Source organism: Pipistrellus hanaki, assembly GCF_964339955.1.
Source record: "Pipistrellus hanaki genome assembly, chromosome: 17".
NCBI classification, from domain to species: Eukaryota; Metazoa; Chordata; class Mammalia; order Chiroptera; family Vespertilionidae; genus Pipistrellus; species Pipistrellus hanaki.
In genome coordinates, this window is record NC_140519.1 from 47,672,627 (window position 1) to 47,744,715 (window position 72,089).

At 45.8% G+C, this 72,089-nt stretch overlaps 1 long non-coding RNA gene across 1 annotated transcript; it reads right to left on the bottom strand.

Moving 5' to 3' along the window:
* Positions 1-21,915: 21,915 nt before the first annotated feature.
* Positions 21,916-44,023, bottom strand: LOC311612056. Its single transcript, XR_014793213.1, has 3 exons — positions 43,688-44,023; positions 33,101-33,205; positions 21,916-23,389 (listed from the first exon to the last, which is right to left on the bottom strand). It is a non-coding gene; the product is annotated as an uncharacterized lncRNA (long non-coding RNA).
* Positions 44,024-72,089: the final 28,066 nt, after the last annotated feature.

Here is a 72,089-nt window from a genome sequence, read left to right on the forward strand (position 1 = left end):
TTGGAAACGGCCGCAGCGATAATAAGCATTTACAATCACCACCCGTCTGCTGTGGATCCATTTCCTTCCGGAACTGCGGGCCGTCCCGGCTGCTGACGGAATCGGCTTTGAGCTGATGGTTTTTCCGTGGTGCCTACTGATGAGCAGGTGGGCTGTTTCTGGGTGGAACCCAAACGAATTTTGGAAATGTGGGAATGAAGCAATTTTTAAAAAATATATTTTATTGATTTTTACGGAGAAGAAGAGAGAGGGATAGAGAGTTAGAAACATGGATGAGAGAGAGACATCGACCAGCTGCCTCTTGCATACCACCCACTGAGGATGTGCCCACAACCAAGGTACATGCCCTTGACCAGAATTGAACCCGGGGCCTTTCAGCCCGCAGGCTGGCTGAAGCTCTCTCCACTGAGCCAAACCGGTTTCCGCGGGAATGAAGCAATTTAAAATTTGTCTCAGAATGTATCAAAGTCAAGCCAAAAAAACAACAACTGTGGACTCGGGGCGTGGATGCTGGGTCACTGAGACAGCTGTGGTTCTCTCTGTTGTTCCCACAGGGTTTCCTGCTCCACCCACAGAGGAGCCCGTTACTGAGAACAGCCCTGGTCCCAGACGTCCCGAAAGGACCAAGCCCCTCCCGGGGAGCAGACTGGCAAACGGAGGAGTGACTCCACCGCTGGCGATTTGCACATTTCCAGCCGGCAAACATCTTTATCCTTTTCATTCGCCAGGAATCGCTCAGAATGGCCTCCGTTGATGAAGAGGCATTTGCGGAATTAGATATAAATTGCTCCAAATTATGTCATTAGCGGCAGCCTCGTTCCACGGTGGTCCCCAGGGCACGCGGGCCTCCCAGGCGGCCGCCAGCGGCTCACAGCTGCACGTGCGTGAATGGGTGTCAATAATGTAGCAACAGGAAACCGCATTCAGTGACAAATCAATGATTAATCTAAATAGTTGAGTGGATTTGTGTCAATACTTTCATAATTATATCTAACGGCTATGCGACAACAGAATAATTTTCATTACGTGAAAATAGAATAATTATATGCTTTTTTTGAGAGAGAGAAAAGGAGAGAGAAATATTGATCTGCTGCCTCCCATAAAGCCCCAACAGGGGATCCAACCAGCAACTGAGGCAGGTGTCCCGACCAGGAATCAAACCCACAACCTGTGGCCTAAGGGATGATGCTCCAACCCACTGAGCCACCCGCCACGGATGCTTGTTTTTATAAGATACTTTCTTGAGAAAGGATGCATACAGGTGACCTCAAAATAATGACCCAAGAGGTACCCAGCAATGATGAAGTCAGAGTTGGGGTTAATCACAGTCTGAGTGAGATGTTGAAAATCTTAAGTGGCACATTGTAGAGTCCACTTGAAATTGTATGAAAGAAAAAAATATCATGTACATTAAAGATGTAACATGCAAATGGTCATTATGTCGTGAAGCACAATGACCAACCACATAACGACCGGATCACAGATCAGCAGTCGGTGGGGCAGCAGGCTACAAGCATGCAGCTCTTGCACAGATTCATGCACAGAGCTAATATATATATATATATATCCCAGCCAGCATGGCTCAGTGGTTGAGCATCAACCCATGAACCAGGAGGTCATGGTTCCATTCCCGGTCAGGGCACATGCCCAGGGCTGTGGGCTCGATCCCCAGTAGGGGGCGTGCAGGAGGCAGCCAATCAATGATTTTCTCCCATCATTGATGTTTCTCTCCCTCTCCCTTCCTCTCTGAAAGCAATAAAAATGTATTTAAAAAAATAAATGTGCAATTACAATGCTAGCTGTGATTCAAAGGGTGGACATCAGGTCTTCTGGGAAGCAGGGAAGTTTGGCGGACACGGGGTTCTGTTCCTTCCCTGGAGTTCAATGTGTCTGTTCATGGAATGCTGTGTCTCTGCGAAGTGAGAAGAGCAGAGAAGCGGACTGTGAGTGAGTCAGAAATTTCCAGCCAGAGGAGGACCCACACCTACACCAGGAGGGGGCAGGTCCAGACCAGCGACCTCACACGTAGGCTGGTGGGGAGACAGTTGACTGTCGTCATGGATTTTTCGAGTTAATGCGTTAGCCAAATGTCCTGGGAGAATGGCCGGTTGATTAACCTGCCATATGGCGCTGCTAATTAAAACGGAATGCTAACGAGGCATAGTGAAGTTAATTGTAAACTGAGGCAGAACATCGTGTGCCCGGGACTTACAGGACAAAGAGGTAAAGGTCACGAGAACCTGCCTCTCTGTGCTGTGGACACAGCAGGTGAGCCAGGGCGTCAGTCACCGCGACGGACTCTGTTCTCACGGGAACCCAGCGCCCGCACAGAGGCTGTGCCTCTCAGGGGCCCGGGCTCTGGTACTTCAGTCCTGGGGTGTGCAGACATGTTCTGTGGGGGTAACAAGTTAACCAGAACAATAGTTACGACTTTTACAGACGAGCTTGGCTATGGGCACAGTGAACATTCCTGTGTTTCTGAGGCGTTCGGAGCACCCAGAAGTGATGTTAGTCTCCAACAGAAGAAACGGGGATCTCACCGAGGGTGTGAATGCCCGAGGCCATCTGTGTGTGAGGCTTTACATTTTGGTCAGTTGTCTGTGTTTAAAATACATGTTTATTGATTTCAGAGAGGGAGGAAGGAAGAGGAGGAGAGAGATGGAGACATCCAGGGTGAGAGAGAATCATGGATCGGCTGCCTCCTGCACGCCCCACACTGGGGATCGAGCCCGCAACCTGGGCCTGTGCCCTGACCGGAATCCAACCCTGACCTCCCGGTTCCTTGGTTGATGCTCAACTGCTGAGCCACACCACCTGTTTGTGATTAAATAGTTTAGAGGAAAGTTAATAAATGTATAAGTGGCAATAGATTGAGTGTAAGCCAACTACCAGTAGGAGTCCTGGGGCATGAAAAAACGGGGGTCCCAATCACAGGAGGAACAGCCAGGAGGCGCACCTGCCCAGCAGAATGCCGGAGGGTGAGTGGATAGGAGGGATGCGCCTGCGGTGAAGCGGCAGGAGAGAGGGCGGGACGTTAGTTTTGTGGCCTCGTGTTCACAGCACTATTTGGACCAGCGGTTCTCCACCTTCCTGATGCCGCGGCCCTTTCACACAGCTCCTCACGGGGTGGCGACCCCCAACCATAACGTTATTTCCGTTGCTACTTCATAACTGTCATCTCGCTACTGTTAATGAATCGTAATGTAAAAATCTGTGTTTTCCGATGGTCTTAGGCGACCCTGCTAGCGGTTCTCAACCTGGGGGACGAAAGGGTCGCGGCATTAGGAAGGTTGAGACCCACTGATTTAGATGTTCAGAGCAGAGAAGAAAAAAAAAAAAAAAAAAACTTCAAAAGGCATGGGCATCTGGGTGTCCATGAGCAGAGGGCATGGCTCACCTGAACACAGAAATAACACGCAGCTGCTTCACAGACTGAGGCCAGGCCTGGCCAGTGTGGCTCAGTGGATAGAGCATCAACCCATGGACTGAAGGGTCCTGGGTTCAATTCTGGCCAAGGGCACGGACCTTGGTGGCAGGCTTGATCCCTGGCCCCGGTCAGGGCGCATGAGGGAGGCCACCAACCTCACATCGATGTTTCTCTCTCCGTCTGTCTCTCCCTCTGCTTCCCCCTGTCTCTTAATATCAATGGAAAAAGCATACTTGGGTGAGGATGAACCACCACAGCAAAGAGTGAGGCTGAGGAGGTGCCTGAGACAGGGCTTGGCCAGGAGGCAGGTGCAGGGTGGGGGGCACCCGCCAGCCATGAGCAGTTTTCTCCGCTCCACGTGGGCAGAAGCAGGCATCTTCCGGGGGAACCCCGAGGGCAGGGATTCCGCGGGCTCGTCCCTCCATCGGGGCCCAGAACCCGGCTGGCTGCTGGGGGTGAGTCACCGGCCATGGCCAGAGGGCGGGAGGAAGCCAGGGACACACACAGGCCGGCCGGCTGGGGCGCCCGCCAAGCCCTTCACGTCTGTCCTGCCACGGCCTCCCCGTCGGCCAGCCTAGAATTTTTGGGAACATATAGGTAAAATGGGGAACAAATAGGTAAGACAGAGCACTAAGTTAAGTATACAATTTTACCTATATGTTCCCCAAAATTCTGGTCTAGCACTTCTTAGTTGGGATTTAGGAATCTGTAGTTTAACACCTCCACCAGGTGATTCTCATCATGAGAAGTTTGGGAAACACTGCCGTAAATGAACCATTGTGGTGGAGGGGCTGCTGACAGAGGAGTGACATGACGACCTAGAAGCCATAAGGGGGCATAAGGGGGACTCACAGGAAAAGATCACAAGGAAACCCATTGAAACCAAGGGCCAGGAGGAGCTTCCTTCCTGTTAGGATGGCCTGCAGAACTTTCTGGAGAAAACCTCCGTTAGGGATGGCCAGATGGGAGTTTTGAGGCTAGTGGCCTTCAGATGGTGCATCACACGCTACCAGAGAAAACTGGGGACGCAGCTGAGCCCTGCAGACTGGGCATTAGTAATATATATATTTTTTCATTAGTAAGATTTTTAAAGAGCAAGTTCCACTGTAGGTAATTCAGTGGCTGAGTGGAGGAGTTTGTGCCTCATCCTCAGCTGGAAGCTGTTGTCGCTCCATTCCCCTCAGGACAGTGCGTCTCAGCAGGAGTCCGGGCCAGGAAAAGCCTGGACATTGCTTTAACAATCCGGACCAATCTCACAAAACCGGTGGGTGAGACGTGGGTTAAATGTTGCCAGCGCTGCTGTGCAAGCTGCTGCTGCAACGAGGGACGCCCTGAAGGTGGAGAGACAAACTGGTCTGGTAGGCCCATGCCCTCCTGACCGCGGTGACCGGCAGAGACTGTGCAGGCAGGGAAATGGACACTTTATTTACCTCATTAAAACAAACATTCAAGTTACAGCGTGCAAATGTACAAAACGAGGCTCCCCTGGCTCCAGTTATGTTTATTAGGAAAGTCTGGCTACAGGATGTGATTTATTCTCATTTCACTGCGGATAGAAATAAAAAACACATAAATACCTGTTTTATACCCTTTAAAACTGTATTGGAGCGAGTCACGATGAACTCCCCATTACAATCTCTGCCGCAGTAATGGTGCTGTGCAGGCTGGAAATGACACTTGTCACAGCTTACACTGAACTTTATCTTTTTCAAAGTCTTTGTGCATCGATTCCTTTACACCCACAGCCCTAAAGGCAGACAACTGTGGTGACTAAGGCTCAACCTATTCACACAAATGCATGTACAGCATCAGTGAACTGTGTGAAGGGACAACGCAGAGCCAGGCCTGCAGAACCTGTCCTGGTGTTGCACCTTAACGCCTGCTTCAAAAAGGGCTTAAAAACTCAAGCTGCTATCCACAGAGCAGTTAACAGTTCTGATGTAGTTTACAAAGATGTGGATTTTATGCCATCGGCTTGATCCCGGACTTGTTGGCCTTTTTCTTGAGTTCCCGTCGCTCCCAGGTTTCTGCAGCAGCTACCCACGGGGTCCCAGGCCCCCCCTTGGCCCCATGACTGCAGTGGCCCAGCCAGTGGCGTTCTCCTCCCCAAAACACACACTGATGAGCGAGGCAGGAAGCCAGCAGACAGCCCTCCTAAGCCCTTCCCTTGCAGCACTCCCTGGTCCTCACCCAATGAATCAACCCCCCTACCCCCCACCCCCGGCCTCCTGCAAGTCCTGCCTGGTGGGTCCAGCCCACACCAGTGCCTTCCTTCCCTGACCTCCTCCATTCTCTCTTCACACGTTTAACTCTCAGATCCTGGCTCTCTTGTGCTGTCAGTTGCTCTGGGAAGCATATGATTTGAAGCTACAAACAGCAGGTTCCAACGCTAGCTCTGGACCAAACAGGTTTTTAGTTACTTAACTGACCCGAGGCCTCGGTTTCCATTGAGTAACAAGAATAGCTTGTCAGGCAAATGTGAGCACAATTAATACATTCACTTTGCTCACCTCCACCTAACAGAGTAGCTGCTCAATAAATGTTGAACTGAAAGGGGGGAGGGCAGAAACTGTCTTATTCTTCTCCTCTCTCCTTTAACCTGACAGACTACATGAAAAAACTAGATGGATGTCATCTTTTTTTAAAAATATATATATATATATATATTTTACTTTTCTTTTTTTTTACAGAGGAAGAGAGAGGGATAGAGAGTTAGAAACATCGATGAAACATCGATCAGCTGCCTCTTGCACACCCCCTATTGGGGATGTGCCCGCAACCAAGGTACATGCCCTTGACCAGAATCGAACCTGGGACCTTTCAGTCCGCAGGCAGATACACTATCCACTGAGCCAAACCGGTTTTGGCCATACCTCCTTCTTTAGAGTTGACACAACTCACCTTTGGTCTCAGGAACCAGAGCACGTGGTATTCTCTCTTCACAATTCTGTTTAGCCCATGTGAGTGTCATCACAGTCAGGAGGGTGGTAATAATGCTTTAAATAAAACTTATTTACATAGTATTTAACATTTATAAAGACCTTTTTTTAAAAAAAAGTTTATCATCTCATTTCACTCCCAGTGACTCCGGAATGTAGGTAGAAAACGTGTCGTTAAATTTTATACCAGAATTATGAATTCAGTGTGGGTCTAGTACTACTTCTACCCTAATGGTTTACAAATCATTAAAAAAAACAAAAAACCCACACTTTAATCACTTAAGACCCTAACACTACTATATTTCACACCTTTAACATCTTCTAGATGTGAGTGGACACCAAACCTGGATGGCCTCCATAACTGCTACAAGGAGCAGAGGATTTTCCCGAAGACAAGCTCAGCGTATTGCTTCCCGCGCACACCTGCAGCGAAGCGAGCGGCCCGCACGAGGGCACTAACCGCGGAGAAGCAATGCTTTTCTGTTCTCAGAAAGCTTCCCTTCCTTTCCGACTCCCCACTCTCTCGATGGCCTTCAATTTGCAGATTCACAAAACTGAGGTAACTGGACAGGTCATAAGTACAGCCATTATTTGTTTCCAGAATCAGCTTCTGAGTTTGCACAGCGGGCGGGGGAGGGCGGACCAGCCAGCACTGACACTGCCTACAACGGGGCCTCTCACCCACAGGCCCAGCGCGACCCTGGGCAGGTCACTGACCAAGGCCAGTTTCCGAATTCAGAACACGAGCAGTTTGAAGCAGCTGAGGCCTTTAGCACAATCATTTATAATTCTGAGCTGGCTGATTTAAGGAAGTAAATGAAAGACATTAGTAAAATAAAACCACTGTCATTTACTTTACAAGTCTGATTTCCTCCCCTCACTCAAAACTCTTTTTAAGAATGACAATGGAACAAATAGTCTTACCACCGGTTCCACTCCCCACCCCCTCAACACCTCCACCCCCAACTCACCACTCTCCTGAGGTTTGAGGATATCCTCTTGATGGGATCTGTTTCACAAATGCATTTACACACAACAGCTACGTCACAGAAGCAGTATTATCCGTGTGTTACTTTTTTCATTTAAAACAGTTTGAGATTTATTTATATGGATACTCATCAATTTTAACTGTTACGATTTCAATATGACATTAAAAAGGGGATTTATCTGCTACATTTCTGTGTTAGTTGGTCAACTTTTTCTGTAGTTTAGCCAGATGGCCAATCATTGGGCTTCAAAGGACACCTATGGGTCTCTCCTGCACTTTTAAACATAACCATTTAACCATGTTGTGTTGGGATTCAGTGACACAGGACTCAGAAAAATGGTCACAATTTATTATTGCAAAAAACACAGTTTAAAACCCGCCAATGTGGCAGGCACCAAGGGGAGAGCCAGGAGACATGACGCCAGCTGCCAGCTGTCCTGGGAGCGCGTGGACAGCATTTTGTTCTTCCAGAGACGATGCGTGGACACTTGTGGACCAGGGAAACTCCCCTAAGACTTCCTGGGCAGGTTTTATCGGGGTCAGTGTCAAGGGCATGGAACACCTACATGGCTGACTTCACTCAGCTTCCGGCTCCTCCCGATGAACTCACGCTGCATGGTTCGAGGCCCCACCGTACTAGCTGCCAGCACCGCTATCTGGGGTTGCGCAAGCCCCCAGTGAACAGGGAGGCAGCAGGGCGGGCTCAGGTTCTCTCTGGAGCTGGTCGGGGGCCGGCCTTATCTGTGGAATGTACAGGATCTAACAGGCCACCTCCAGCCTCCCCTTCACACACGTATCAAGAGCCTTCTCAGTTCGAGGGCCCGGGGCTGAATGTTACTGGAGACTCTGGCTTTTTCATACGAACAACTATAAACCTACTTTTGCCACAGCCTGTATTTTGTCATATGCAACAAATGGCTGTGTTTTTCTGCTATTCCATACAAAGAGAAGGGAACGTTTTGTCAAAGTGTTTTATTACACACATTTCCTCCGGATCTGAACTGCAACCTTTGTGCGACCGATGGAGACAGCGTAGTTCACAACTGTCCTCAGTGTTATCTGTGAATGTAGCGGAATTCAAGGCACATGCCAAACAACTCCTTGTGGAGCGAAGGCTGGTTCTCGCTCAGTGTTTCTGACATTTCCAAGGTCTTCCAGTGCCTGGTGCGCACAGCCAACGCCCCTCAGTGGAGGCCCAAGCGGAGGAGCCTGCGCCTGCTCAGCGCCTCTCTGGGCTGACGCGTCCTGCTGCTCACAGCGGTTTTCAAGTTAAGCGTGAACAGGTGAGAGGAGACTGCGGTGTACCCTCAGCTTTCTCCTGGGCGTGTCTGCCCCTCCCCCAGGACCCCCCCCCCCCGCCCCTTAGTCTGCCAGGTCATGGCCACTGGGTGCTAAGAACATCGGCCTGGTCAGAACAGCTCTCAGCTGGAGCTCACAGAGCTGTCCGCACACTATGAAGGCCTGATGACATCTGCATGGAGTTAAGGAAGGGGGTTTCCCCAGTGCTCAGCAGGGGCCAGATAGAATTAGCTGGGCTATCTAATCAAATCCTCATGACAAGCTAGGAGCTAGGAAGCCCATTTCACAGATGGGCCTAGGTGGGTTAACCTGACTCACTGCTACGCTGGCTCTCCTGCCACACCCATAAAAAACAAGCCCACGATGAGCTAGACCAGTGGTTGGCAAACTCATTAGCCAACAGAGCCAAATATCAAAGATTGAAATTTCTTTTGATAGCCAAATTTTTTAAACTTAAACTTCTTCTAATGCCACTTCTTCAGCATAGACTTGCCCAGGCCGTGGTATTTTGTGAAAGAGCCACACTCAAGGGGCCAAAGAGCCGCATGTGGCTCGCGAGCCGCAGTTTGCTGACCACGGAGCTAGAACACTGAACAGAGTCACAGAGGGAAAGGGACTTAACATTTTTTAATCTTTATTGTTGACAGTATTACAGATGTCCTCTTTGCCCCTCTTCCCGCATCAACCGCCCTCCCCTTCGAACCTGCCCCTCCCAAGCCTTTGACACTCTGGTCTGTGTCCATGGGCTGTGCATGTAAGTAACCCGGTTAATCCTTCCTCCCCCACCCCCCTTCCCTCTGAAATCATCAGTGTGTTCGTGGTCCTGTGTCTCCGGATCTATTTTAGGACTACAATGTTCTCCTTTAAGGACAAGGAGTATGAGGCCAGCGTGCTTCAGGAATCAGCCAAAGGTCACGTAAAAAGACAGCTGTAGCCTTTCTTCTCTCAAGGGCCCGTCTATTGTATGATCACCATGTCCTGAAACAATTATCCCCTTCCTGCTTCTCCCTTAACTCCTTCCACCAGGCCGAGGCACTGAGCGCGCCACAGTCACATGTGGACGCACAGAGGGAAGTCAGTGCCTGAGTGCGGGCGGACACAGGATTCAGCAGGCCAGCCGGTATGTGAAACACGGTATCTACTGGAAAGAACAGGGCTTCCCAAGAACGATAAGCGAGACAGAAACAGGTAAAGCAGGTTTGCCGACTTCTCTGAACACTGCTGCCCACACGGGACCAGCTACAGAGGGAAGTGAAGACCAGGCATGCGCTGCGGCCCGGGGTGTCTGACGCCTTAGGAGAGGCCCGTGCTCTGGCTCAGGGCGCCTCCTCCCTGGCCTCGGTTACACGCCCCGTCTGGCCGGCCGCGTCACGTGATCTGAGCACTCAGCACTCTGATTAGTTCCTCTGACGTCAGCCCTTGGTGGCCTGTCTCCTGCTCTGGCTGCCAGAGATATGGTCAACCATTGTTATACATAAGCAAACAGTGCAAACTGTTTATCTTGTTTGTTCAGTCCGAAGCGGAGGTTTGAATTCTTATATGAAAATAAGTTTGAATGGCTTCCCCAGGGTCATAATAAAAGCACTATCATTCTTATTGTACATACAGTTTAAAAATATGCTTTAAAAGTTCAAGGCGGACCACTATGAATCCTGACTAGGATCCCAGTGCAGGTAACTTTGCCCAAGGCCAGTGTGCAATGACAATCTCTGGTTCTGGTTCTGGTTTAACACCAGGTGGAGAGAATGAGAGGCACTTCTCCTGGTATCAGTGTATTCCCACCTTAAACTGAAGACCCAATAATAAATCCTGTTGAGTCTAAAATGCTTAATATGAAAAGTGACAGGATCCAAAAAACATCAACAAACTTACCAATAAGAGAGGGACAAAAGTAAACATTTAGTTGGAAGCAAAGCATATACTGGTTCTGAAAAGATATTGAAAATCAGAATCACACAATTTAAAAAATTATGGCTGTTGCATTCCAGATTGGCTGCATATAACAACAACAACAAAAAGAGATAACAATGAGCCGGGACCGGTTTGGCTCAGTGGATAGAGCGTCGGCCTGCGGACTGAAAGGTCCCGGGTTCGATTCCGGTCAAGGGCATGTACCTTGGTTGAGGGCACATCCCCGGTGGGAGGTGTGCAGGAGGCAGCTGATCGATGATTCTCTCTCATCGATGTTTCTAACTCTCTATCTCTCTCTCTTCCTGTGAAAAATCAATAAAAATATTAAAAAAAAAAAAAAGATAACAATGAAAGAAACCAACAAATATGTGAAAACTTGCTCACTTCCCCTTTAGATAGGGAATGCAAGTACGAGAGGTACACTACTTTGTAGCATTCAGAGGAGCAAAAGAATGAACTGTACTTGTTCGCCCGGGGCAAGGACGAGGCCTCCCTCACGGGGCTCCGTGCTCCCGCACGGTTAATCAGAGTAGAAACTGGCACAGCCCTTTAGAGATTAATTCAGCAGTATCTAGCCACATTTTATTTATTTTTAAATATTTATTTTCTTACTGATTTTTAAAAAGAGAGAAACATGTGAGAGGGGAAACACCGATTGGCTCTTCCTGCACTCCGAGTCCACAGCCAGAGCATGTGCTCTGACCGGAATCCATCCAGCGACCTCTCAGTGCACTGGATTATGCCCAACCAACTGAGCCACACTGGCCAGGGCTATCCATATTTTAAACAGACATGTTCCTTGACCCAGTTTATGCCTTTATAAACTGTCTTGTAGAAATAGTCACACCTATGCACCAAAATCCATGTATTTTGCAGGACTGCCTGTAATAGTTAAAGATCAGAGCAACCTATGGGTCTACAATAGGGAAAGAAGTACATTATGGCAGATTTATATAAGGAATGTGAAAATTTGATACCCAAATATGGAAACTTCTCCAAAATGCTTGAAAGAGTACAGGATATATATATATATTTATATATATATATATATATATATATATATATATATATATATATATATATATATATATAAATATAAATATAAATATAGTATAACTTCATGATGATCTTACCACCACCAGCCTAGCAGCCCGGCACATGTGTGCATGAGCACGGACGGGTGTGCAGAGTATCACAGTCAGTGTAACAGAGAGGAGGGCTGTGGCACCTGCACATTTTACTCCCAATAGTACAGATTAGTAATGGAACTTTAGAAAGTTATCTGAAAATAAGGACTTGCCAAATACCCAGTCCCCAAACTGTACTTCTCATTCATCTCAAACCTTTATTCAGAAGTAGCTCAGCATTCGGTTAACATGAAATCTTTTTGTGCTACTGACTATACAGAGCACGCAAGCGATTATTAAATATAAACAGGATGCCCCAAATATTTTCACATATAACCTATAGGATAAGAAAAACATATAATGTCAAAATTAAGGCAACTGTATACCTTTAGGGACCTTTTGTACTTTTAACCTTACAAAAATCCTTTCTTCTGGGGAATTTGAGCTCTTATAAATTTGCATGGGGAACAAATAGCAAAGAAACTTTCTCAAACTAGTTTTTAAAAACCAAAACAAAACAGCCCAAACCCTGTTTTTAAATATTTTTTATGTAGTAAGACAAGTACTGAACACGAGGACAAACAGCTGAAGAGTCTTTAAAGAACCACTCTGAATTAAGGCAGGAAAGGCCAGCACCTTTAAACAGTTCTAACTGCATCTGGTTAGTCCCAAGACAGTTAACAGCAGAACAGGTTTTGTGCTAAGATGTGGATTCATGCAATGGTTTTATGTTTTACTCAGTCTCACAGGAATAATGTGTATTAAATTATAAACACACCTTTGGGACTGGTTCTTTCCATTAAATTAAAGGAAGTTAAGGCTAATAAAAAAGTAATCCTAGTTTATAATGTGAAACTGCTATTGGTTTCAAAATGGTAGCTCTGTGAAGATTTAAAAGTTAAAAAAAACCAAAAAAAAACCCACAAAAAATCTTTCATTTTCATCCACAATTGGATACTAGCATATTTCTAGTTTTAAAAAACCTTAATATTAAGAAATTAACAAAAAGAGATCATATAGTTACTTATTGTAACTTTTGCATACTATTTTGCGCTGAATAACCCTTTGACCTTTATTAAAAAATAGAATCACTTTTTAAAAAACTAAAATAAATAGAACTAAAAGGTAAGTTCTCGTATATCACAAATTTTCCATTTAACTGACATTTTTAATTACTGAAGTCTAATTAAAGTAGGGGACATTTGTTTGGAACCATAAAATTCGACTATTGGGAATCAGTGAAATGAGGAAGATATAATGAACCGGAGAAGTTAGATAATTTCTGCCAAAGGCTTACAAAATAATGATAAAGAAGAGATATTAAATCTTCAAAGGATAGAAAACAGTTTCATTTCAGAACATATCCAAGTATTATCCAAAAAATCCAACTTTATATTGTTCTCTATCAACCAACTAAGTAACAAATAGCAATTGACAGAAATGAGGACATTTTAACATACATCCAAATTCTGTAACATTTAAACTGATAAGCATGCTCATCAGAAAATAAAATTCTATTACATTTCTGATATAGTTTTTAAAGAAATCAAGACATATATGTTCTTATAAAGGTGGGGGTTAGCTCAGTATAACTTAGAATTGTATTAGTTAAAATAAGATAAATACTCCAATTTTCATTTATTTAATATAGATATTCTTCTAAGTGACAAAGTGAGACAAAGCTGATAACCCACATAATCAAAGACCCCATAATACAATCAGAAAAGTGTATACTATAAAGATATAAATACATGACCACTTAATAAAAGAAAAAAGAGCAATGAATTAAAAAACATTTGAATTAGGAATTTAACTTTCAGGCTATTTGACAGCCTAAACGACACAACATACAAACATTTTTTTTTTTTTTTTATATTGGAGAATAGAAAAGAAAATTCACTGAGGTTCAAAGGTAAATTGATAGGAATTCCCAAATATGCTTAATTTGAAAAATACATTTCATAAAACTACCTTTAGATTATATGATGCTTCCCTAATGCACTATGATATTTTCTTTGAAGTATTATTAACTAGAAAATAATTTAAACACTTGACAAGTTTCAAGTGACTATGTGAAACTCACTGAGATATGTTTTACATCTGAGAACGTAACAGAACAGCCCCCATTTAATAAAGAAAATAATGAAAAACTAGCTCACTGAACAAGTACCATGTAATGAGAACGAGCACTCACCTTTTGAGAACAGGTCTCCATGCCTTCAGCTCACACTGCTCTTTAGTCGAGTGTCTCCTAACATGGAAGCGTCTTCCCCAGAGCGGCATCAAACGTGGATCCTAACTCTGGACTTAGCCAAAGGTACAGCCCCTGCCCCACTGCCAGAATGATGCACACCTGTTAAGTAACCTTGGTTTTGTGGTGGTGGTTTTGTTTCTTACTTATACAGAATGTGGATTTATTACTAAAAAAAAAAGAAAAGTTTCTGATTTCATGGAACTGAAAAATAAAGCTAGAGAAAAAAATTTTAAGTCTTTTCAATAAAAGCACAATATATGAAAATACCATTTAAACAAAAACAATACATAAATAGAACTAATTATCATGTATTCTCTTTAAATTTAGAAATGTATGATACAACTTTATCCTGGGAAAAAATAACATATGACAAACAGGTTTTTAAAATAACAGCAGCAGCTACCACTTATCAAGACCTTAGTATGTACCAGAAATTATTCTAACACTAGTGGGCCCGTGCACAAAATGCATGCAGTGTGTGTGTGTGTGTGTGTGTGTGTGTAGACCAGTGTTTCCCAAACTTCTCTCATGATGAGAATCACCTGGTGGAGTTGTTAAAACACAGATTCCTGAATCCCAACTAAGAAGTGCTAAACTAGAATTTTTGAGAACATATAGGTAAAATTGCATACCTAACTTAGTGCTCTGTATATAACATCTGTCTTAGAGCACTAGTTAAGTATACAATTTTACCTATATGTTCCCCAAAATTCTAGTTTAGCACTTCTTAGTTGGGATTCAGGAATCTGTGTTTTAACAACTCCACCAGGTGATTCTCATCATGAGAGAAGTTTGGGAAACACTGGTGTAGACGTTCTCTCAGCCCAGCAGCCTGCACCCTCTCCAATCAGGGACTGCTGGCTCCTAACTGCTCACCTGCCTGCCTGCCTGATTGCCCCTAACTTCCCTCCCCTGTGGGCCTGATCTCTCTCCCAACTGCCTTCCCCTGCCGTCCTGATCTTGTCCAGTCTCTGTCTCTCTAGGTTTTTCTCAGCAGTCCTCCAGGCTTCCCTCTTCCTCTTTCCTGACTGGGAGGGGGCGGGGCCAGTAGGGGGCTGCGCCACCCTCTGCCCCCTCTCTCTTCCATCCAAGCCTCTTCTGTTTTGTTTCCTCATTCTGAGAGAGGCTCGGAAAATGAGCTGGGAGGGAGTGAAAGGGAGAAAAGGCTGTGAGCTGGTGGGCGCTGTGTGTGTCTGTGCATGTGTGCGCAGTTGTGAGTGTGAGTGCCGGCCCCACGTCCCCCATCCCTGTCTCCGCTGCCACAAGTCCCCACCCAGAGCCTGCTGCACACGCAGCCTGGGCTTTAAGTCGAGTCTCCGGTTATTGTGGATGTGACGGGCCCAGGGTTTTTACATATTAGACTACTACTGGTATTAACTCATTTAATTTCATAACAATCCTATTAAGTTGGTAATGTTATACCATTTTAGCAGATTGGAGAAACTGAGTCACGGGGAGGTTAATACATTCCCCAAAGTACTGGTACCTAATAAATGGCAGAACCAGAATGATTCAAGCTGGGCTTCAAAACTCTTATCACTCACTAAATTGTGGTGGTATCCAAAGTGCAAACCATTTCCATTATGTCAGAAAGTTGACATCATCTTTATTGCTAAAATAAAACCAAGTTGTCTGCTTGAAATGTGCCAGCAGTGATTTATTGAACACTGTAGTTAGCATTAATAACAACTGGCTTTTATTGAGCATATAATGTGATGGCACTAACAAGCCACTTTACCGCCATCATATAGGTCAATCCCACCACAATCTGGCGAAGTGGATGCTGCACCTCTTTAGCAAATGAGAAAAGCACCGAGGTGTGAAAACAAGTTTCTTTTTCTTCTCCAAATCACTTAGCAAATTCAGGGACAGAGCCCAGCCTCTACAAATGTATGATGTCACTTGCTAAAGCACAGAGAGATGCCTACAAATACGACCCAACCACCAAATAAGGACAATCTTTTGTCTGAATATGCCAAGTCTTGTGTCATGTTAGAGATAGAAGCACACAAATGAAAGATAGGACAGTAGCTTAAATGTACAATAATTACATTAAAAATCCACATCCCTGTATACTCTTCTTGCCAAGTCTTGCCTCGGTCGGTGTTAATGGCTGACATTCCAAGACAGCTGAAGTAAACATCCACCTCCCAGCCAATCCATGTATTACAGCTGAGTGTAGGATGTTTACATAAACTGGTCTTGGTCTAAAGCAGGACTTACAAAATCCTTTACTGTGTTTATATTGGTCTTTAACCAAGACTAAAATTTATAATAAAGTACACACGAACTATTATTATATTTTAAAAAGATAACTTTATAGAATCTGTTGAAAAAAGAACAGTTACTGTGATTCACATAAATGAGGCACGAGTCAGGCTGAAAGCTATTTTGAGACAAAGTTGGGGATCCAAGGAAAAGGCAGAAGTGACATTCTTTCACTGCGGTAATTTATGGCAATATATGCAGACATTCTGTAATGTTCCAGAGCTAATTGTGGCAGATTCCATAGCCTTTCATCTTGCTTCATCCCTCTGTTTAGAACCATTGAACTTGCATTTATAGGAACCCATTTGATGACAAGGGCATCAATCACCCATTCTTCCGCATTAAGAAGATTCTTGTTTGGGATCAAAGACAAAGTTAATAAAACATCTCTGCAGAGCTCCAAGCTTAGCTGTGCCTTTCTTTTTCTCATCCCCTCCCCCACATCCCGCCGCTTCCTCTCCCCATCTCCTCCACCACACTCAGAATTCAGACCATTTCACCTGAGCAGCGCCCTCACCATCCTCCCTGATCTCTTTCCACTTCCAATGGCCCCCAGTGTCCTAACAGAACCTCCCCTCCTCTCTCTGCTTTCCTCAGATTTAAAACATTAAAAGTGGTCTCATCAAGAAGAAAATCTCCACATCTGGAAGTAAAATTAAATATTAGAACCACTGCCAGAAAAACTAAAAATATCTGGAATTTCACAGGCACCCTGGACCCAGGGTACCTCCTAGGTCTCTACCTGGCTTCTCCCCTTCTGCCTGCTTTTCCTGAAGCATCAGCTCAAGATTTAAATACACCCCCCCCCCCTTTATTTTTCTCTCCAGGAGTATACTGTTTTTCTGTTTCAACTACTCCTATTGCAATATTTTTTTTATTCTTTTCTTTGCAAATATATTCAAATAGTTTTTTTCTTATTTTCTTTGCAAATATATTCAAATAGTTTTGTTTGTTTGTTTGTTTTTGCACTAGACCATTAAAGTGATACTTTATCTGGCAGAAAAGTGGGTCTCAGGCTTCCAACAAACCTTTTTAAAATCAAACTTCTAAAGTACTACATATTTCAGGTTGGGGTTTTATGTATTTTTCTTCAGACACTAATTGGACACAATACCGAACAGGGACAAATGGAAGCATGGTTTAGAACAGGGGTCTTCAAACTACGGCCCGCGGGCCACATGCGGCCCGCAGAGGAGTCTGATCCGGCCCGCCAGGCTTTTTGGGCAGTGAGCACAGCCGAGGTGTTACAGTAGGAATTAGTAGTTCATATAGTCCGGCCCTCCAGCTCTCTGAGGGACCGTGATCTGGCCCCCACTTTAAAAAGTTTGAGGACCCCTGGTTTAGAAGCATAGATCCAGAGCAGCATCTGCAGCACATGGGAACTTATGGGAAAGAAATGCATAGTCGCAAGCCTGCCCCAGACCTACAGTGGAAGCAGAAAATAACTCTTGCAGGGCCCTGCAATCTGTGTTTTAATGAATAAGCCCTCCGAGTAACTTTGATTCATATTAATATTTGAAAATCAATGGGCTGTTTTCACCAACTTCATTGAAAGCCAAAGCAAAGATAGCAACAAACATTCAGTTATTGGGAGGGTTAGAACATACTACAGGTTTTTTTTTAAAGGCAATGTCAAAACATGTATCCTATGTCCACCTATAATTAACCAGGCTGGGGCAACTGTGGCAGAGACATCTGAAACAGCACAATTTTTTTTAAAAAAGTAATTAAGCTCATACTGATATTCAAACTTAATTTTTTCCCCTTGAATATGCACAGCAAATAAAGGAACTTTCATTCAGTGAATGAAGTTTTAACCAGAGGAGTGAATGGGAGTCAGAATGTGCTACACGCAACTAGAAAGGCATGCTGGGACTTACGGCTCATCATCCTGCGACCAATGAGGACCCAGAGAACAATGTAATTTTAACCACGAATATCTGTATACAAACATATCTAATTGGAAATGAACTTGAAGACACATTTGTAATTGTTTTCTTTAAAAAAGTAATCCCTAAGTTATCTCAAAGCAAATATTAAGAAAAAAACATGTCATCTTCAGAATGATGTTCAATAACTAAAAATAATTTAGTATCAGGTTTAACAAATCTTCATAGATGGTAAAACTTTGAGCTTTCTATGACCTGTCACACTTCTCCTCAAACACTAACACCAAGGGTGGAGAATCCCAGCTGCTGCAGGCTCACTGGCAAATACTGAGCTCTAACATTTTAAGGCATTCATTTGAAATAATCAATTGCTAAATTTGCAAGCCAATGCGAAGTCTGTGAAGCTTCAAAATTAATGCATACAGAAGTCATTTGCAAATGACTGCGAGGCTTCGCTCCAGCAGTGGAGCAAGGGCACTCAGAATCAAAGCCAGCATGGCCTCCCAGCCACCTCGTTAGGGCAGGATAACACAGAACAATGTTACATAATGCACGTCCCAGTAATTCCGCAGCTTCCAGGGATAACTGCCTCTCTGGTGGAGCATAACAGCTTTATGCAGAATACCTACCCCATTTTTAGCTTAGATTTGGGCTACCTTTCAAATTCAGCTATGCAAATTATTAAACTAGGCAGTTTCTTTCAATCTTGCTGAATTTCACAGCTATGTAACTTTTTCATTGGAAATAAACAATGTCACTTGATCTAACAAATCAATCCTATAACCAAAGAATTCTTTCTACCTTTGCCAGGGACCATTTCTTGGGCTTTTGGAAATGGCTCCATCCATTCGCTTTTTGGAATCTAAGGCTGCCAGTGTGCCAAAACACAGCCACAGAATATACAGTAAATCTGCTTTATTAAGAGTTCAGTGAGAAGGGATGCTTAATGCATGCTAATCAGCAGGCATGAAGATTATACTTACAAGTTGCAAAGCTACCAGTGTCTGAAGCAACTAACTACCCTCTTTCCACCCGCACTAAGTATTGTAAACTACCACTCTAACAAAGGAGCATTCAAAAACCAATGCTATAGCACAGGCATTTAGAGTAGCTGCAGTATGACCAAACTGCCATTTGTTTGCTTGGATAAAGAACACAAGGAAACAGTAGACACTCCTATAATACAATTAAGTTGTTATCAGAGACCTCTACATGCAAGGTGCTCTACTTATGCCCATGCCCTCAAAAAAGCTTGTAATCTAATCAAGGATGCGTGTAAAATTAGATTAGCAAGAACTACCTTTTGGTTTAATTATGCACTGAACCTAAAACAGAATGATGTTTAGTAATTTAGAAATAAATTATAAAAATACCAATGCTTTAATGAGGCAAAAAATTAGAACAGAAATATTTCCTAGTGTCTGAAAGAGAAATAGAAATAAAACATTTTTTAAACTCCGAAAAAAGCTACTATAAAATGATACGCTATCCACTCATCCACACTGAATGTCATCTATGATAAAAGCCCTGTTTGTCAGCTCTGTGGAGAAATACGGAAAGAGACACAGTAGAGAGAACCAAGATGGTGGCATAGGTAAGCACCAGCACTTGCTGCCTCCCACTACTATGTCAAAATTACAGTGAAAATACAGAACTATCACCCAGAACCACTTAAAATCAGACTAAATGGATATCCTACAACTACAGAAGGAAGGAAGAAAGCACATTGAGACTGGTAGGAGGGGTAAAGGCGCGGGAATAGGCTGGTCCAACACCCATGAGTTGCTTTTATTTAATCAGGAGGAATATTTCCAAGGCCTCCCATGAGAAGCAGGAGGTCCCAGCCACAACCCAAGCCCCCCACTCTAGAGTTTCAGAGCTAGGAATATAAGTCCCCATAACTTCAGACTGGAAAAACAAGTGGGAATCGTGGCTGAGTGACATGGAGGCTGTTTGAGCCCCAGGTGTTCCTCTTAAAGGGCCCACACATGAACTTATGGTCCCGATTCCTCTGAGCTCCAGCACTGGGGAGTGGCTTTGGGGGAACGCAGGGACATGTAGGGAGGAACTGGACTGACTGGCAGCAGGGCTGGAACTCAGGGCAGTTGGTTTTCTCCAAGACAGGAATGCTTGCAAGGGTCATTGTTCCTATACTGGGACCTTCCCATTGCAGAGCTGACAGCCATAATCCCACTCCATCTAATTTGCAGCCCCACCCAAACTATTTGCAGCTGCTTTTCCATATGAATGGCCTGTTTGGCTCAGGCTTCAGACTTTGCTAAAATCTCTTAAAAAAGCAGCAGTTGAAGTCAGTGTGCCCCAAACCTATCAATAAAAGGCCCAAGCACTAGCACAGCCAGCCTTCCTCATAGCTGCCTTGCCTGGGCACTTCCTACCTCAATACAAATAGCAGCTGTCTGCAGATCTCTCTCTAGCTCCTGCTGGGTGGCCCCAGGCAGTGGCTGAGTTTGCATCACCTGGGAGGCCCCATAGCCAGTGACCTGGTGGACAGCTTCAGACCATACCAGATTACAACCCTACACATCCATAAGTGACACACTCAAAGGGCAGACTCAGGGAGCACCAAAGCCCCACTGAAGCAAGTCCTGCTCTATAGGGGTATCTCCTGCATAGTAGCTCTTTCATTGTATTATAGACACAGCTGGTCCTCACAGCTAATTGACCTGGAGGCCAATTCCTCCCAGTGGCACTAATCAAGGCTCAACTACAAGACTGATGAATAAAGAGCCATGGAGACATGGACCAGGCTGATGAATGTCAGAGGAAAGGGGGTGCAGGGGTGGAAAGAGATTAACCAAAGATCTTATATGCATTACCTATGGACATAGGGTGGTGAAGGCCAGGGGCAAGGCAGGAATTGGGTGGAGGGGGCAATGGGGGAGGGAGGGGAGAAAGATGGACAACTGTGATACACTTTAACCAATAATGATTAAAAGAAAGAGAGAGAGAGAGAGAGAGAGAGAGAGAGAGAGAGAGAGAGAGAGAATACCTGCCCAGAGTCATTCATACTCTACTATAGAAAAGGCAAGCTACACCCTGAAATTACTTAGGAAAATATACTTAATAGACCAAGTAAAATATAACCAATGGTAAATATTGTGAATAGGCTGAGTGCTTTGAAGTCTTATAATTTTCTGGAGAAGAGTTCTGATTAGGAGCTGTGACATCATTCAGGGTGAGCAGAACAAGAAGCTGGCAGGGTGTGTGTGTGTGTGTTATGTGTAGGGAGTTGAGAGGAGGGAGACAAAGTCTACACACACATCTCTTCCCTACAGAGAAAACGGAAACTTCTAGGCTTTATGCTGCTGGATGGGGATGGTAAATTTATTCTCCAGAACTCCCACAGAATTTCTGAAGGAGGAAGCAGTGTCCAGAACTGTCAGAGGTTAAACTGCAGCCTATTAGGAAAAGAAATAGGGAATTAAAAGCCCACTGATAGGGCAAAACCAGAAATAACCTATAGTGCGGCTGGGGAATTCTCTGAGGCCCAGCAGCAGGATGTGAAGTCTGGGAAGCTCAGCTGGCATCTGCAACAGGATATCCCGTTGTCAGGACAGCGCCCAACACTGATTCTCAGAACACATGCCCTCGCCAGAGCACTCACTGAGGATCTAAAGGTCTTTAGCAGCTCCCACACATTTCATAGCCTCCCCAGTTCCACTTCTTGGCATAATTATACCCAAACGATGTCTACGAAAGCTGGTAGTAGCAAACATCTGACTGAAAGCTTAGTTCTGTCTTACAGCTTCCAGTCGGGGATGTTTACAACCACAGACTTTCTGAACAAAAAACTCACAGAAGGAAGAGAAGCAAATGCTGCCAGTCACCATCTTCACCTAGTGTTTTTCAGGTTCTTCAGTGCTGAATGGCTTCTGTAACATCTTGGAATAAAAATGGTAAGTCAATGATATTGTCAAGAGAGTAAGTGGTTTATCAATCGTAATTTTCCTTAAATAATTTAAGAAAGATAATATGCATTATGCATTTATGTTGGCAAATATACAGCATTAAAAGTATTACCCAATTATCTCACGTGAAGATACATTTTTTCCTATTTATTATATGCAAAAATTAGCTCTTTTCTCCCTAAATCTAGAGGTTCAAAATAATAAACACAATAGAATGACAACCCTAACGATTAGTGACCATACATCTGCCCCAAGGCCTCACTCTGTGCCTGCTGCCCTCCTGTTATTAACAGTGGCCCGTTTCATGAACAAAAGCCTCCCAGCTCAGCTTGCTAGCAGAGTGGTGCGCCTGCAGTGGGTCACACTGAGGAGCAGTCTAAAGTTTTCTCCCCCCTGAGTTAGGTTAGGGACGTACAGTGCATGGAAATAAACAAAGCAAAGTAGATAAGAGGACTAAACTCATGACCTTGGCTTTGTTTATAAAGTGATATACTGAAACCATTTTGTTTCCCACACCAGGTTCCTGAAAGACAGAAAGACTAGGCTAAATACAGTAAACCTGCATTCCATTGAAAGCAAGATGTACTTTAATCTAAATTACTGTTTCTTAAAAAAAAATTATGAAACAGTTAAATCACAGTGATTTCCAAGAAATAAACATATATATACATACACACACAAGTATGCATATCTCTCTCTCACACACAACACACACACACACACACACACACCCCTACGGGATAACTTCCAAAAACACCAATAGGCACAATTTTGAAAGGGTACTAATTTTCTAATATCAATGTTTTTTACGAAACCAAAGAGTAAGGGATTTCAGTCACTGCTATTTACTCTGTGATGATATTTAAAGGTTACTTTTAAAAATTCTTTTTGTATTTAAATGTCGTAAATAACTCTACCCATTATAGAAATAATGCTGGAAGTAATGAGGAAAGTGCATGTGGTCTCTATGGACACAAGATGACCTTCATTGTTTCTGAAGACAAATACTTTAAAAGTCCAGTGGCTATTTACAGCGAAGACTAGTCAAGCTGTTCTACAATGGAAAATTTCCAGATTTAAATTAGGGAAGAAAAAAAAAAGGTATTTCATGCCTAGAACAGTACATGATGCTTAACTAATTAGGATGCTGCAATATTAAGTTGCAATGAACCAGTAATTACAACTTTCTCCTTCAATTTCCCTCTGTTCTCAGTTTAATTTTTTTAAGGTTGATCAGAAGACAGAAATGTTTACCTCAGTTATATTTACTCACGTACACAATATACAGAATCTTTTCTTCAGGGTTGTTTGGGATCTTTGTCAAATGCTGTACATTTGTACACAGTGTATTCTTTCAGCTGAAAATTACATGTACAGAGTGAATAATTATGTTACTATAGAATCAATTATAAAATACCTTCTATAATTATAAATATATTCTAGACATAATCTTCAAGTATAATATGCAATCTGTAGTTCATAAATGTTCTTTAATTTTGTTCTTTTATTCATAATGAAATACAGTTACATCTAATGAGGTTGTAGCTGAGGCTAAAGAGTGACCATTTTTGGCATGCTTAGTGATTTATTTGTCACAAACATATTGCATGTATGTCTGTATACCCTTCTTACTACTAATGTTAGCACTTTTCCTGTTTACAAATTTTTATAAAGACAGGCAAACTGTACATTACATACATGTAATCTTCTATCCAGGCAGAAAAGAATTATTCTTGAACTGCTGGCTGGAACAGTGCTACTGTGCAGAAACTAGAATGTTTGTCAACCCCACCTGGCCAGGCAGGTTATGAGGATCCATATATAACAGATGCCACACTGCATTTTGTCTGATTCTGCCATACTTTACATCTCTTAAGTACAATGTTACAAACAACTTAGATACCTAAATACACCGCTTTCACTAGACAACCTAAAATGAAGACACTATCTCCTAATAGTACTACTATAAGGAAGTTTTCTTGAGTTTAAGAAATTTTACTAGAACACATAAGAAAACAGTTAACAAGAACTATTTTGTAATAAGATAAACATGTTGGGGGAAAAACAAACTCAAAGTTGGTAATTCTCAATTGGCCTAGATTTTGCAGCCACTAAAGAAAGCTATTAATTTTGCTGAAATTCAGTGGTGCCTAGGCAACCTCTCAGAAACGGATGCCACCATTTTGACCCTGAACTCTGAAACAGGCAGGGTCGCTGGAAGGGTTGGCTCGAGGAGTAGTAGCAGGGAGCAGCAGCATGGCGGTGACAGAGGGAAACATGTGGCTGAAGGCAATAATTCACAAGTCAGTGGGAAACAGGTAGTGGAGCAGAGAACGCCCACATTAAAAGAAAAAACAACAAGATACCCTAAAAGACATTCCATTCATGTTTCCAACCCATTCAATAAAACTTACAATTCTTTATATACTCTATGTAAAGGAAACAACAGACACACAAAAGGGAAAGAAAATATCTGAATCAGTAAACTCAATTTATTTGGGGGAAAAAAGTTTAAGGTGGCAAAATGCTTAGGACTGATGGCAAGAGCGTGCTTCCTGTTGTCTGAGGCCTCCTTACTCACTATTACCAATTGCCATCTGTAAACAGGCTTCACAGTGTTTTCATTCGGTTTCTCACCTTCGACCAGCAGCAGGGGAGGTGCTAACCTACTTTATGAATGAGGAAGAAGGTACACACTAGAGGCGACGAGGTCTGACCAAGCTACGCCATTAAGACCGATGAGCCACTACCCAGGAACCATCTGCCTAGTGACGACCTCTGAGGGCAAATAGGCCTGGCAAATAGGCCTGGCAAAATGAAATCTGAGGCTCTGACCAAAGTCACAGGGAACAATTATGATATAATTAATAGTAAAACAGCCCCCACCTACCTCCTCAAATTCTGAAAATCCCTGAAAACTATCAATGAGATGATGGAGGTGAAAGCACCCAGGAAGAGGAGGAGGAGGAGGAGGGGAAGGGGGAAGGGGAGGGGGCGGAGGAAAGTGCATCCCACTCATTACCACATCTTATGCCTACAGAGCAGCCCACCTTTCAGATGGATGTCACAGTGACTCTCTGGGAAGCAGGCAAGGTGGGACTGCTGTCCCCACTGCAGGCAGCTTAAATCTTTACTGTTATAATAATAAATAGTTCATCTCTGCAAGCAATTATTCATTTCGGATGCTCTATGAGACTCAAATTGATTATCAAAGAAAAGTTTGCCTAAGGAATTTATAAAAATGTAGACATAAATGACTCTTGAATTAGACCTCTTTTCAAAATATATATATTTTATTGATTTTTAACAGAGAGGAAGAGAGAAGGATAGAGAGGTAGAAACATCGATCAGCTGCCTCCTGCACACCTCCCACTGGGGATGTGCCCGAAACCAAGGTACATGCCCTTGACCAGAATCAAACCTGGGATCTTTCAGCCAGTGCTCTATCCACTGAGCCAAACTGGTGAGGGCTTGAATTAGTTAGACCTTTTGTAACCATTTCCCCATTTCTGTCACCTCTACTGTGCTGCATGGTAAGACACACCTTTTGGGCAGTGAAGGCTTAGGCTTGTGAGGCAGCAGCTCCCTTTCCGCACAAACAGAATAAAGCATCATCAGACTCCCAGGCACCTCGCGTGCTCTATCGAAGCCAGTGGTTCTCCAAGTGTGGCCCCGAACCAGCAGCATCAGTTCCACCCAGGAAACTCAACGAGCAATTCTCAGGCTCACCCCCCGACTTCCGGTCAGGAATTAGGGGACAAGACTCAGCAGTGTCTAACAAGCCTTCCACGTGATTCTATGCACACGAAGTTCCTGTAACCACTGATCCATGAAGGATGTTACCACAGTTCCAATAACATGCCCTTAAAGGTTTTTTTTTTTAAAAAAGTGCGACAAAGTAGCTAGAAGATGGAAGGAATAAACGGCAACAGAATTAAGAACGTCCTAATTATATTCCAATCAAACCTCACAAACGTGAACACCTAAATGTTGACGACTGGGAAGCAGAGGTGGACACTCCTCTGACGTAGGGAACAGAAAAGAGGCTCGAACAGCAGTCAATTCTACTCAATGCAAGTGTGAAAAGCACACAAGTCCCAGCCGGCCAGCCAGGACACCACTGGGGAAAGTGTGCAATTTCTGCTAAAAAAAACAATAAACACCTCACAACCAAAAACTGTCATTCTCAATCCAGAAAAAAACAAGTACGTCCATCCAGCCAGAATGACAAGGACACATTCAACAGGCACTGACAAGCGCTTTTCTCTTCGACCTTCTCAAACGACCAGCATCAGTGCCCAGAGTCTCTCACTGCGACCAAGTGACTGCATGCATCCTAATAGCATAATTCAATTAACGTTCAGAACGCCAACCATGACAGTCACCCTTTGAAATGCTGTTTGGAATCATTTTCTGATAGTCAACATTTCTGAGGGCAGTCCGGGATAACAAGTAGGAACCTGAGCGTTACAGTAGACAGAACTAGGCCAACATGTAACTTTGGGACTCTGGGAAAGTGACTTGAGTTTTCTGTGCCTCCTCCATGACATGAGGATGTAAATGCTTGTCTTGTAGGATTCTTGTGAGGACAAAGGAAGATACTGTACGCCTGTCAAGTGCTGAGCTGGTGTTAGGCGCAGACAATACATGATAAGTGGGGGGGGAAGAAGATTCTTTACCTCCCTTTTGTAACTGTGTTCACATAGATTTTCCTATTTTCAATTTCATATTTATAAACCTTGCGTATCCTTCAAGGCCCAGTTCAAATGCCAAATTCTCTATAAAAACTTCACCAGTAAATCCAGCCACTTAAAATTTACTAAACATACACATCAATAACAGGAACAATGAACATGCATCTAGTGCTTCCTATGTCTGAGACGGTATTCTAAGTGTGTCATGTTTGTTAACTCAGCTAATCCTCACGACAGCCCTGTGAGGTGGGACTCTATTGTCCTCTTTCTGTAAGGAAGGACACACGGCAGAAAGCAGTCTGCCCAGAGCCGCAGAGTGGCTGGTGGCCTGGGCTCTGAGCCCTGGAGCCTGGCTCTCCCACACCCGCTCTCACCTGTGCTACATGCCTCCGCCGTCGGCTGAGAAGGATGGGTAATTACTGCAGAGACCTTCCCAGAGATGACAGTGTTATATTTAGTACAGCTGACGATGTTTTCTATGCATGCTAAAATCATTCATTATGGACAGCTTATTCACTCTTCATGAAAAATACTTCTCCAATTCTAGTTCCTTCCTCATCAGGCCTGGGAGAGGATCATTTTATCCTCATGTGACCCAGAGATGGAGATTGCCCGATCACCCACTACATCAGACTGCCAAAACAAGCTGCCATCTAATACTCTGTGCAAATATAATAGTTACCAGGAACTGATCATCCAATATTCTAGACAATGTATGCCATACTTGCAGGTTTTGATTTTAGACATACACATTGTCAAAGATACTCCTTGTAGAAAAAGATATTAGTTTCAAATTAAGGCAGGCTTAGGGTATGGAATTGAGTCTTACTAAAAAAGTACAAATATGAACATTCTTTGTGTGGAAGACACAAAGTTAATATCTTCGTTTTTTTCAACCAAACTTTATAACCCAGAATCAAGAGCAAGAATAAAACATACCTATCCAAGGGATAATGTTTAGGTTATAAAGAAAATTATAAGCTCTTAAAAGAAGAAGGCTTAGAAAGAAACCACTTTCTCCACAATTATAGCAGTGCTACTTTACCTACTTGTACTCTGAATGTATTTTGGTTCCTTATTTTAAGATTCAGAAAGTGTTAGCACATCAATAGTAAACTTCATGTACTAGTTTTCTTAGGAATGACCACCCTCAAAAATACATATGGCAAATGAGCCAAAATAAAGAAAAAAATCTTTCCTATTTTAAGAATTTTTCAAAAATTAAGAATAAATAAAATCTGCATAAACTATTTTTAGGCTCTAAATGTAATTCTGTTTAAAACAAGCCAATCTGACAACAAGGTACCTTATCGTTGGCCTTGGGCCAGGGGGCAGGAACAGAGAGGGCCACCAGGACAAGTGTTATTGGTCAGACAGCCGAGTGCAGGGACTTCAAATTCACCTACATTAGGTCTAGGGCTATGGCGGGAGGGGAGGGGGGGAAGGTGGCACAAAACAGCACAGGGAAGGCCAAGAGCTGAGGCAGTGTAATGTACATTTCACCAGAATAAGGGACCAAACACCTTGGACTCTGAAAGTAAACAGACCGTGAACCTGGTGCACCTCACAGACACACCCATCTGCATCAGGGCATTTAACTCATGTGGCAACTGTTTGCTGGCTTCTGTTTCCACACTAAGGGAGGAGTGTTTAGTCCATCCCAACAGCCTTAGTTAAGGGTAAGTGTAATATACCACACATGTAATATGAACGAACAACAACAAAGGCAGCACACAGTAAGCAAACTGATGTCACTGTCTTTTCCTTGGTTCCATATTCTGTCTCAAGAACCTTTCATCCTATGACTGGGAGGCTCATTTTATTTTTTTTTTTATCTATAATAATAAAAGGGTGATATGCTAATTAGACTGGACGTCCTTCCGGACAAAGCTGGGGCTGGAGTGAAGCCACCTGGGTCCTGGGTGCCGACCAGCAGCCGGAGGAAGCTCCCCGGGTCCTGGAGGGAAGCCGGGGCCAGCAGCCAGGAAAGGAAGGCCTACTCTCTATATATCTGGGAAAATATATTTTCTTTCTCACTTAACTTTGTGATGGCTTCATTTTATATATTAAGAACAGAGGCTCAAAAAGGTTAATCACCTGATCAAAGAAAGAGAATGGCATAAAGGTGATGCCAAAAATATGAACTTGTATCTTTTTTTTTAAATATATTTTATTGATTTTTCACAGAGAGGAAGAGAGAGGGATAGAGAGTTAGAAACATGGATGAGAGAGAATCATCGATCAGCTGCCTCTTACACACCCCCCACTGGAGATGTGCCCGCAACCAAGGTACATGCCCTTGCCCGGAATCGAACCCGGGACCTTTCAGTCCGCAGGCTGACGCTCTATCCACTGAGCCAAACCGGTCCCGGCATGAACTTGTATCTTTACACCCAAACTTTCTATTTTTCCCCTCCCCTGAGGATATGGGTACTGATTTCAGAGGGAGAGAGAAACTGGGATGTGAGAAACATCAATCCTTGCTTCCCATTCTCACTGCGGCCGGAGAGGGAGCAAGCACGTTCCGGTGGATGGGGGGACGCTCCAGCCGAACCACGGGCCAGGGCTTCATCCCAAACTTTCCGTTTCCTTTTTGGGTGTCAGCAGCTCCACTCTGCTAATTGCCTAGGTTCTAGACTCTAAGTCCACCCACATTGTTAACTTCTAAAATACTTAAGAACTGTTATAACCCTATGATGAGAAAAAATAGTAAAAAGATGACTCAAATGAGGTATGACAGATTCTAAAATGAAACTGCCAATTCCGTCAGCTGGCTCCAATAAATAAGAAAAGAGGTTAAGTAATGACATTAGGAAGTGTCTGAAATAATTCACATTTTTAAATGATATGCCTAAAAAGATGGAAGGTGATGCTAACCCAGAATGAAAAGACTGCCATTCATCTGTTTAAGACCAGTGAAAAGAAGGCTACAATTAAAAACAAAAACTAGTGAAGTAGCAACAACCAGAAGCTGGACTTAAGAATGTTTAGGCATCGTGATAGTTTCATTTTAAGCATCAACTTGGCGAGGCTTTGTGCCCAGATATTTGGTCAAACACCAGTCTAGATGTTGCTATGGAAGTATTGTGTAAATGCAATTTAATTAACATTCACAATCAGTTAACAGTAAGTAAAGATTTCCTTCCGTAACGTGGGAGGGCCACATCCAATCAGAACAAAAACAGGTTTCCCTGTGAAGAAGGAATTCTGTGTCACGACAGGAAGAGAAAGCCTACCCGAGTTCCAGCCTGCTGACCTATCCTATAGATTTTAGACTCAGGACTGTAACATCAACTCTCTTGTCTGAGGTTCTAGCCTGCTGGCCAGTCCTGTGCAGATTTTGGATTTGGACTTGCCAGCTCCTCCAATCAAGTGAGTCAATTTCTTAAAATAAATCAATTCCCTCCTCCCCCCCCCCCACACACACACCCATATGATTCAACCATTCCACTTCTAGGAATTTACCCAAGAGAAATGAGGGCATATGTCCATACATAGGCATGTATTAGTAGCAGCTTTCTTTCTTTCTAAAAACATATTTTTAAAAATATTTTTATTAATTTCAGTGAGGAAGGGAGAGGGTGAGAGAGATAGAAACATCAATGATGAGAGAGAATCACTGATTGGCTTCCTCCTGCATGCCCCCTACTGGGGATTGAGCCTGCAACCTGGGCACATGCCCTTGACCAGAATCAAACCTGGGACCCTTCAGTCTCCATGGCCGACACTCTATCCACTGAGCCAAAACAACTAGGGCTAAAAATATTTTTTTTAAATTGATTTTTAAAGAGAGAGGAAGGTAGAGACAAATAGAAACATCCATGAGAGAGAAATATCATCAATCTGCTGCCTCCTGCAAGCCCCCTAATGGGGACTGAATTGCAACCTGAGCATGTGTCCTGACTGGGAATCAAACTGGTGACCTCTTGGTTCCTGGTCAATGCTCAACCACTGAGTCACACTAGCTGGGCAACAGCAGCTTTATTTCTAATCGCCAAACACTAGAAACAACCCAGTGTCTATCAAGAGGTGAAAGAATATACAAACTACAGCATGTCTGCAAAATGGAAAACCACTTAGCAATAAAAAGAAATGATTGACGCACACTACAAGATGGCTACATCTTAAAATAATCATCCTGGATGAAAAGAAGCTAGGCTAAAAATGACTGTATAATGTATCCAGGACATGCCAACCAATGTAAAGAAAACAAGTAGTGGTCGCCTGGGGAATAAAGGGAGGCAGGGGATTACTGAGAGATTAGAAAACTTTTGGGGTCACAAATACATTCAATATCTTGACTATGGTGATGGTTTTATGTGTATAAACATATGTCAAAGCTTATAATGTTGTACACTTTCAATATGTGCAGTTTAAGTATAATAATTATATCTCAATACAGTTCTTTTTAAAAAGTTGTGCCCCGGTCAGTGTGCTCATGGTTAGAGTGTCGGTCTGTGCACAAAAGGATCATGGTTTTAATTCCCAGTCAAGGGCATATACCTGGGTTGCAGATTCGTTTCCCAGAATGCGTGCAGGAGACAACCAATAGATATGCCTCTCTCACATAAATAATTCTCTCCTCAGCCCCCAGTTTCCACTCTCTCTAAAAAGCAGTGGGAGCCAAAACCGGTTTGGCTCAATGGATAGAGCGTTGGCTTGGGGACTGAAGGGTCCCGGGTTCGATTCCGGTCAAGGGCATGTACCTTGGTTGCTGGCATATCCCCAGTAGGGGGTGTGCAAGAGGCGCTGATCGATGACTCTCTCTCATCGATGTTTCTAACTCTCTATCTCTCTCCCTTCCTCTCTGTACAAAATCAATAAAATATATTTTTTTAAAAAATAAAAAATAAAAAAATAATAAAAAGCAGTGGGAAAGATATCCTCAGTTGAGGGTTAAAAAAAAAAAAAATTCTTGCCAGTGTTAAGAAAAAATGTTAAGACATAAAAATGCCTTTCAGCAGAAATAAATAAAGGCCAACTTCCTTACTTAGGATAAATTGCCAAAGATAACCTAAAACAATTTCACTCCTATCTCGAGTCACCTTTTTTTAAACAAGAAGAATAATCTTTAATCTGGGAAGGGTAAATAAGGATTAAAGTGATACAAAGAAACTGAAGCTTGAGAAAGGATAGAGATAGCAAAAAGAAGGAATTGCTTTTAATTCACATTCATAGATTAAGAAAAATCACATCCTAAGACATTAAATACATCTGCAAATTTGGTAATTTCTAGGGAATGAGAGAGAAGTGCCATGAGAATGATGTATAATCCATGTAAAACTCTGAAACTTGCCGAAACCGGTTTGGCTCAATGGATAGAGCGTTGGCTTGGGGACTGAGGGGACCCGGGTTCGATTCCGGTCAAGGGCATGTGCCTTGGTTGCGGGCATATCCCCAGTAGGGGGTGTGCAAGAGGCAGCTGATCGATGGCTCTCTCATCGATGTTTCTGACTCTCTCTCTCTCTCCCTTCCTCTCTGTACAAAATCAATAAAATATATTAAAAAACAAAAAAAACCAAAAAAACAAAAAAAACCCCACTGTAACTTTCTGGCCCACCTGCCCCTAAACATGTGTGCTCTCCAGGGTACTCTAGTCTCAGTTCACAGCAGGGCTCCCCTTCCAGGAGACTCATGATTGCCTTGGGTAATTTGATAAGTTATGACCCAGGTCCCTGTGTATTTATATAGACTTACATGTAATCACTTCCCAGGTTTCCAGAGCGCCCTGAGCCTTGGCCCTGTACTCCTCAGCTTCTCAGGTAAGGGGATTTCTTACAGAATCCTCCCCTGGGTTTGTCTCTAAACCCCCTGCAGAGTGAGTGAGGGGATGGCACACTATGGCAAGGAGAAATTTGAATGCCCACAAATAAAACTCACATGGAATCTAGGGTCACATAATAGTTTTCTAGATATGTTGGCAAAATAATTCAACTAGACAGATTCTTAGGTCACCTAGTAAGTGCTGATTAATAGATTTATGAAGAAAGTTTCTGATGGCTATCCTGTAGAAGACCATTCTCTTAAACATTTGCAAACATTTGCTTCACAAAAGGACATACAAAGCAGGCTTATCAAATTCTGGAGATAGTTGTGACAGTAAGTAGCTGGAACACATCAATGAATTCAGCCTAGGGGTAAGTAAGGTGAAGGTCAGGAAAGATCCTCAAATTCAATGACCTTTTCATATGTATACTTGATTCTTTCTCAACTACCAATAACTGGATGGCAAGCTCCTTGAACTCAAGTCTTATTGATCTTCCGAGAGCACCTGCAATATTGTCAGAATACACTCTGCCAGGCCACATAACTCCATGGTAACGAATGGCTCTAATATCACAGTGCCTACAACACAAGCGTTGGTTTCTCACTTACATAAAATGTCTATTGTGAATCAGCTTCAGCGAGGCGCCGACATCCAGGGACCCAGTCGGAAGACTCTGCCGTCCTGGGACCAGCCCTCACCAAAGCATGCTGGTTCTATGGGAGAAAGAAAAGACCACCAGCAGAACCATAAGATAGAGTTTGAAACATCTGCTCAAATGTCCCACATGTCTCTTACTAACATTTTCACTGGTCAAGGAAAACCAAGTGTCCAAACCTGGTGTCAACGGAGTGGGAAATATAGTCCTCCTGCAGAGAGGACCCTGGTCGAGAGGCGCAATAGACATTTTGAGCAATACTACAATTTACCACACAGCCTTCCCAATAGAACGTGCTCAGGGCCTGGAGGTAATATTTACATCCAGGCCATAAACACCGAAGGGTGGGGACTGTAATCTGTCTTGTTCATTGGATGTACCAGCCACAGGGTGCTGGGCACACAGCAAAGGACAAACTGAATGCTTACACGGTGAGCAGTAATGAGATGAGCATGGGATCTGGAATCACAAGCCTGGGATGAAGTGTTATGTCTGCCAATTCCTGACTTAGTGGAAAGTAATTTTTCTCTTCTGACTGTTGGATAGTTGTTGCAAAGATTAAATAAAAATATTTGTGAAAGCCCCGTGAAAACTTTGCTTTAGCTCTTTATCTTCACATAGATAGTCCAATGGGATGACAATTGATAAAGACAAATTCATTTAAACTTTCATATAATGCAATACATAATATCTGGCATTTACTTTAAAAGCATTAACTGGCAAGGATAAGAAAGATTATATTTAAAGCAGTTCACAGGAAAAAAAACAACAAGGTTTTAGTTGACCATAGCTCAGTATGATCAAAGGGTAATGTGGCTGCCAAAAAATGTTAATGCACATTTCAGGCTGCATTAATAGAAGCACAGTATCCAGTTAATAGCTTCATTGTCTTCAGGAATTGTCCAGCCATATCGGAAGTAGTCAGTTCAGCTCTGGCTACCATGTTTTAAGAGGTATAGTGACAAACAGACTTTGTCATGAGTTTAGTGCTGTGGATGGAGAAAGGTCTGAAAACCATGTCATGTGCATATGGTTTGAGAATTAGGGCTTCCCCCCTAGGCGCATCAAAAGACTTAAGCAGGATTTAACAGTCATTCTCAGATACTTTAAAAGTTTGTAAGAAGACTAACTTTCACATGCAGAGACTTAGATTGCCCAGAACCAGGAAGTGAAAGTTAGGGAAACAGATCTAGCTAAGAGAGAAGTTATTTCTAACTGGAAACATTCTAAAACAAGAAGGGTGGATGACAACATGATAGAGATGGATGTGGGAGGACCAAATCTAACTTACTCCTCTATGTAACTGAGCATTTTTTGAGGCATTTGAAAATGTCCAAATGGTATTTTTTTTCCTGATTAAATAATATTAATACTAGAAACAAGAACTGCAATAAAAAGTAAAACAAGGAGATGTTTGGCTTAACAGGCACTGAAAGTCATGCTGGTGAAGGGAAATGAAATTTCCAGCTGGATAACATTAGATATATAGCCAGTGTTGTGGTTTGCACAGAGGAAATAGGCTTAGTCAAAACTGTATTCTACAAGTTGTTTTTCCTGGTATGACCTAGCTCCTATAATTTCCAAGGAGGTGCAAAAAAATATTTACAAGTTCCTACACCGGCAATCAGCAAAAATTTGCTAATACTAAACTAGTGTTGTAATTACAAGACAATTTCTAGTGTATCGATCAACTGGAATAAGTATTCAATTTTCCCATGGGAGACTATTACACACATGCCATTGGTATTAAAAATGATTCCTTGCTAATGTCTTATTGTTTCCTGACTCTTCAAAATCCAGCTTCCATTTCCCCACACATTCTCTGCACACTCTGGTCTCCCCAGTAGGTGATAAGTAGTGTATAAAGATAACACCTGAGTTATCTTTATATCCCAGCTTCTCATGTTAAAATCACTCAATTAGTACAGTAAACTCAAAATTATTCTTTAAAGTTTTCTTCCTTTAGTAAAATATTGTTTAAAGTTATACACTAATTTCTCATTATATTTTAACTAGAGGCCCCGTGCACACAATTTGTGCATGGGTAGGGTCTATAGGCCTGGCAGGCGATCAGGGTCGATCTGTGGGGTGACTGGCGGTGTGATTGGGGACCCCGACTGGCACCCGCCTTGGCCAGCCCCGCCCCCTGCCACTGGTTGCCTCCCTCTGAGGGCTGGGGGCAGCTCCTGCGTTGAGCGTCTGTCCCCTGTGGTCAGTAAGCATTATAGTGACCGGTCATTCTGCTGTTCCTTCTGCCGTTTGGTCAATTTGCATATTAGGCTTTTATTATATAGGTCTGTTACACACAAGAAAGCCAAAGCAGGCCAGAAAGCCACACTGAGTACTATGTGTGCTTCATTCCTTAGTATAGCTACTCTTTGCAAAATATCTTGGGATACAAATTTCTTCTTCCCTTAAATTTCTCTCTGCATGCTAAATGAACATATTTAACAGGATTTCACTGTACTGACATAAATTACTAACACCCTACTTACTGCCTTCACTGCAGGTACGTAGATAAAATATGAACTTAAAAAACAGGTTCATTGACTTTAAAATAAACTTGTATGTGCCTTTTTGGAGTAGACATACATTCAGATTTTTAAACATCTATTCTTTCAAGCCAAAAAAGTAAAGGAAATGTAAAAAACAAAAAAGCTGAACACCTATCCTCTGCGAGGGAGCATGCAAGTTTAGGACGTATTTGGGACAGGTTAAGGCTTGTTGAACTTGTCACTGGATGCCTAGCCGGTTATTTATCTCTCCTCTCTTGTGGGCACTACCAGGAATTGCGAAGGTCATGGGAACACAATGCTCTGCGGCAGGATCAGGAGAACATAGTTTCAAATCTCCCATGTCAACCCCTCTGACAAAAACAGTCCACATTCCACTGGGAGGTGGGAGAATGAGTCAGTAAAGAGATAAAATAGTTGCCAGTTTGAAAATGCAGTAACTAACTAAAAATGTTAAATGTCTTTTAAATTAGATACTCATGTATTGAAGCATTTTTTTAAAAAAGATGGAAATGATGCACAATAAACATTTATTTGTTTAAGAAGCCACTAGAAACTAATTATAGATAACATATACTGAGTGTTTTCCGTGTGTTGGGCATACTTAAGTGCTCAACATACATTAACTCATGTATACCTTCATCACAGCCATTTAAAACAGATCAACATCCTCATTTTACAGGACGGAAAAAAGAGGCACAGAATGGTTAAGTAACTTGCACAGGACCACACAGCGAGCGAGGGGCAGGTGGGAAAGGGATATGAATTCAGGCAGGTCTGTTTAAGGACCCATTCTTTAACCTCTATGGGTAGGTATCTCTACAATCCATACTTTGATATTTGAAGTGCTTTTTGAGATTATTAGCTTTAATCACATATAAAGAAAAACGTTTATTGGCAATTAAGACTGTACAAAATTATTAAAACTAGAGGCCTGGTGCATGAAATTCATGCGTGTGTGTGTGTGTGTGTGTGTGTGTGTGTGTGTGAGTCCCTCAGCCCAGCCTGCACCTTCTCACAATCCTCCCTGTCGGGGGATGACCAACTGCTGGTTTAGGCCCGATCACCAGACATCCCTCTTGCAATCTGGGACCGCTGGCTCCTAACTGCTCGCCTGCCTGCCTCTGCCTGGCCCCTGCCGCCACAGCTTCCTCCGGAAGGATATCCGGAAATTAGCTGTTACACTTTTATTATTATAGATATTTTCACAACTAACTTTTAAGATCAGATGACTGAATCCAATATATCACTTCATTTAAGCCAGTAGCACAACTAATCTAATCTTTCCATGGAATATATATTTTGCCCTTATTATACTTCATATGTGTAAGTGGGAACCTTTTTACAAAGAATAAGTATGTGATATCATGTCACTTTAAATACTTTGCACTGGCAAGATCTGGGATGTTTTATTCACATGAATGTGCATTAACGTAACACTACTACTTCTCAAATTCTAAATGCAATTAATCAACAGGCATTTGAATACTTAACAAACACCAAGTCTTATGGATACAAAGATAAATTAGATGGTCTTTGCTCTCAAGGGGGGCCACAGTTACGAAACAATGGAAGTAAGTGCTTTTAGGGAGCTCCAAGGGAACAGAGTTCCACCTAATATGGCAAGAATGGTGGCAGTTCCGCGTGCAAAGGCATGGAGATGTAACATTTTCCTCCTAGGGAATAACAAGCAATTTAGAGAGAACTAGAATGCAGGGTGTACAGGCAAGCCAGGGAAACAGTGATGAGAAATGAAGAATGAAGCTGCAGCGAGATAAATGTCTTAGAAGTTATAATAAAAAGACCCAACCATTGCAAGGATCTAAGAGGAACAGTGATGAGATCAAATGTGCTAATGAAAGTGGCTATCACACTTTTTATTTTCAACAACAGAACCTGCACTGAAATGAAATATTATGCAGACTTCCAATTGATCATGTTAACTGCACTGGTTGAAATTGGAATGAGCCTGCTCGACTTCCTCCAGAAGCCTTTTTCCTAAGTTTCAAAACCACTGCTTTAGAAAGAAGTCATTGTACTAGTATCTTCCCAATCACGTTCTATATACTTCATGCCTCTCCCAATGTGATTCTAACTTCTCAGTACAAGAATTCATTCTCATAGTTCAATTCAATTACAGAACGAGGCGTAACTAAAGAGATAGTATGAGGCCTTCAAAATTAATAACAAAAAGTTACAGTACAGAAAAAGAAAAAATTATCAGCTTTTGTATTCTTGAGTTAAATTATAATTTAAGTGACCACATTTTCTAACCTAAAAGTTAGAATTTATAGTTAGACATAATAGCCACAGATTATTCAAAACTCATACAGTATTAGAAATCTAGACTATAGGATTGTAACTAATAATTGTAATACTTTCCAAGACAGATGTACTTGAATTTCCTTACAATAACTCTGTATGTGAAAATACTTCCCCACCTGTCCTCCCATCTTATAAAATTAAGAGTTCTAAATGTGACCGCTGAGAATGACTGTTGCTGTGAAACTGCTTTCTCGTGGCCATCTAATCCGTTCCCAGCAGTAACATGTAAAACTGAGTCAAGTCATGCAGGTCCTACCTGACAATTTACTACTCTTCACAGTGAGAAGTACTAATAAGAAAGCAAGGTCATAATCCTAGAGAAAAGGTATTTAATGATGTTTTACATTAAACAATTTGATTTACTTTATACAATCTATTCTAATCTAATCCCTACCATCCTTCCTTCTGCCTTTATCCTCCCCTGTTTCTTGCACTAACATTTTCAGAAAACAAAATCACTTAAAAAGTCTCAACAAATTTTAAATTGTCATCCCCGTTATAGATTAACTTAAAACAAATTCTCAAAACAATGCTTAACACATAGTGTTATAAAACAATCTCACTTTTCTTCATCAGACAAAACATGGAAAAATAACCAACAACCACCCTATTATGCATTAAAAGTTCTCTTATAATGTGGCTGAAGGCCAACTACTGACAATTATTAAAAGAGGGAAGAGGGGAGAGAAGCAGAGGACATAAATTTAATCCTTCAGTACATCATTTGACCAATATGTACAATACATTCACGTATAAGCATGTTTAAGTATTGTTACTTTAAAAGAAACAATATAAACATCATTGCTAGGAAAATACCATCCCATATGATATCATAAACTCAGTCCAAAACTTAGCATTCAATGGATCACTGCTGGGCATACTCTAAGGCAGCGGTCGCCTACCAGTGGTCTATGGACCGAAAGGTTGGCGACCCACTGCTCTAAGGTAAGGGCGAGTTTCTGAAAAATATTCTATGAGTAGATGTTTTTTAAGAGACTATACAATTACTGTGTTGATTTTAACAATATGTCAAATAAAGTTAACTTAAAATAAATGCTGATAGGATTTTTACATTATACACGCTATGTCTAACTGTCCACATAGTAATACAAAAATGTTCATAACTTAAGATAAATTATTTTCCTCTAGCTTGTGAAAATTGCAATAAACTTTCTATTTAGAATATTTCTGATTAAACCACATTCAATAATTGAAATTCAAACAATCTCCCAGATGAAATAGTTGGGAAAAAACAAGGAGGCATTTCTATCATTCTGAATGTTCTACAGATGCTACAGACAAGATGACCCAACACTAAAGACTAGCATGGCTTGAATATGGAAAAGATAAATATGAAAGAAAATCCTTTCAGAATAATGAGCAATTTACAGTGTCATCTGTGACTAAAATTCTGAACTCAGCCTTTCTTATTTTTAAAACTTTTACTCAAATTTCTGCAGATTACAAGGTCTAAATACTTTAAAATCCCACTTGGTGGACTTACACATACACATTACTATCAGGTTATATTTTATGCTTAATAAGTCTAGAAAATATATTTCAAGACCCAATTTACATAAAGCATGTTGCACTGCTGATTGCATTTTACAGAAAAGAAAAACTGGGAACAGAAAAATTAAGTGACATTTAAAAAGTGACACTGGGTTAAATAATGAAATTGAGAACATAAATCAGCCTTAAATTCTAATTAAAATTTCTAAATCATTACCTCTTTACTCACAGATTTTGGCACAAATAATTTTTAAATGCAGTCTACTTTTTTTTTTTTTGCATGTTCTTGAACATTTTTAAAATTACATACCCTCATTAATGATAAATCCCAACAATGAACTTATTTATCTCACCCTGCTCTAAAGTTAGTAATCCTTTGAGATAGTCCCTTGGGGTTAAAAAAAATAAAGAAATACTTCTCTTAATATCACATTTTTAATCTTCATTTTTATTCACTTGTCCAACAGAGGAACTAAGAACCTGTACTAAAAAATCAGTGGCATCATTCAAACTATTCCCTAAATTTTTATAATATTTAATTATTTCAAGAGGAATAAAACTGTGCTCATTAACTTAAAGTTGGGCTCTCAACTCATAGTCAGCATGAAAAAAATTATTTTATTTCTGCCTAGTGCATGAAACAAAACAAAAATTACTAAAGCTCTCAAAAGATACCTGAACTAATTAATATATCTGCACGCCTAGCTCTTATCCTTTAAGTCCCTTTAAGACTTCTCTCAAAAAGTGGGGAGAGGTGTCATCAGAAACCCAAGCATGAACAGTATAAAGAAAAATTTGATTAATGATCCTTAATAAAGTTTGTGTCTAGTTCTTCCCTCGTTCCGTGATCCAACAAAGTGAGCTAACCCATTAGCAAGTTTTACTAATATTTTCACACTCAGTTCTCTTTGTCATATCACCAAAGCAGAGATTTCAGAATGAAAACTCCCTAAGAACGTCATTCAATATCTCCTGGGATTCCAAATAAACCTGACTGCACTAACAAAAAGGAAAAAAGAAAAGAAAAAATCTCCCTTGAAAGTTTAAAGAGTATATAGTTGTTCTTTTATCAAAATAGAATTTTTCACAAGTGACCTAACTAGAACTGCACCTTTGGAAAACCGAGCCTTTAATTCTGGAGAATAATTTGCACCTGGAGAGAAATTCAAGGTAATGGTTTTCCCCATGTGCGGACTTCAGAGCAAATCTATGCATTCGGAGTTGCTGTGGCGTGGGCATAACCATTTGCCAGGGGCTGCAGGACCCCCGTCCTAGTGAGAACATCCTGTAACACGGTGCTTTTGACACCTCAGTACCTAAGCTCCCTTGGATGGGGTTCCAGACGAACCTACCATAAAATCCTGGCATTTTAATTAGGTTTCAATGCATTCCTTAAATGGGAAAGCACAAATCACATGACAATGTTCCCATTCGAGTGAAACATTAATAAGGAGCATGCAATTAGCACAACTTTGCATTTAAAATGCCCACAAACACTAATTTTATCCCCAAACATTTTTGGGAAAGAGCCAATTCAAGGAACTCACTGATAAATCTTACATTATGCCAAAAATCTGTTGCTAAATTGTTGCGTGGCAACTCATTTTTCATAAAACAAAACACATTTTATAAGTAGCATTAAAAAAGCATTAATTACTTGATGGTACCTTTTAGACAGCCCTTTTTTTGTAAAATATGGACTTTTCATATAATAACATAACTAACCACTATTTCATTTGTTGTGTCATCTTATACTTGTAAACATCAAATTTCTTAAAGTGAGCACAGCTGTTTTCATAGCCAACTTCATCCCAGTATTACTGCCTTCTCATTTCCCAAGTTCTAAAAATGTAACCCCAAAAACCAGCTGTCCAACTGCGGTAGCATATACAGCAATACCAGAAAACTTGAAAAAAGAAATGGAGTGATTTTTAAAATGTAAAATAGAAATGGAAATGTATTCCCAAAAAGGTAACGACCACAACACATGCCTAATAAAAATTATTTTAAAAAGTATCAAGACACGCGCGTCTCGGATGGCTTTTCCATGTCTATCACCTGAAGGAACCCACAGCCTGTTTGTCTCCATGAACACTGACCTCCACGAAGCCGCCAAGGTCAACGAGACCGACGGGAGGGGACATGCTGAGTAAGTGCTGATTTGCCCAGTTCTAGGGTTCCCTTTAAAAACAGAGAAGGGAGAGACAAAAATAACATTTGTTCACATCTCACAGGAAATGATGTCTTAGGTTTTAACACGCCAGGTATCAGAAGCACCCCAACCACAGGACTTCTTTACATACAGATATCAGAAATGGCCAACAGGGCAAGACTTCAGAGGGGCATCACCGCACAGCAGCAGCACAAAAGAGCTGCACAGAAAGAGGGAACAAGACCCCAGACCAGACCAGAACCTTCAGTATCCTATCCTGGCTGCAGGCCACAGCGACTCAATTTCAAAATGAGGGCTCTTTCTCTCCTGACCGAACTTTTTGAAGACAAAGAGCCAAAGAAGACCCAGGAGAAGTACCCACACATCAGGAAGGCTTAGGTGAAGGAGGAGCCTGCAGATGCTGAACCGAAAACAAGCTCACCGGGAGGGGTCCCGGCTGCTCTCCCATCCTTCACCGAAGACCCAGCAGCGATCGCAACCTTGCGTCTCGCACAAACCAGGCATTTTCTTGGGTGAGATTTAAAAGTTAAACACTTTCACCCACTTGGCATAAAACCTTATCGATTTGAAAGGACTGTGTTTTGAAATTTCCCAATAACTTTCAAATAAGAGAAAAGGAAAACAAAAACAAAAAAGACAAGTCGGAGCTGGCGCTGGATCATTTCAAAGTGACTCCACGGAGAGAGTTCCCGGCGGGTGATCCACGCTGACGCCTGGCACACAGGCCACGCCCGGGGGGCGCGGGGAGGAGGGGAAGCTGGGCACCAGGCCGGGCCGGGGCTCCCCGGTGCTGCCAGGGCCTCCGCTCGCTCTGCAGGGGTGAGGGGGGTGGCCCGGCTCTCCCTCCTCCCGCAGGCCCGGCCCGCTATCAGTGCTGGGCGTCCTCCCATTTCCCCCCGCGGAGCGCCGACACCTGAAACCCCAGCCGGACAGCACCTTGTCTCCGCGGCCGAGTTCGGAGTCAGTGCTTTTAAAGTGCGCCTGGCACGGCTCAGCCGGGTGTGTGTGAGAGTGTGTGTGTGTGTGTGTGTGTGTCTGTGTTTGTGAGTGTGTATGTGAGTGTGTGTGTGTGTCTGTGAGAGTGTATGTGTGTGTGTGAGTGTATGTGTGTGTGAGTGTGTCTGTGAGAGTGTGTGTGAGTGTATGTGTGTGTGTTTGTGTATGTGTGTTGTGTGTGTGAGTGTATGTGTTGTGTGTGTTTGTGTGTGTATGTTTGTGTTGTGTGTGTGTGTGTTGTGTGAATGTGTGTGTATGTTTGTGTTGTGTGTGAGTGTGTGTGTATGTGTTTGTGTTGTGTGTGTGTGAGTGTATGTGTTTGTGTTGTGTGTGTGTGTGTTTGTGTGCGAGTGTGTATGTTTGTGTTGTGTGTGAGTGTGTTTATGTGTTTGTGTTGTGTGTGTGTGTGTATGTTTGTGTTGTGTGTGTGTTTGTGTTGTGTGTGCGTGTGTGTGTGTGTGTGTGTGAGTGTGTGTGAAAGATTAACCCGTTTCCTGCATGAACAGGGCAGGAGGGGCTCGCGGCCAGGCAGGCCGATCCCTCTCTCCCAAGTAACTTTCTGGTCCTTCGTCCTAAAATAACCAGAAGCAACAAACACCGCCATCGGCATGGCAACGCCCGCCGCCTCCCGCGGCCCGCCGTCCGGCCGGCCGTCCGCTCTCCGCTCCCCCAGGCGGGTCCTCCGCTCCCCCGGTCCCCGGTCCCCGGTCCGGCCCAGAGCCGCCCGGAGCGGCAGGGCGGCAGGGCGCCCGGGCGCCGTCCCAGGGCGGAGTTTCTCCAACTGCCCCGCCGCCCTGCCCCCGCCCGCCGCCCCGGAGCGGCCCACCTGCCCCCGGCCCGCGCCGGCCGCCCTCCCCGGCCCCGGCCCCGCCACTCCGCGCCCGAGGCCCCGCGACCGGCCGACCCCGCGACGCCCCCCAGAGGCCGCGTCCCGGCGCCTGTCAGCGCCCGGAAGGAAGGGGTCCGCCGGCGGCCGGGCGCCCGTCTCCGCCCGGACCCGCTCCCCGCCGCCCGCACTCACCTGGCCGGTCCGGCCGCGGGGCGGGGGCGCGAACAGGCCGCCCGCCCGCCCGCCCGCCGCGGCCCCCGCCCGCCGGCCCGCGCTCCCCGCCGGCGCGCGCCCCGGGCCCGCCGCGCGCCTGAGGCGCCGGGAGGAGGGGAGGCGCACGTGGCCGCGGGGAGAACGGACACGGAGGGGGGGCGGGGGCGGGGGGCGCGACGAGAGCCACGGCTCGGCGGCGTCCGCGGGGAGAAAGCCGCCTGGAGCGGGTCCGTCCGTCATGGCGCGCGGCGGCGGCGGCGGCGGCTCCTCCGCCCTCCGGTCCCCTCGCCTTTAGTTTGACCTTTCCCTCCAGTGTGTCTGAGGGAGAGAGCGCGGCGGCGCGCGCGCGTGCCAGCGCGTGTGGTGTGCGCGCGCGCGCGCGCGCGCGTGGGGAAGGGGCCGGGTTCGCTCCCCGACGCCTGACGTCACTGTCATGGCAACGGCAGCCCCGCCCCTCGATTCCCATTTCCTTCCCCCATCTCCCCGGTGCACGGTCCGGGACCTCACGTGCTCACTCACACGCACGCACGCACGCACGCACGCACGCACGCACGCACGCTTGGAGCGCTTGCGTCCAGAGCGCTGGGCGTAAGGGGAGGGTGGGTGGAGGTCGACCGGCCCTCGGGCTCTCTTTCCTGAATTGGACCAATCCAGTGAGAGGGCGCCGTGGGCGGGGCGGGCGGGCGGCGTGAAAAATTTCCTGAGTTAGAATGGGAGCGTTTCCTCCGCGGTCGGGCATTGGTGGAGAAAGGGGGCCGTTGCCCGGGAGTTTAGGGAGAAGGAGAAGGAGGAGTTTAGGGAGAAGAAGGAGGATAGTTGAGGGGTGGGAACCCGGGTCCCCAGTTTAGGGGAGGTTAACCCTTATATAAGGTGACCAGATGTCCCGCTTCTGGCGGGACAGTGCCGATTTCTAACAATTTGCTCCGCGTCCTGCGGCGTTTTAAAAATCGGGACTTTTTTAAGGCGCCGCGGGACAAATGGTTAAAAATCAATCGGGACGTCTGGTCACCTTACTCTTATCCAACGAGGACCGCGACAGTCAACCTCGTACTGCAGTGTGGCCCGGCCCCTAACGCTGTGTGACCTTGGACTTGTGACTTAGACACTCTGAACTGAATGCCTTGGAGTTAGTGAACTCTACCACGGTGCATGAAATGCCTCACCAGACACATGGTAGACCCCACATACCTAAGTGTGGAGCCCACAACCTCCTTACTCCACCAGTGGGGACCCAGGGCGCAGGGAGATTGAAAAGATTAAATGACTTTATCACTGTCAGTGCTCGGTCTTACCTGGCCTTCCCTGCGAGAGAGGGGATAATTCCAGGAAACCTTCCCGAGCTCCCTTTGCTATCTTCGGGGTCTTTTTTATTCCCTCCCCCTTACTCCGCCCCCTATTCATGCACAAATTTAGTTGGAGCTCAGGACTTCAGAGCTGGATAGCCCTGGACAGTTTGTGGGCTTCTTCGTTTGCATTTGAACGCACCATTACACACTTCAAAGCCAGTTAAAGACACGTTAAAAGCCCTTTTGCTGTTTCTCTTGAAATCATCGTGTTTTCTTTGATTACAAATCTGCATCATTAACCGGTATACCTAGTATAGGTGCATGGGAAAGGGGAGCATTTCACTCCCTAAGGCAGTTGGTGGGCTTCTTCGTTCGCGCCTGACCAAGGAACAGAATGGCGCTCTCCCTAAGTTCCTGTAGGGTGGAAGTTTCCTCTGGAGTTTTGGTTAAAGTATAAACACTGGAACAAGAATGTGCACACATCTAGCTAGTGGGGAGAGGTTAAACCAGTGAACCGAGGTTTATGCCCTGTCACTGCGCGGGCAGGAATGCCTTTCCAGCCGGGAAGGAGCCATGACCTCAAGGCTGCACAGGCGCCTTCGGATTCAGGTGACCTGGTGACCCAATCATTGCTCAGACTTGTGCTAGCTCCTTCTTCTATCTTAGTGGTCCGTCATTGCCTCCCCGCAGCTCTCCAATGCTGCCATACGACTTAGCTCTAGATTGGCAGTTAACTTTCTCTCCCTCCCTATCTTGTAGCCCCAAACCTAAGCCTGATGCCGGTAAAGAACACCACCCATTCCTCAAACATGCCCTTCTGTTTCCCCTATTCTTTCCATGAATTCATTCCCCTAACCCTTCCACGTTTCAGCTAAAAATAGATTTTTCCAAAAAGTCGCTGGATCTATTCAGCTGGAGTGAAATAGTCTCCTTTCCCGTGCACTTGTACTAGGCATATCGGTTAATGATGCAGATTTGTAATAAAAGAAAACACGATGATTTCAAGAGAAACAGCAAAAGGGCTTTATTCAAAGGAATGTCCATCGCTAGCTACACATTTTCCTCATCTTTAGGGTAATTGGTGGATACCGTCCCAATAGAACTTTTCTTGTTTTGAGGCAGACTAGAGACCCAATTTTTTACTTCTTGTAAGTTTTGAAGTGCCGCTTAGAAAGTACATGTGCCATCGATCGGAACAAGTGGTCATCTTAAGGAGCAAGGTCTGGTGAATACGGTGGGTGGGTTCATACTTCCCAGGCAAGATCTTTTAACGTTTCTTTAACTGGCTTTGAAGTGTGTGGTAGTGGGTCATCATGAAGCAAATTTACTTTGTCGTGTCTTCTGGCCCATTCTGGTCATTTTACCATCAAAGCGTGGTTCAAGTTGATTATTTGTTGTCAGTAGCGATCAGTATTAAGGTTTCACCTAGTTTTAGGATTGCATAATACACCACACCTTCTTGATCCCGCCAAATGCAGAGTATTTTGTTCGAAGCAATTTGGCCTTGCAGTCCATGTTGATGGTTGGCCTATGTCAACCCATGATTTTGCGCGTTTGGGATTCTCAAAATAAATCCACTTTTCATTGCCAGTCACAATTCAATGCAAAAAAAAAAAAGGCTTTTTTTCCCCCGTGCTATTGAAGCAACATTTTACTGATGACTTTTCGGTTTTCCATTTGTCTTTAATTCAGTTGATGTGGCACCCGTTTTCCTTACTTTAAAATCTTCCCCATTGCTTGTAAACAATCGGAAATTGTTTACTGAGCAACATTTAATCTTTCTGCAAGTTATTTTTGAGTTTGACACGCATCTTCATCCCATAATGCTTGTCATTGTTGGTCTTCAAACTTTTTCTGTTGACCTGGACGTTCTTTGTCTTTCACATCGAAATCATCACTTTTAAAGCATTTAAACCAGCATTCATAAGTATCTTGAGATGGAGCATATTCACCATAAGATTCCCGAAGTATACGATAACTTTCAGCAGCACTTCAAAATAATTAATTAAAACTTCCCACAAATGCTCTTTTTTGGGGGGCACAAAATTCTACATTTTTAAGTGTAAAAATATTTATGATGTTAACATCTTCAGAAAATTTGACATATGAAGTTTAGAAGTTTGTTGTCAATACAACAAAATAGCATACATATCATATCGCATATACACTGAGTGGCCAGATTATTATCTCTGAATGCGTAATAATCTGGCCTCTAATAATTAATATTAGAGGCCCGGTGCATTGGTGGGGTCTGGCCAGCCTGGCCAGGGAGAGGGGAGATGGGTGGTTGGCCCCCCTGCCTGCTGGTAGAACTCCTGGTTGAGTGGACAATTTGCATATTAGCCTTTTATTATATAGGATATACATTGAGTGGCCAGATTATTATGCATTCAGAGATCATCATCATCTGGCCACTCAGTGTATATCACATAGTGTAACTCCATTTATTGAAGAAAAAAAAAAATCCGCATTATTAACCTGTACACCTTGCTTGGGTCATTGTTCCTCGAAGACTTTGTGCTCTGTGATTTCTGCACATGTCGCCTACAGAAAGGTGCTCTGAACATCCGTGTATAGGTTAGCTTCTCCGATTCTAGCATTTTATGGTCTCATACAGCACTTATTACCCATTCTGTTACGGCTTGATTTATTTGCCTTCTCCATCAGTCTGTAAAACCCTTTAATGGCAGAAATCATGCTGCTTCCACTTTGCATTTCCAGCACTTTCCTCAGAAACACACCACTACTGAACAACCAGCCATTGAATTGTCTACATGGGCACCCTGCCCATTTCATAAAGTTGTTAGAAGTAGAGTTCACCTTGTTTATGTCTCCGAACTTAAGATTTTTCTGGCAAGTTACGAGTTTTCCATAAATCTTGGACTACTCTAAAAGGCACCTGAGATTCCATGGTCACCCTCATGCTATGGAAGATGGCACTGCAGGAGCACAGGATCCTGAGCAGAACAAGAAGAGGTCCAGGGAAGAAGAGGTAGTCATTTCTTCACTGCTATCGGGGACCTCGAATGAGAGACTTTCAGACGTTAGGGATGAGATCATTGGCAGGTGTGTCTGATGTTGCTCCCAGAACAGGGGGGAAATTATGTAAAGAGGAGTCTTTGAAAAAGATCAAGCAATGCTTGCTTACTCTGAAGTGGTGGCCTGTGTTTACATGTCTTATCTTCCCCACTGGAATGTGAGCTACTGGAAGGCTGGGCCCCTGGCTTATTTTATTCATGTTTGTAACCCTAACACCTACCAGGTTGTCTGGCACACGGTGAACACTCAGTACTTGTTTATTCCATGAATGAATGTATTCTAAGCTCCACGAAGGAATAAAGCTATTACATTTCTTTGATTCTCATGAAGCCATACCCTAGTATTAGGCCAGTAATAGGTAGGTGTCTGAAATAACAACGAATGAATGAAAGGGCAGCGATGAGGTAGGAAAGACCTACCACATATCGGGAACTTAATACATTCCATTCATTAGCCCAGTTAATCAATCCCCCATCAACCCTATACTGTGGGCATCAATTCAGATAAGGTAACTAAAGTTAAGGTGGGAACCGGACTGGGCCAAGGTCACACTTTTAGTTGTTGGCTAAGTCGGGTTTGATTACAAATTCACCTAATTTAGAAAGAGACAAGCCAGGCTCAGTGAGGGCTGTGTTTTTCTTTTTATAATTATTTTTTCCATAGCTGAAATAATGATTCCTTAATTTTAGAATACGAAGGTTCGGCCTGTAATGCTAGGATGTTTAAAATTGGCCTTGGGAGCATGAAGGACCCAGCTGATGCCTTTTTGAAGTCTAGTAAAGGGAAACGTATTTGAATTCGTGACACTGTCAGCTGAGTTAAGGGGAATCTTGGCATTTAAAAGGCAAACATTGAAAAGTGGGGTCAGAAGAGAGCCAGGTATGTTTGCGAAAAGGGCCTCATTAGAAAAAGGGGAGGGAATTCAGTTCTTGTCTGGAGGGACTCTGCCCCAGGATCCCGGGAGGCCCTGGGAGTTTGAGTCAGAGCTCAGGCAGACTTACAAGCACCCGCTTGACTGGAGGGCACTCTCTCTGGGAGGGCACCGTCTTCCACCAGTGTTTCCCAGACTTCTCTCATGATGAGAATCACCTGCTGGAGTTGTTAAAATACAGATTCCTGAATCCCAACTAAGAAGTGCTAAACTAGAATTTTTGGGAACATATAGGTAAAATTGTATACTTCACTAAGTGCTCTAAGATGTATTTTAACAACTCCACCAGGTGATTCTCATCATGAGAGAAGTTTGGGAAACACTGCTCCAGAGCATCAGCTTGTCGGGGGAGGAGGTGAATGAGGAAGAAGTGAGGAAGAGAGCTAACATACAGCCAGACCCGCTCACTCAGTCCTGGGGTGAGAAAGGGGAATCACCTGTTCTACCTTCATAGCCTGTGAAAACCGGTGCATTGGAATTAGCAAGCTGTCTGCAGGCTGTGCACTGCACAACCACAGGGGGCGCTATGTACATGGGCGTCTCTCTGGGGCTGTATAGAACCTAATCTGCATAAACATGTAGCAATGCTGAGTGACCTGTACCAGGCCATCTCTGTCTACCTTGACAATTTAAGTGATCCCGATTATACCTCCGATAATACAAATCAATATTTATTGAATGCCAGTTATCATCTAAAAACCTCCAATGGATATTATTGTACAAAGTTTTATTTGAAGATTTGAGCAAGTCAGATTTGATTACAAGTACACCTAAGTGCGTATTTCAAAGTGCTTATTAAACTGATATCACTACCATTCCATGTGTTTATTCTAATAAACAACACTAGAGCATCAAAGTTCCAGGCATGATTTTAAAAAGCTGGTTTCAACAAATGTACTAAACACTACAGCCTGGCCGGGTGGCTCAGTGGTTGAGTGTTGACCTAGGAACCAGGAGGTCACGATTCGTTTCCCAGTCAGGGCACAGGCCCGGGTTGTGGGGTTAGTCCCTGGTGGGGGATGTGCAGGAGGCAGCTGATCAATGATTCTCTCTCATTGATGTTTCTTTAAAAAAAAAATTTTTTTTTTTTTTTTAAATTTCAGAGAGGAAAAGAGAAGGAGAGAGAGAAACATTAATGATTAGAGAATTGTCTATTGGCCGCCTCCTGCACGTTCCCTTTCCTCCCCCTCCTGCAATCTGAACATCTGCCCTTGACTGGAATGGAACCGGGACCCTTCAGGCTGTAGGCTGATGCTGTATTCACGGAGCCAAACCCACTAGGGCTCATCATTGATGTTTCTGTCTCTCACTCTCCCTTCCTCTCTGAAATCAATAAAAATATATTAAAAAACAAACAAACAAAAAAAACCCCACTAGTAACAAATTTTAGAAAAATGATTACTTGATTTCTTAAACAATAAAACTTATGCTTTTTTCAGCTTATCCATGCTGTTCTCCAGATCCTTTTTGATAGACACTTATCCACTAAAACTTGGATATGACAGCTGGCTCATCCATTGCAGTAAACCAGGATGTCCCAGTGAGTGAAGCTTTTATCGCCCGTCCCCCGTCTCCCGCCCTGTTTCATTTCCCTCCTGGCTGTTTCAGAAGAGGTGCCAGAAAGTTAGGCTGGCTGCTTAAGGGTTTCCAGGAGTGCTGGGGGAAGCATTTAGTAGTGAGTCCATGGCTCCCTTGTCCAGGAAAGAGTGTGATCAGCCTGTAGCCCCGGGTCACTCTGGGGAAGAAAGCTGACTTCCATGTAGACACATTTGACTTGGACTGTTATCTGAGCAAGAAATAAGTGAAAAATTGGGAGGTTATTTGTTGTAGAAGCAAGCTTTCTTCAATGGATTAACTAGAAAAGTAAATGATAAGTCCATATTGACACCCCCATATTTGTGGAGCTGCTCCTACATACAAGTAGGGTTAAATTCTTAATTTCAGAGCCCCCAGTCACGTAGTTTTATTCTAAGTCTTCGATGGCCTTTATATACACACTAGAGGCCCAGTGCACAAAATTCATGCATGGGGAGCATGGGGATCCCTCAGCCTGACCTGCACCCTCTCCAATCCAGAAACAATCAGGGGATGTTTTACTGATGGCTTAGGCCCATTCCCTGAGGGGAGAGCAGTCCGGCCTCCCTCTGCAGGAGGTGACCAGGCTGATCAGGGGAAGGCACCGCCCCCATCACCACACTGCTGCTGCCACTGCTAGCCATCGCAGCTGCCAAGGTGTTTTCATCAACATGGACTCCAGTCCCTTCACCACAAAAAGATGACAACTTTCTTTAGACATTTTCAAGATGTCTCTTTCATAGAATATGACATTTCTTTCTTTTTGTCTTCACCTGAGGATATTTTTCCATTGATTTTTAGAGAGCGGAAGAGAGAGAGAAAGACAGAGAGAAACATCAATGTGAGAGGGACACTTCAATTAGTTGCCCCCTGCATGAGCCCAGACCTGGGTCTCAGCCAGGGAGGAGCCTGTAACCTAGGTACATGCCCTTGACCAGAATCTAACCTGGACCCTGCAGTCGGCAGGCCAAGGATCTATCTACTGAGGCAAACTGGCTAGGGCAGGATATGACATTTCTTAGCCCCTCCAGCAGTGGACCTTCGTTTTTTCCTCCAGGAATGAGGTGGAAAAATCCTAGATCATCTTCTTGGATTCTTATTACCCAAGTGATCAAGAACACTGCGAGCGGCGTACGGGGAGTTTAGCCAATGAGCGGTCAGAAAAGATGTTTCCTCTGTAGCTCACGTGCAGAGGTGGGACTGCCGGCGTGCCCTGTTCTCCGTAGACCTGCGCCATCTGTGACTGGCCTCACCACGCACGCAGTCCCCTCCCACCCACCTGCGCGCAGCCTCCTCTCGAGCGGTTGTGACATTATGGTGTCCTGGACAATTTGGGTATTACCTCTTTATATATAGTAAATCACTGTTGCGCAGTTCCAGAAGCTGATAATTAGTTTTTGAAAAAGCCACCAGGAGGAACTAATACACACACATACAGATCACTGAGGCACACACACACATAACAAACCTACAGGCCCGTTACAGAACAGCTTGGGGCAGAGCCTCAGGCCACCCTCTTTATTCTTGCTCTTATCAAGATCAATATCAGCATCTTCCTCACCATTTTGCTTTAAGTCAAAGCACTCTAAGACGTAGGAAATATTAGTAACCTTGATGGTTTCAGGACCTGGGGGAGGGGTGGTGGTCCCCAGGAAGGGGGTAGGCTGTTTTTTCTGAGCCGTCACGCTCACCCTGTACGTCTGTCCTGTGACCTTATCGGCATGCAGCTCCAGGCCAGGCATCTGTGTCCAAATGGCCCTCAGCTCTCCAGAATGACGGCAGAGATGGCATTTCCTGTTGATACTTTACCTGAGAATCAGCATAAAGGACTCCAGCGTGGCTAAGCGAGCTTCCCGTTCTCCCCAGGATGGGGCTTGGGTCCACCCTGCAGGCCAGGAGCGTGCCCCGGGGCCAGCCACCCCGTCTTTCTGTCGGGCTGACAATCTTAACCAAGCCAGAGGCAAGGGGACACGATGCAGGAACAGCCAGAGAGGCGAGGGTGGCTAAACTGTGACAAAATCCATGTGTCTAGGGGCGCTGCAAAGGTCACTCCTGTCAGATGTCCTTACAGTCAGCCACCGGATTGCTCCTGCCACCTGCTCCGAGACCATGAGCAAAGCCCGGCACGGAGTGAGGTGGGGACGAGCCCTCCAGCTCCAAGCCTCGGGAACAAGCACGGAACCCCGGATCCGTTTCCTCGGGAATGCAGAGGACGGAGTATTTATTGAGTCACCGCCGTGTGCAAGGTGCTCTCCTAGGTGCTCTGTGCATGCCAGGTATTCAAGCCTCAGGATGGCCCTGCAAGGTTCGAAAGAGCAGGAAGGAAGAAGGAATGATCTGGAAGACGAGAAAGCAAATTCAGGGCATGTAAGCGACCTGCTCAATGTCACTGCGGCGGTGATGTCAATGTGCGCAGACTGCTCTTTGAAAAAAGGCAGCTTGTGTGTGTGAGAGCTAATTCCAAGATCACGGGTATTTTAAGCACATTTTTACCGAAGGAAAAAAAAAAAGTTAATATGGTAAACATTAAAAAAAAATAGGTGCACTCACAAATAACTCCCATCAGGAATAATTTGGAATTAAAGGGTTTTAAATGCTCGCTACCTTATTTGTCTGGGAGGGGAGCCAAGTCCTTAATAAGAATTCCTGCCAAGGAGGAACCTGGGACTGAATCTTATTTATAGAGGCAGAGATGATTTTTATTTTAATCTCACATCCTTACTCTCCACTTGAGTTTGTCAGTGAATACAGGACTAACAAATAATGGGAAGACTTAATTTGGGGTTGTCTAAGTCCGCCTCACCCTGACTGCAAATCCTGGTTTAGGTCTAAGGCAGGCGGATGCTGAGTCAAACCTCACGGTGTTCCCCTGCCTTGTCTCTCTCTTTTTAGTCCACAGCAACATGTCATATTCCTGCTGCAGAACAGGCATCGCTCAATTCATGTTTAGTCACTGACTGAGTGAAAATGGGGCGGGCTCAGCACTATGCTGCAGCCGGCTCACACCAGCTTACAGGAGCTGACCACACACACCTCTTCCTGACTCTGCATTCTGTGACATCTCGTTGGTAGCTGGACACTGGCTATTGTGGGAGTAGGTTTCAGTATAATCCGACTCCTTATCCTGACGACCTCCAGTGGCCGAGGTCATCTTAGCATCTACAGACGGACCCTGAGCTGGGGCCTCCACGCTCCTTTTCCATCCCGGACTCTCTTGTCTCTTTGCTACTTTGGGTTTTGCTTTCATCCCCCTTTCCCGATCCTCTCTCTTTCCTTCGTCCCTCTCACTAGCCACCATTGGCATTGATTTATAGCTTTATTCTCTGTATTTTGAAATATGTGATTTTACATTTCTTCTTTTTAATTTCAGAAAGGCCAAGAGTGGAACATTTTATATCTCCTTCAATAAAAAAAGAACATTTTGATTTGCTTTTTATACATCCCCATTACATCCATCTGCTTGGCTTTGGTCCAGGGTTCCACTCTGTCAAAATCGTTTTAAATCTTCACATTGTCAGTTATTGGCTTTGCCGTCCTTCCTGGCTTTACATCGTCTGCCGAGTGCTGGGCAGAACCTGCTCTTTCGGAGCGTTCTGTCCGTCACCGGGCCAGGCGGGTGTGGTGGACATCTCTGCATCAGCACCTCTCCCGGGTTAGCAAGCTAAGAACCCCCTGGGCGGCTTGTGGGAACACAGATTCCGTGGTCCCGGAGATTCTGGCTCAGGATGTCTGCAGTGGAGACTGAATTCGAATTTCTAATACGCTCCCAGGTGGTGCTGAACAGGGCTGCCCTGCATCAGTGGCTCATTCCCGTTAGTGGTTTATTTCTCTATTACGTCATGGAAGTCCATAGGCAGGTGGTCCAGGCCTGGTCCCATGATGTCAGAGCCCAGGCTCCGTCTGCCTGCTTTCTGCTGTCATGGCGTGTGGCTTCCCATTCCGAAGTGGCTGCTGGAGCTCCACGCATCATGCCCACATCCCAGCCAGTAAGAACGAGGAAGTGGGGGAGGGGGGTCCTCTCCCTTTTTAAGGCCGTGTCCCACAGGGTGTATATGGCCCTGCCATCTTCGTGGGCAGACCTCTGTCACAGAGCCAGCCCGAACTCGCTGCAAAGCAATCTGGGAGGTGTAGTGTTCCTTCGGGGTGTCTTGTGCCCAACTAAAAACCAAGGTATTGGGACCATATTAGAGGCAAATGCCTTTCTAACATGACTTATTTTCAGGGTGGTAATGACCTACTTTCCCCCCACTCTCTGGCTAGAGGTTTGCAATCTCAGCCCCATTGTGTGCTGGGCGATTAATAGAACATTCCGAATTTCTCTGTGCTCGCCTGCTCAGGCCGCTATCACCAGACACCATGGCAGGGTGGCTGAAACAACAGAAATGTGTTTCTCAGTCCTGGAGGCCATAAAGTCCAAGATCAGCAAACGCAAGCAGTCACCTTCTCGTGCTGTCCTCACAGGTAGCTCGGGGGCCGGAGCGGAGGGGGAGAGAGAGATATTGGTGTCTCTTGTCAGAACACTAATCTTATCCGATCAGGACCCCAACCTTATGACATTGTTTAACATAAACTTCCTCCTTCTAGGCTCCATGTCCGAATACAGGCACCCTGGGAGGTAGGGCTTCAATGACTTTTTTTGGGGGAAGGGAGGAAGGGTCAATTCAGTCCAGAGTATCCCCCTATAAGTAAATATCATTACTTTCATTTCAGAGTTCAAGAAATCATATGTCAGAGAATTTTAATCATTTTCCTGAGGCCCCAAAGTAACGAAATGCTTAAACTAAGACTCAAATGAACTCCATAGAAGCCCAGGATCCTTATGCATATTTGGCGTCACTGATTTTGTACATGTGTTTGCAGGGTGAACCTTGGATCAGCCAACTACTGTTGCTGATCCAGAGATAGACACCTATGTTAGTCCTTTTGTCTGTGCATCAGCTGGGGACCAGCTGATTCCGGCTGGGCAAGACTGGGCGCCTCTAAGCTACCGGCTGGGATGGGTCTCCCGTCATCCTTGGACCCGTGAACTTGTCAGCATAGAGTCTTCTCACGCTGAGGGCAGAGCATGCCCAGTTGTGCAAGCCCATTTCCACCCCTGCGTGCAGCGGGCCTGCTTTATGCCATGGCCCAGGGCAGCCATGTGACCGAGACCAAGGAACACAGTATCCTCCCGGGAGGGAGTAAATATGTTTGAATGCATTCTAATCTACCGCAAGCCCTTAGGCAGAGGCACTGGAGTGGAAAGAGCACTAGACGGAGGTTCAGGAGTTTGGAAAATTCTGGTCCCAGATCTGCCGTCAATGACTCGTGTGACCTTGGACATGCTACTGGTCCTTTCTGGGTCTCTAAGGCCCAGGCAGGCTTTTTGAAGAAGCAGTGGCTTGAAAAAACAAACCACTGCCTCTCACACTTCTCTGCTCCTCGGAGAGTGGCTCAGTCTTTCCGTGATCGGAACAAAAATGCACACACAGCCTTGGGGCCCCTTCGGAACTGATGGGCTCATGCTCCTGACTCTGCTAATGAGATTCCGTTAATGGCCCAACAGGAGCGCCGAGCAGCTGGGCCCCCTGGTCACTGGAAGGCTCCAAGAGCCATGAAGCCACAGGGAGGTCACTGCTGCCGTGACCTCCTGCTCCTGGCGCCGGAGTGCGGGCCTCGCTCCGCTCAGACAGGTGCGCTCTCAGTGACTTTCATTTCGGTGATTTACGATCATGCTCGGAGGGCGCTGGCACACACGCCACAGTTTATTCTGCAGAATTAATGAAGTCTGATTAATCTCCCCGTCCCCAGCAGAGTCTGCTCTGAGAAATGGAGCAGGACCGCCAGGCTTTTGTGTGAGTGATGTGGGCAGGGTTCATGGCCTGGGAACCCTCCGGAATCCTCCCAGCATGCACTTGTGAATCACGTGGGTCTTGGCCATTAGACCCAGCGACTAGAGAAAGACCGTTTTAATAGCACAGTGTACATGTGATAACTGCAGCTGCAGTGAATTGACCTGTTACCGTGAGTCCGGTGCTCTGCTGGTCCTTCCCTGGCACTGTCCTGATTCCTGGAAAGAGCCCACGCTTTTGACTTGGCTGGGTACCAGTTCAAATCCTAGTCTCACCACTTACAAGCGTGTGATCGTGGATGTAGAGAGGACACTACCGGTGTCCCTCATACACTCCACCCCTACGTTCTCTGCCTACCCAAGTTTTGTACCACGGACAGTCCTTGACCTTCTCTGCATTGTTAGGAGAGACCAATATGTAAACAATAACTTATATTAAAACTAAAGCCCATGGTGGCCTTAAGCTGCAGACCGAAACACTCCATGTATCCATTTCACTGGGGTTCTCCCCCTTCTACAGAGTATTGGAGGTTATGAAGACTCCCTTCAGAACTGAGGGCTGCTGTTATTGAAACACACCAGAGAGGCAGAGGGTGCCATGCTGGGGAGGGTATCGAGGTAACAACCAGGAGACTTGAATTTGAGTCCAGGCTCTGGTGACTACCAACGGTGTGGTTTCGCGCTAAGTCAACAAACATTTCGAGTCTCCGCTTCCTCAGTGGGGAATGGGAGCGCCTGTCCAGCCTGCTGCACAGATTTCATGCAGAGACCCTTAGCGACAAAAGCTGTCAGTGACCAGTAACTCCATGTTGCAAGTGGAGAAACTGAGGACACAGGTGTAAGAGGTAGAACAGAAGAAACATGAGTCTCTGGCATCTTTCCAACCTTGTCTCGTTCCGTGTTCCCTTCACTTGGCTGCAGCCACACTTCCCTCGAACAAGCCAAGCCTGTTCCCACCTAGGCCTTCGCCCTCACTGCCTCTTTTCCCCGGAGCGCTCCTCCTCTACATCTTCATGTTCTTCGCGAAGGGGTTGGCTCTCTCTGGTCATGGCGGCCTCAGCTCAAACATGGCTTCCTCGGAGGGGACGTCCATGGACACCCATCGGAGGTGCCCCCTCGCCCAGCTGCCTTCAGCACACCTTCCCCCAGCATCCATCTCTCCCCGAGACGAGCTTGGGTATGTGCTGCCTCCCCCCCTCTTCCTCCTTGAGAAGAGGGACCCTCTGCGTCTCATTTTCCGCTGCCTCCCCAGTGCCGAGAGCAGGATTTGGCACGTGACAGACACACAACAAATCGCTTTTGTAAATGAGTGAGTTATTGGCAATGAATTATGTACAGATTCAACTTCTTAATTTTAATAGCTTTGTAATATGCCATATGGCGCTCCCATCATTCACTTAAGCAGGTTTTTAGGGATGGATACTCAATTTCTTTACTCTTTTTCTTCTCTACTTATTTTTAATTTTTAATTTTTTTTGCTATAACAAACAAATGAGTATAATTTGTGTGTACTTGTTAGATTCTGTCTGTAACAGATGGAAGACGTGTGTTATCTCTTTCTGTCCCTTCGTTTTGAGCTAATGTGTGTTCTTAAAGCTGAAGAGGGTCTCCTGTAGGAGGAGACCCTCTTCAGCTTTAAGAACATGGAGTTGGGTCTTGTTCTTAATCCACCCAGCCACTCTTTGTTGTTTGATTGGACAATTCAATTTATTTGCATTTAGAGTAATAATTGAGTTGGGTCTTGTTCTTAATCCACCCAGCCACTCTTTGTTGTTTGATTGGACAATTCAATTTATTTGCATTTAGAGTAATAATTGACAGGGAGAGGGCTTACCGATGCCACCTGATTAATTGCTTTCTATTATAACTCTGTGGTACTCTCCTGCTCTCCCTCCCCTGCTGCCTTCCTTGGCTCATTGATGATCTTCCCTAGTGTCACTTTGGTTCCCTTCCCCTTACTGTTACCTTCTGTGAGTCTCCTGGAGGGTTTTGCTTTGTGGTCACCAGGAGGCTCACATACACATCTTGTTGAAGTAGCAGTCTGATTTATGCTGCAACAATTTAACTAGCTGGCAAAAAAACTCCACCCTCAATGAGGAGTTTTATAAATATCCTCAAATGCCACGCATTCCCTAGGTGGACTGTTGCAAACAGATGCAAGCACGGGACTGTATCTTCTGAAGGCACTGTTTACATAATTCAAGAGGACAGGAGTGAGCCAGGTGGCTGAGAATCTGAAGGCAGGGCCGCCAAGAATTCTCTTCTTCTGCGGACTGAGGGTAGACCATTTTGTGTGGATGGTCCTTACTTTTACACTAGAGATGAAGTGTTTTGCAGGGCAGGTCCTGGGTCTTTGTTCAGTTTATATCGGGTCTAGTAATAATTAATGTCGTTTTTAAACATTCGTTTAAAATCTTGCTTGGCGTTGACTTGTATTGACATAACCTTCAAACACGTGGTATCTAAAGAACGTGTGAAGTGCAATTAACAAGTTTTGCTTGAAAAAGTTGTGTTTGGTTTGGTTTTTGTTGCAAAACTAGGGCTAAGAAGATGGCGGATGAAGAGCATATTCGGCACTGCATGCTTTACGAGTTCCAATTAGGAAGAAAAGCAAGTGAGGCTGCAAAAAACATCTGTAGTGCTCTTGGTCAAGATGCAGTTAGCGCCAGAAAATGCCAGCATTGGTTTTAGAAATTTCGCGAGGGAAATTTTTCGTTAGATGACAAGAGTGGTCGAGGCCGTGTGTCCAATTTTGATCAAGAAGCTCTTCAAGCTCTTTTGGTGCAAAATCCTCAAATTACCCAACAAGAGCTTGCGACAACTTTAAATTGTTCACAAAAAACAATTTCCAATCAATTGCGTGCACTTGGCAAAGTCCAAAAGTTTGGAAAATGGGTTCCTCATGAGTTGACCGACAACAACCGTAATCAAAGAGTCACAATTTGCAGTTCGCTCCTCTCTCGTCAAAACCGTTTGCCGTTTTTAGAGCAAATTGTTACCGGAGATGAAAAATGGGTGCTGTATGTTAATTTGAAAAGGTGGCCTCAATGGTTGGACAAAAATGAGGCTCCTCAGCCCACGCCAAAACCTGACTTGCATGCGAAAAAAGTGATGTTGTGTGTTTGGTGGAATTTTAAAGGAATTCTTCATTATGAACTTTTACCATCTAACCAAACCATTACAAGTGCAGTGTATAGTGCCCAATTGGAAAGGTTAGCCCAAGCTTTAAGAGAAAAAGAACCCGAGCTGATTAATCGGAAGGGCGTAATTCTTCACCACGATAACGCATGACCGCATACTGCAAGAATCACTGCTGAAAAACTGCGCCAGTTGGAATGGGAAGTTCTCCCTCAACCTGCATATTCTCCTGATATTGCCCCTTCTGATTACCATTTGTTTCGTTCTTTGCAAAACTTTCTTCTTGGAAAAAAATTTAATAATGAAGAATGCCTCAAAAATGCATTGACCGAATTTTTTGCATCAAAATCACAAGAATTTTACGACAGAGGGATTAAAATGCTTCCTGAGCGTTGGGCACAAGTAGTAGAAAACAACGGCAACTATATTGTTGATTAAATTTTGTTGTATTGTTTAAATAAATTCGATTTAAAAAAGTATTAGAAAACGACATTAATTATTACTAGACCTAATATATATATAATTTTATTTTATTGATTTTTTACAGAGAGGAAGGGAGAGTTAGAAACATCAATGAGAGAGAGAGACATCGATCAGCTGCCTCCTGCAGCGCCTGCCCCGCCCCCCCCCCCACACACACACTGGGCATGTGCCTGCAACCAAGGTACATGCCCTTGACCGGAATCGAACTTGGGACCCTGCAGTTCGCAGGCTGATGCTCTATGCACTAAGCCAAACCAGTCAGGGCCATAGGGCATTCTTATGAGTCCTGTTTTTGAAAGATCTATCTACCTATGAAGGGCATTAATTTTTTCCCTTCTGTGTTTAATTTTATATTCCTTTTAAAAAAAACACACGTTTTTATTGTTCTCAGAGAAAGGAAGGGAGAAGGAGAGAGAGAGATGGAAACATTAATGAAAGAGAAACATCCATCGGCTGCCTCCTGCACACTCTCTCCTGGGGATTGAGTCCACAACCTGGGTATGTGCCCTGACCGGGATTCGAACCAGCAACCTCTTGGTGCCTGGGATGATGATCAACCAACTGAGCCACACCACCTGGGCTAACTTAACATTCTACTCCGGTTTTCGGAAGTGGCAGTTACCTCCGAGCGGTTTTTGGATGGCAATAGTGAAGGTGGCTGGGAGCCCGGGGAGGAGATGCAGGAGCCTGGGCTTCAACCCTGGCCTCCACCGCCAAGCACAATGTTGTTGCCATGAAAATGCTGCCTGATGCCCTGTCTTCCATAGTTTTCCTGTTTTGAGAGATTTTCCCAGAAGCACCAGTTCACGCAAATGAACAGTCCCTCCTCCATCATTGAGGTGGAATTGCTTGCCCACGTCAAGGCCGTGAGCCTCACCATCTCATGAAACGGGATTTTTATTTATAGCTGACCCTTTTATTTAAGAAAATGGCACCTCCAGTGATTTTTACCCACTTCTTCAGTCTGCTCTTACCCAGCTCACATTACCTCCTGGCATCCGGGCACCAGCCTCAGCCAGCCCGGACTGTGTGGGCCGTCAGTGGGCGGTGTCCAGAGAACCCCGAGTGACTGGTGGGAGGGGCGTGGTTGGGTTCCCTGCTCTGGAGCATCTCAGGACTCCCGAGATGCCACTCCCGAGATGCCACGCCTGGAATCAACGACCCGTCTTTTTCAGGAAAGTGTAATTTCAAAGGCAGTGGTCCAGCCCAGGAAAGGACACGGCCTTTGTCCGAACTATCAAGTAATTTAGATGTTTAGTCATCTAGGATCTCAAATGGTGATCCAATGGACAAATATAAAGATTCCCAGCATAAGGGGCCAAAGAGTTATTGCTTAGTTTCCACAGGTATTTGGAGGAGGGGTCTGAAGGATGAACAAACATACCTTTTTTTTTTTTTAACTTTTCCAAAAGTGAATTTTTTTTCACTTTGCAATATATATTTTTTATTGTTGATAGTATTACAGATATACAGATACCTCCCATTTCCCCCTTTCCCTTCCTCCTCTTCACCCCCTTATCCCCCTCAGGTCTTCACTATAGTATTGCCCGACTCCATGGGCTATGAAACGTAACTTATTACTGTGTATAGTCATTTTTCTGGAGGAAAGAAATAAAATGAATGGTCTGGGAAAAATGAATCAACAACTAACTATTCTATTATAATTCATGGAGAAGTACATGGCAGATAAGTGATTGCTCCTCTAAATAGGTTCTTGCGGCCCACGACACACTTCCAATTCTCTTTTGTCCTTGAACTCTCCAAAGCCCTCGGCGTCTGTTGTTGCCTGCTGTTTCTCTGACATCTCGCCCCCAGTCCCTCCACCGGGACCTGGGCTGGATCCCGGCTCTGGCACTTAGGAGGCTGAGTCAGTCAACCGCTGCGAACATCTTGTGATGCTTCCTTCCAGTCTTCATCTTTCTGCTTTAAATCATCGGGATGTTATTACATAACTTTTGCTCCCCCATGGTACTGAAGCGCCTCTGTGTACATCATGTTAAACGAGGGCTTATTATCTCTCCGCACAGACACACCTGGATTCTCATGCCTGTCCCACTGCTGGCGGAGGAGCCTCACTGACATCAGTCTCCTTTATGCCGGTGGCTGTCAGGAGGGTGGCTGGGGGAGCTGGGGAGGGTGGGAGGGGCCAGGTGACGGAGAACTATTTTTACTTAACGATCCCATCGTCACAGCGGAGTCAGCGCAGCATCGCTGGAGAGGACACTGAAGGTCTTTTAGTTCAACGTCCTCATTTTACGTATGAAGAATCAGAGACGCAGACATGGGAATTAGGGGGTGTCCGTGCAGAGAGATAATATGCGATTGCTGAAGTATATACAGACAGGTGACATGACCTCCCCAGGTCACCCAGCCTCACCTGGGACCCGAACTCTCAGCCCAGTGCCCTTTCTACACCAGGCCAACCTCTAACCAGAGTCCCGTGGTGCCGGAACCGCGTCTGAAACCCACTCCCGGGAACGGCCTTTCCTTAGGAAACAGCTCTACTCTGGAAACGTGTTTGGCAGTTCCTTTGTTACAAAGGATCAGCGTGATTAGTGGTCCCTGGCTGCAGGCTGAACACCATTTCCTGCCCACCCAAACAAAGCGAAGCAAGGGAACACATGATGTAACTGTTTTAAAAAAAAGCCATTGAATGTTTCCCAAGGAGAGGAAGCTATTATTACCCCAGACTTAGAAATGGGCAGATGAGAACAGAGACTGGGCAGCCAGTCCAAAGTAATCAGCCCAGATTAGAAGTCAGAATTCCTGATGGCCACCCAGGGCCAGGACTCTGCTGGCAGCCGGCTTCGGCCGGAGGGCCCGGGCAGGGCCAAGTTAAACAGGACATGGTGAGAAGTACAATTCCCAGGCTTTCTCCGGCCCCGTGACCCCTGACCAGGAAGCTCTTGCCAAGAAGCTGTTGGCCGCTGCATCACACTCTGACCCTCATCAACCAGTAAGATGAGGCAAACCCATGGAGTGGCCACGCCCACTGGGCAGGTGGCTTCCTCTGTCCCACCCCCAATGCCCCTTGGGGAAGGGGAAGGAGAGCTAGCTGCCTGCCCAGCTCAGTGACGGAGATGTGAAGTGAGAGGACTTGCCCCACAGGCACTTACTTGCAGGGCCGTCTGGGCGGCAGGGGACCGAGAGCCAGTGCAGGAGAGGGCAGGCAGAGGGGAGAGGCACAGCGGGGGCTTCTGGGGCTGCCTTTCCCAGGGAAAGTTAGGGCAATCAAAATATTACCACGGCCCTAACCGGTTTGGCTCAGTGGATAGAGCGTCGGCCTGCAGACCGAAAGGTCCCAGGTTCGGTTCTGGTCAAAGGCATGTATCTTGGTTGCAGGCACATCCCCAGTAGGGGGTGTGCAGGAGGCAGCTGATCGATGTTTCTCTCTCATCGATGTTTCTGACTCTCTATCCCTCTCCCTTCCCCTCTGCAAAAAATCAATAAAATATATTTAAAAAAAAATACTGCTACGACTCCATGCTTGTCTGTGGTCCCTACCAGCCGGGGAGCCCCAGCCGTGTAGGACATGTCTCATAAATCCTGTAGACTGTGAGGTGGGGGCCGATGTAGCAGCCTTATTGAGACGGGTCACATCAGAGGCCCAGGCCAAGGCCACTGTCAGGCAGGGCTGGAGGCTGTCTGCTTCTGGCACTGTGCAGGGAGAGGCCTGAGCATTTCACAAAACACATGCATCCTGGCATTGGGCCGTTCTCTGAGCGCCGCACAGCCATCCCCAGTTGGCAGCAGAGGAAGGCGAGAATATGTGTCCCAGCCAGGACCTGGATTTGCCGGAGTGGGGCTGTTACGCTTCTTTTCTTTTCTTCTCCTTCTCCTTCTCCTTCTCCTTCTCCTTCTCCTTCTCCTTCTCCTTCTCCTTCTCCTTCTTCTTCTTTTTAATATATTTTATTGGTATTTTACAGAGAGGAAGAAGAGAGGAATAGAGTTAGAAACATTGATGAGAGAGAATAATCGATCAGCTGCCTGTTGCACACCTCCTACTGGGGATGTGCCTGTAACCAAGGTACATGCCCTTGACCGGAATCGAACCTGGGACCCTTCAGTCCGCAAGCCGATGCTCTATCCACTGAGCCAAATTGGTTGCAGCACGCTTCTTTTCTTGAGTAGGTGAGTGTGTCCAGGGCTGAAGGGAAAGCAGCTGGACGTGGATTGGCTCGTGCTGGCGTCTGCGGCCAGGGATCTGAGTGCATCTGATGACTGAATAGCAAACAGACGTATCGGGAGCACCCGCTGTGGGCTAGGCCCCATGCTGATCGCTCACCATTCTCTCTGGGGCGGTGTCTTTCCGCGTTACCGCTGAGGAGGTCCAGGCTCAGAAAGATTACGTCATTGAGCAGGGAAATGGCAGGGGCAGAGTTTGAACCCACAAATGTCAGGTTCTGGACTTTGGACACTTTCTGTTGTTCCTGTCACCGGGGCTTCCGACCGGTTGTCCGTAGACGGGAGCTTCCAGCGAGCCCCTCCCTGGACATCAGAGGCCAATCGCAAGCCCAGGTCGTTTGCTATACTTCTGACCATCTGGCTGTGACCTAGAGGTTCCCATGGCCCCCTCCTCAGGTTTGAGGAATTAGCTAGGGCTGCTCGCAGGACTCAGGAGGAAACCTTTTACTTCCTGGGTCAGGGTTTACTATAGAAAGACGGAGCTCCGGAACAGCAGGTGGAGGGGAGGGCAGGGCGAGGTGTGGGGGGCATGGAGCCCCCATGTCCTCGGCAGGTGGCACTCTACCTGAGTCTCCAGCCTGAAGGTCTCCACCTTCTGTGCTCTCGGGTTTTCATGGAGACTTGCTTTCATGGTCACGATGGATGAAATCATGGGCCGTGATGACTGATGCCGTCTCTAGCCCTTCTCCTCTCCCTGGAGGTTGGGAGGGTGAGTGGGGGTGGGGGAGGAGTGGGGGTACAGAGAGTTCCAGCCCTCTCGTCACATGGTTGGCCCTCCTGGCAACCAGCCCCATCCTGAGGGCCTTCCAAAAGTCATCTCGTCCGTGAACAAAAGGCCTTTATCCTCTCACGTAGGACGTGCCAAGGGTTTTAGGAGCTCTGTGCCAGAAGCAGGTGGAGATCGAATCTATATTTCTTTCTTTAAAAAATGTTTTTATTGATTATTTTAGGGATAGGAAGGGAGAGGGAGAGAGAGATAGAAACATTGATGAGAGGAAAACATTCATCGGCTGCCTCCTGCACACCCCCCATCTGCCATCGAACTCGCTCCCCGGGCATGCGCCCTGACTGGGAATTGAACCTGTGACCTCTTGGCTCATGGGTTGAAAGCCACACTGGCTGGGCCAAATCTATACTTCTTATTATAAATCCCAATATCACACCTGGCAACAATTGGGTAGATGGGGCCACATCTGGCTCTTGAGTTGGACAAAGCTCTTGGCTTTGGGTTCCCATTCTCTCCCTGGTCTCCCAACTCAGAAGCTGGAGTCGGCCACCGGCCAGCACAGAGCTTGCAAGGCTGCATTCAGGCTCCTGGACGCCCCCAGAGCTCTGTAGGCCCTACAGCCCGGGGTCTTTGCTCTGAACACCCCAAGGTCTTTTTGCACAGTGCCTGCAGGTCCCCTGACTGGCCCCACCGTGTCAGGCACAGAGCTGGGCAGCTTATGTGCATCTCAGAGGCAAATTGCTTAAAGTGCTAAACCACAGAGTGGGGCTGGTCCAGGGAAGGGCTGGGGGGAGTGAGCGCAGGGACAACCTCTTCCTGCTGGTGGTTGGAAAAGCACTGAAATAATTCTCTGTCATTGTCCGGCCGCCCGGAGAGTTCTTATGTAACATGCTGTGTAAATATTCATCCAGACACCTTCTCTAGAAGAGTTTGGGACATTTCATTGATTTCCCCAAGTCATTCCAATGCCTGGGGTGGAAGCTTACAGACCTCAATCACAGCCAGTCCCTTACTTCCTGCTGCACCCGACCTCTGAGGCCGCCCTCACGCTGACACCTATGACTGTTCAGTGAGAATACACTTCTACCCTATTTCCTGCGGCTCTCTTCCCAGCAAAGGCCAGCAACCTCATGTGATACAGATCAGGCACCAGTGGGAAATGATTGGAAGGAGTTTTGCTCACATCTTATGGTAACTACTTTGGAGGACACAGGCGTGTAGGATATAATCCACGATTTCAAGGACACTCGAGTGTAGTCAATGGCGGTTGCGGCCACGAATCTAATAGCCAGCGGGTGGTCCTGGAGTCGCCGAGCTCCCTTGGCCGGGGTCGGGGAGGTTTCAGAGAGGAGATGGGCTTTGGCTGGGCCCTGGAGGCTGGCCAGGGTGGGGGGGGGCTGTCAGCGGGTGGCGTGCACCTGGGGTGGAGGCGGAAGTTGGCACAGCACTGCCAGGGGGGCAGGGAAGACTGGCCTGGCTGGGGAGGAGGGTTCACTCAGGGGCAACTGGTTAGAACAGCCCTGGGCCCTCGTGACAGCTGGTTAGAGTTGCCCTGTAATCCTCTCTCAAGTGCCTGCCCCGCTGCCAAGTGGAAATTGGCATGCTTCGCTCTGGCCAGGGCTTCTCCCCGGCCTGCCTGCGTGTAGGCTCGGGCAGCGGGGCCAGTGAATCGTCCTCATTTTCCGCCAGCCGTCCAATGAGGGGAGTGCATACCTGGCACTTCTGCGCAGCCCGCCCCCGGAGGGCGTCCTGGAAGCGGGTCAGCCAGGGCTCCGGCGGGCCGTGTCCCGTGACCGTGGAGCCCCAAGGCTGGGGACCTGCGGCTCCCGATGGGATGGCTGCACCCTGGCTTCTGTCCCTCTCGCTGTGCAGGGTGAGGGACTGGAATGCCAACGAGGAATGCACTCACCCCGGTGCCCAGCGTGTTTCTGCTTCGAAGAGCCCGGAACAGCCCCCGGTGCCCACCACGTTCAGGGCTGTGCCTTCGCAGCGGGTGGTCCCAGCTCCCTCTGCACACCCCCAGTGCAGGGAGGCCCCCCTCTGCTCTGGAAAGCCTTAGCAGCCTGCAAGCTTGGTTTTGCACTGAGTTATGTACCAGCGTTCTTGTTCCCTGAGCTTGTTTCCGTTTCGTTTTTACGTGTGGCGCAGTTACAGGGAAGGAGGAACGAGATTGCAGAAGCTCCTAATGGGGCCTAGACTCTCGGAGGGGAGATGTGAGCGAACAATGTAATTAAATGGAGCCACCTGGGAGGAAAGGGCGTGGGGGTCTGGCCGGGAACAGAACCGAGCCCGGCTGAAGGTTCCAAACTGGACACTTGTCTCTGGGGCCCCTGTGAGGCAGGGCCAGGAGGGGAAAGACACTCAGGGGAGGACAGGAGGACAGAAGGACAGGAGGGCGGGCTGAAGGTGGCTTGTCTTAGGGTTTCCCCATAAGGGCCGCTCTTGATTTTCACTCCCTGGAGCTAGAGAGCACGATTCTCCTCCCCTTCGCCCAGGACAGCTCTTCCCTCCGTGTGGCGATGAAGACAGCGGTGTCCTGCCCACCGGGAGATCTCCGTCCTGGGGGACGAAGACCTGGGGACGGCGAGCTGAGGGAGCTACACGGGTGGGTGCACGCAGGGTGCAGAGAGGACAGAGAAGGGCCTATCCACGCTGAGGGCCTGCCTGCCCACCCGGGCCTCTGGTTGTCTCCTGCTCCGTGCAGACAGGGTCAGAGACCGTGATCATCTCTCCCATTTCTGGCTGCTGTGTGGGCAGCACTCCGCACGCTGGGTTCCGCGCCATGCTTAGATGATTTGGGTTCACAGCCCGTGGAGGAGAGGACTGCCTGGGTTCTCCCCTGGTGACTGGGGTGGGGAGGGCGGAGCTGGGAAATACCTGCCCCGGGGGAGGGGCTAGCCATGGCAGAACCCAGACTAGAATCCCTGCCCCCTGATCACGCAGCCTCTACCGCAAATCCCCGCCTCCCCGCCAATGCCCAGTGATCTCTGCACAAAAAGTACCAGCAGGTCTCTCCCAACCAGCTAGGACTGGATGGGGGAGGGTTGTTCAGAGGGAGATGGGACAGACAAGTAGACAGACGGATTGGAGTCCGTGGCGAAGAGCTACTGTTCCCGGGCTTGCACCGGGGCCCAGGCTGTCACGCCAGAGAAGGAAGCAGAGTTTGGAGGAGCGGCCATTGGATCTGTGCTGAAGGGCTGTGGTTCCAGCGGTGGCTTGTGGGAATCGTTTGCGGGGCAGAGAGAGGAGGCAGAGGGGGTTTTCCAGCCAGAGATGGGTGCCGGGAAAGACAGGGACCCTGGGGAACCCTGACGGTGTCCGGGGCTTGCACTAGGCATCCTCCTCACAGTTGCCCTGAGTCTGGACACCCCTAGTGGGCGGGCACAGCGGTGCTTCTGTGGGGGCTGTCTGCGTAATGACTGGCGTGCGCTCACAGTGGTCCCCACAGCCCGGTCCCCACCCGCAGCCTCAGCCTTGCTGTGACTTTTTCAAAAGTGCAGATTCTAGAGCCCCACTCCTCACCTGCTGAGTCAGGAACTGTGGGTGTGGGCCTCAGTCATTTCTGTCTTAGCTGCCCCGGCAGGCGACTGGTCTGAGCTCCCACTGGCTTAGCAATGGGGTGTCTTCTCCGAAGGGGACATTCGGCCACGTGGCTCCACCACCATCCACCCTATACACGGTCAGATACGGTTTTAAAGCCCCTTTCCATCCCTTTCCGCCTCTGGTCCTCACTCCCACCTGGGAAGCAGGGCCAGGGATGCTGTCAGGGAAACCCAGGCCCGCCCCGCAGCTCAGGCCTTGCCTCCAGGGCCCCTCCAGCCACGGAGCCAGCATGTGGTTCCAGGCCCCCTGCCCCCGAGGGCCCTGCTCTCCTCCAAGTGCAGGATCGCCACCTGGACTGGCGAAGCCAAGGGTGTCGCGCATGCTCCTGCAAGCACCGTAAAAGCCCTGCTTCGCGGAACACAGCCCCTGGCAATAAAGAGGAAGGACTGGAATCTGTTAGTGAGTCCCCGTGACAAGTTCCCAGGGAAGCAGAAATCTCAATAAACGGGATTATTATGGGAGGCTGATGGGGCCGGAGGGAATTGACTTGCGAACATGATGTTGTTTCTTGTTTATTTCTTGGTTTTCTCTACCCGACGTTTTCCTGGCTGTGTGTTTTACTGCAAGTGCTTGAGTCCTGTGTTTTTCTGTACGTCTCATATTAATAAGAGTTTCGAGGCGCATAAAGAAAATGTGTGTTTACCCACAGTGTCAGGGAATAGCATTCCTCCTTACGTGAGGATTCTGTTGGAATGACTATAATTTTCACGTCAGTTAACCATTTGAAGACTGAACTGTGTGGCAAACACCTATACAGTATTTACAAGGTCCCGGTGCTTTATGTATAATAACTTCTATAATTGCCACAACCACCCTAGGATAGTATTATATCTCTTTTTCTTTCTTTTTTTAATTTTTAGTATATTTTATTGATTTTTTTTACAGAGAGGAAGAGAGAGGGATAGAGAGTTAGAAACATCGATTAGCTGCCTCTTGCACAATCCCTACTGGGGATGTGCCCACAACCAAGGTACATGCCCTTGACCGGAATCGAACCTGGGACCTTTCAGTCTGCAGGCCAACGCTCTATCCACTGAGTCAAACCTGTTTCAACTGTATCTCTTTTTCATTAAGGTCTTTAAGGCACAGGGGGGTTAAGTAACTTGCCCGGGGTCACACAGCTGATAAGTGGGACAGCTAGGACTTGAGGCAGTACACTGACCCCATTTCTAAGTTCTCTCTTGGTTTCTGCAGCGGTAGAGCATGCAGTCATGGCGGTGCCAGAATACTTTGACAAAGTGCTGCCAGCGTTGGCCAGCCCGCCCAGGTGCTCAGAAAGTGTAATAGGTTAAATGTATTAATGGCCCCGACCTGTTGTGGTTATTAATTCTCACCTGAGGATATATATTGACTTAAAGAAATAAGTGATTTGATATTTTAATTAATTTCAGAGAGAGGAAGGGAGAGGAAGCAAGAGAGAGAAACATCATGATGAGAAAGAATCACTGATTGGCTGCGTCCTGTACTCCCCACACTGGGGATTGAGCCTGCATCCTTGACCTGGAATCAGACCATGACCTCCTGCTTCATAGGTCAATGCTCAACCACTGAGCAGTACCAGCCAGGCTCCATTAATTTGTAGAGAGAGTGGAAGGGATGAGGGAAGGGGAGAGAAACATTGATGTGAGAGAGACACAAGGATTGCCTTCCACCGGTGGCTGGGAATCAAACTTGCAACTCAGGTATGTGCCCTTGAGTAGGAATCTAGCCTTTGATCCTTAGGTAGGTGGGCTGATGCTCTAACCACTGAACAACACCAGCCAGGGCTTTACCTTAGGATGAGTACTGTCTCATCAACTTGCAGTGTGTCTCCTCCTGTCAAGGGTAAATGCCGTGAGGAAGCTGCAAAGTCCCAAGGTCACAGGCTCTGACGGGAGACCAGCTGGGTTCAAACCTGGGCTCCCCCTGCTGAGGGCACCGCGAGGTGATCTTGGCGGTGGTACCCTCCCTGAGCTGCAGCTGCCTCATTTGCAAAATCAAGATCAATGGTTCGTACCTGCTAGTGAGGACCGAGTGATGGGATGCACATGAAGAGCTGGGCGCCCCAAGGAGCCAGAAACACCCATCAGAAAGGACATATGCACCCCTGTGTTCACAGCAGCACACTTCACCATAGTTCAGATTTGGAAAGAGCCTAGGTGTCCATCAGCAGGTGAGTGGATTAAAAAACGGTGGTACATCCACACAATGGAATACTACGCCGCTGTAAAAAAGAAGGAATTCTTATCATTTGCAACAGCATGGATGGAACTGGAGAGCATTATGCTAAGTGAAATAAGCCGGTTGGAGAAAGAGAAATATCACATGATCTCACGCATATGTGGGATATAATGATCAACATAATTTGATGAACAAAAACAGATCCAGAGACAAATGGGAAGGGAGGAGGGGTTAGAGAGCAACCAAAGGGCTTATGTGCATGCATATTAGCATCACCAATGGACACAGACACTGGGGCGGTGGGGGCTTGCCCCGGGTGGGAATGGCTGTGGGGGAGGGGGCTCAGCTGGGGAAAAAGGAGACATATGTAAAACTTTAGACATTTAAAAAAAAATAAATAAATAAAGAGCTGGGCGCAGTCCTGGACAAAGGCAGCACCAGTAAATGTGAGCCACTGCTAGTACCGGAGAGAAGACAACACTTACCCAGGGATTCGAAAAAAGACACAATAGACACTCATCGTGCAGGATTCCGAAAAGCTCTCAGCAGTGCCCACACGGCTGAATCCCTGTGCTTCAGGGACACAGTTAGATGTCCCCTAAGTACTTGGAAATAAGTTGACACGTTGAGATTTCACCTTCAAGTCCCACACATGATGGGCTGCAAAGAAGAAGATGCTCAGTGTAGCCACTGAAGCGCGAAGACACCCAGGCCACCTCCCACCCTAGTGTCGCCCCCTCAGGATGACCTGTCAGAAGGTGGCCCGGGCTGGTGGCGTCAGCTGAAAGCATTAGCTCTGGCCCCCACGCCCTGGGAGGTAGATGCTATGACCACTGCCTTCGTTTGCAGAGGAGGAAGCTGGGGCCGGGGTGGTGACGGACCTCTCCCAAGCTCATCCAGCCGATGGAGGGAGGGGCTGGGGTGGGAACGCAGGCCCTCTGCCTCCCACACCCATGCTCTTCACTGCTTCCGTCTCAGTCTCTTGGTCCCCTTGGAAGACGGAGAACTCGGAGACGTGTGAGCGGTGCATGGCTGCTCTTCAGCCCCAGACACCTGCTTGGTCGGCGTGGCGTGCTTTCGTGGCCCCTCTCTTCTTGAACCTTGGCCCTTGTCTGCCTCGTGGCCAGAAGGGGGTGTGAGTTCCCAGGTGCAGCTGGGAAAGCAGGGGCTTTACCCCGGGTCATTCGCTGAGCACATAGGGGCGCGCTCTGGGCCGGGCTCAGTACTGGGCCTGGGGATCCCCTTGGCTTCCTGGAGCTGGCTGTGTAGTTGGGGCATCAGACCAAAACATGGAAGTCCAGGCGAATGCTATAGAGAGCATTGAATGGACTCACGTGATCGAGTGACGGGAGTCCGTTTTGAGGTAGATGACTCCCAAGGCCTCTCAGAGAAGGGACACAGAGACACGCCCAACTGTGCAAGGG